The sequence below is a fragment of the Plecotus auritus genome, assembly GCF_963455305.1.
Source record: "Plecotus auritus genome assembly, chromosome: 10".
NCBI lineage: Eukaryota > Metazoa > Chordata > Mammalia > Chiroptera > Vespertilionidae > Plecotus > Plecotus auritus.
In genome coordinates, this window is record NC_137785.1 from 19,612,333 (window position 1) to 19,678,041 (window position 65,709).

General features: G+C 46.8%; 2 pseudogenes across 2 annotated transcripts; one reads left to right on the forward strand and one right to left on the reverse strand.

Moving 5' to 3' along the window:
* The first annotated feature begins 16,580 nt into the window (after positions 1-16,580).
* LOC308235937 (dnaJ homolog subfamily C member 14-like) lies at positions 16,581-19,263 on the forward strand (annotated as a pseudogene). Its single transcript has 3 exons — positions 16,581-16,620; positions 17,629-17,688; positions 17,905-19,263. The product of its transcript is annotated as a dnaJ homolog subfamily C member 14-like (transcript).
* Positions 19,264-28,153: 8,890 nt separating this feature from the next.
* Positions 28,154-60,539, reverse strand: LOC308235938 (cell adhesion molecule CEACAM1-like; annotated as a pseudogene). Its single transcript has 8 exons — positions 60,476-60,539; positions 59,238-59,597; positions 56,384-56,657; positions 54,814-55,069; positions 52,633-52,911; positions 41,551-41,677; positions 40,335-40,387; positions 28,154-28,383 (listed from the first exon to the last, which is right to left on the reverse strand). The product of its transcript is annotated as a cell adhesion molecule CEACAM1-like (transcript).
* Between the last annotated feature and the right edge of the window lie 5,170 nt (positions 60,540-65,709).

Consider the following 65,709-nt stretch of genomic DNA (forward strand, 5'->3'; position numbering starts at 1 on the left):
ACATAGAGATGGAAAGGCATTCCCTTTTTGTTAAATAATTTATTAGAGAATGAGACTGGCCCAGCCATGACCTTAGGACCTGGAGAAGTTTCAACCTAAAGGATTTCTCAGTCTGAATAGGACTTTCACTTCCTGGCCGGTGGATGGAATATCACAGAGAAGGAAACCCCTAGAGACAAGTAGTCACAGTTTGAACAAAAGGCTGGTACTCTTAGCGTCCTCTGTAAACTACAAACTCTGGGGCACTGCTCCTTCTGTCCCATGAAGGGTCTTCGTGGATGAATCTACCGACTTGTCATGTATGCACCACTGCTCACTGCTCTCCTCAGCAATGTCACATGTGCTCGTGTCACAGTGTTGTACAGCTGGTGACTTCAGAGCCAGGACACAGCTCAGAGGAGGCTCCCCTGTGGCTCACTCTCTCCCCATTTCCATGCAGCCTGATCTGAGGGAGGCTGTGGTGTCGGAGGGTGACTCAAAATGGCCAGATTGAGGACAGACCACCCATGCACCTTCACCACAGACCCCTGCCCACTGCAGAGGGCACAGAGCAGCCAGTCACCAGGTGAGCCTGGAGCAGCGCAGGGAGCAGGGGTCTGTCCTGCTCACCCCTCCTCAGAGGTGGTGTCCTCCTTTAGTTTGGGGACAAGAGGTGAGCTTGTTCAAAGCCTTGTATGTTCCTTGTAGCACATGGAGCAGGTAACAGACAAGAGGGGACAGAAGGAAAGTGTTAGTGACAGAAGAAGCAACTTGACCTTGAGGACCTTTGTTTTCCCCTCTGGGAAGCTCCCTCCCTCCATGACTTGACTCTTTCTCAGGCTGAGAGAGCCCCCTCCTCACTTTCCAAGGTGGGACCCCAGCTCTGCCATGAGAGATCAGAAGAGCAAGGGAGGAGAGTCTACAGAGATGTAGTGGGAGGGCTCAGGGGAAGACTTTGTGATTTGCTCGTGTCCATGGCCACAGGATGGGAGAGAACACCCTCCAGGCTCTTTTCTGAAAATCAGATAGCCCTGCACCCCACAGCCTGGTGCCGATGGTCCTGGAGGCACTAACCAGAGACTGTGATAGTCTTGACCTTGGTCCTATAGGGATGAGTGATAGAGTTATGGGCGAGGCAGATGTAGGATCCACTAGCACCTGCAGTGATGTTGGGGATAAAGAGCTCCTGTGTGGGTTGCTGGGGCCTCCCACTGATAAGTCAAGAATACTGTTTACACGGGTTAGAGGCTGAGGTTTGCCCTAGGCAGGTAAATGGACTCTGAATGGGACGTGGTGGTGGTGGAGGGAGAGAGGGGTCCGGGCCATTTGGAGCAAAGAGAAGAAACCGCACGTGATGTAATCAGAGGGAAGGGGAATGTCTTGGTCTCTGTGAGGGCCACACTATCCCTCTGAGCTGGTTTTCAGCCCTGTTTTGTGTGTTTGTTTGTTTTATTTTTAGATCCAATTCAATTTACACTAACTATCAGTTTGAATTATATAAGTGTTATCCAGAATGCTTGCCCAACTTCTCTTTCTGGGGTCTAAAGAAGACTTTCTAACACTAGTGTGAATGTGAAATTAAATGATTTTTCCTTATCGGAGGAAACATGAAACTTTCAAACTGTTAGTACTGAACAATTTACACTATGTATGGAGCTTTTTGATAGATCCATTTCACAGCTTGCAATAAATGAACCAGCTATTGGAATGCATGTAACATAAGAAATCTCTTCCCAAATGCATGTCTCTGCTACTTGATTTTGCTACTGAAATACAGAGAATGACCTGCCTGTTGACACTTCCTCAGTGATATTGCCTTCCTAGTAGATACCATCACTGCCAAGTATTTCTGCTCCAAGAGCAGTTATAAAACGAGTTAGAACAACTGCCCTCCTCTGAAGCAATGGCTGTTTATGTGCAAAAGCCTCTATGTATATGTCCCAACACGATTCTCTCTACCCCTCCAAACAAAATGATGAAGGTGCTGGTGGTCAATTTTAGCTATCCTGAAACTTCCACCTCTCAGTATATATATAAAAATTTATCTTTACTAATAAAAATATTATAGAGGCTTGCCCTAGGCAGGCAAATGGACTCTGAAGGGGAAGTGGTGGTGGTGGAGGGAGGCAATATCAGTATCTACTAGGAAGGCTATATCACTGAGGAAGTGTCCCTTTTTCCCATTGACCCCCCCGACCCCACACCAACCCCACTGCCAGCCTGGTTTTAAAAGCCCCAACCATAACCCTCTGTGTTTACTGAGCCTGAGTCTGAGACATTAACCTGTTTGTCCCAACCTCAAGGTCTCCCTGACTTTGCCTGGACAGGAACTCATGGCCACCCTGGGTGTTCAGAGTGTGGGTCTGTGTACGTGGACCTGAGAGGGACGGATGTGGCCTGGCCCGGGCAGGGACAGAGGTTACTCACAGAGAACATTCAGGGTGAATGGGTCACTGCGGGCGGCACTCAATGGGTTGCGGGTTTCCCACTCACAGGGTCCTGTGTGTTTTCTTGGGGCAGGGAGTAAAGGGAGAGTCCTGTGGCCCTTGGACAGCTGCAGCCTGGCACTGGCCGGGAGATGAACTATTGATAAACCTCAGGGAGGTGGTGTCCTGAAAGTCAGGTTCACCCTTAACATAACAGGGTACTTGCGCTCCTCAGGGCAGAGTTGTTGCTTGTGATGTTGGGTTTGGGGAAATGCTCTGTGCAGGTAACAGAGAGAGCACTGTCCTGTGTAATACCTTGGATTCCTCCAAAGGCTTCTTTCATCAGAGTTGATAACTTTTACCTCTCAGCCAACCCGAGTTTTTAAAGAATAAGGCAGGTCTGTGCATCACAAGACAAACAAATGCATGAGGAGCTGAGGGCTCAGAGGATGTAAGGCCGCCTGCTCTATGTCTGGGAGAAAAAGCACAGGCTTTCTCAGGTGTCAGACAACTATCAGGGTTTGATCACAGAGAGACACAGGACTGGGAGTCAGAGACCACCCGACACCTGTCCTGGGTCCTCACTGACCAGCTGACTGCCTGGCTGACCTTGGAGTCTCACCTGGAATGTGCAGGTGCTGAGTCCCTTCCAGCTACACAGACCTACATTGCTGGGTTGAGATGTGTTTCCTCTGAAGCCTCACATTAAGGGTTAACCTAGAGATGAGTAATGATGGGCCACCCCATAGTCCTTAAACTATGGAGGACTGGGCAGTGCGGCCTGGAACTGGGTGTCTGAGCAGAAACAATACACGGGAGACCAGAAGCAAGTCTGGCTATCAGTTCAGTACCCAGGCTGCAGGGCCATGAGGTGTGGCTGTCTGCCCAGTTCATTGGTGACTGACATGAGACAGTGACCCCAGAAAGGGTAGTGGAGTCCAGGAATGACTTAGAAGCGAGTGAGGGACGGCAGGAGCTGCCTGGTGGTGGCAGCAGAGCTAAGCTCTCTGCCCTTGGTCTGTAATGTTTTTTTCTGCCACTGCAGAGGGCAGGGATCCTTCCTGAACACTCAGACAATAGCAGGTACAGAAGGTGGGGCTTGTGGAGGTGGGGGAAGCATGAACTTGCTGAAAATATGGCCCTCATGGTCCATTTGGGTTTGGCAGTTATGAGATAGATTTTGAGTTAAGCTGTGAGAGAATATGTGAAATCATTATTCATGCCCCGAAGATCTAAGACCAGTTTTTGCAGGAATCTCTGTCTAGAGAGCACGAAGGTCATAGACCAAGTTCTGCAGTCCCACCAGGTCACACTGTGAAAAAGGAAGATGCCACATTGTGTTTGAAATGAGGGACTCCCTGGGATGGAGAGAAGGTGAGTCCTGCTAAGAGAACAGAAGTGATTGGGGGGTGAGTCCAGGTGTCTGTGCTGTATAAAGGGAGGGATGACACCAGATTGGTAGAAAGGACATGTGCCATGTTAGTAAAGTTGGGGAGAAGGTCCCTCCCTGTTTCTATGGACAGTCAGGCATATGGAGAGGAGCCCCCACACGGCATGTGGCATGTGCTCTTCCTTTTCCTTCTCACTCAGGAAACAACTGGAGTTGAGTCAAATTCATTCAAATTGGGCAGCGTCTAAGAGAAAAGAGAGTGGCTGGAGGATCTCATCCTCTGAGAGGATCCCACCCTGTGGTCATGGTGTCATCATGAGGACACATGTGTGTGAAACAGGCAGTGAAACAGTCAGATGGTGCAGGGTCACCAGGCTCACCTTGGAAAGGTCTCAGGAGCCACTGGGAGGAATGGGAGCCTCACACCAGGATGAGGATGTGAGTCATGAGTCAGAGGTGAAGAGCATAATAGGGCCCTTGGAGTGGAGGAGAGGCCTTGGCATAACTCACATTGGTGAGTCAGTCTGTGTGATTCTGATTGAGTGACTGTATCTTCCTGTAACTCAATTTTCCCTGAATGGAACAGGATAAATGGTAAATGGTCTCAGGTTTGCCTTGTTGCCTGTGAATGAACCTTAAATCTTTCACAATTTCCTAACCTAAAGCTTGGAATAGAGGAGCTGCCCAAGTTAACAGCCTCTGTTATCAGTTGTGTCCGTGAGAGAGGATGCCGTGGGCAGAGCCCTGGTGGACTAGGAGCTTCGAGGAACATCTTCTCTTTTCCTCCCTGGGGAGACTATCTTCCTCTTCCTTCCTATGTCCCCTAGGCAGTTGGCTAATGGCCTGGGGACCTTGTCCACATACTCCCCATGCATGGTCTCAGGTGAAGGATCAAGTTCCATCCCTCCCCAATGTGGCTCCTGAGGCTGAGCCCTGGCTGGTGACCACCTCAGGAGCCTTGTGACTTGGGCACCTGGGAAATTGAATCAGCCCTGTCCACAGATCAAATCCAACTGCTCAGAGGCTCCTTGGGTTTCCCGGAGTCAGGAGCCCTGGGACAGAGGTCTGGGAGCGGGGGTGGGGAAAGTGCGGCACGGAAGGAGCTGCCAGGGTTCCTGTGTAAGGATCCCAGGGTTCTGTATAAGGATCCCGGGGTTCCCCAGGCCAGGCCCTGCATGAGCCCTGCAGGGTTGTTCTCTGGGTCATGGCCATGGGAGGGGCCCAGGGGTCTGGATGAGACTGGTCTCTCTCTGCTGAGTCTCCTTCTACTGAGTCACTCCCATCAGACTGCTCTCTGTGGAGAATATCTGCAGGGCTGGAATTCTTGAAGGGAACTCTGACCTTAGGAAGTTTGTCTCCACTGTGTGAGTCCTGCACTAAATGCCCAAACCCAACCTGGAATGTGAGGCAGAGGGGGATGGAGGCAGAGTGAGTCCAGGGCTGTCAGTCCTGTGTGTGAAGCAGAATATGCCCCACCCGACACCCAGAGGTCAGAGAGCCATCACTCACGGTATACACGAAGCTGTCCAGTTACTTGTTTGCTCTTATAAATTTTCTCTATGGCTTGTAGGGTGTAGTACCCTGTGTCCTTCAGGGTGACTTTCTGGAACAGCAGGGATCCATTGGGGTACATTGTCTCTCAATGGCTGTATACAGGCCCGAGGATAATTGTTTGAGTGTGTATTACATATGATACAATTTGAAGGTTGCTGTGTATTATTTCCCCTTTGTACCAGATATAGCTTCCAATATCCCCAGGCAGGTTGTGGACAAGGAGAAGCACATCCTTCCCTTTGGCAGCATTGGGCGGCACTGATTCAATAGTAAGCTGGGCAGTGGTGGGCAGAGGGTGAGGAGTGAGGCTAGGAGGGAAGAGAGAAATTGATCAATATTTGGAGCTCTGTATTGGAATGAGTGATGAGACCCTGGGTCCTGAGCAGGTCTGTTCATCTCTCAGCCTTGGGGTGTGTGTGTGTGTGTGTGTGTATTTCCTGTGGTCAAGTGTAACAGCATGGTTACCAATACTTTAGCACCTCTGACCTTATTTCCTGTTTGAAAACTCTCAAGTGGCTGTCTGGCTGCCTGGCTCCTGGCTTCTGGCTCCTGAGGTCCAGAAATGCTCAGAGGCACTGTTCAGACCCCTGTTGACACTAAAGACACTGTGTGTCCACTTTCTGACCTGTCCCTGTTCTGCTTTCCATATGGCACTTGTGGGTACCTGTCCCAAGTAGATCCCGGGAAAGGACCTGGGATGTTTATCTAAGGCATCCCTTTTGTTAAACTTTAACCGTGCAGGAGTTAGAACATTTAAGTAGTTGCTGATGAAGAGACTGCTCTATGTCAGCAGGACCGAGGGCAGGCTTAGGACCAAAAAGACCAAAGGCTTTAATTTTAATTGTAAGTATATGCAAAATAATCCAATTAACTGCTGGAGGGGATTACACCTCATGAAACGTATGCAGTTGCAAATCACATAGCTTTTTTATTACTCACCCAAATTCCTGAGCTGTGGGTACAAGTTTAGTTAGGGACCCTCATGGTGCTGTCCCCTGGGGTCCAGCAGCTGAGCTGGTCTGGTCTAGATGCAGGTGGCCAGCGTTCCTCACCCGAGAGCTTGGTCGCATCGTCTGGCAGGGAGAGGAGAGTGGAGCCGCTTTGCTTGTCAGACAGACAAAGGGACGGGCTTTTGTAGCTGTCCTGACAGGCGAGCATCATTAGCTGGTCGGGGTTCATATTTAAAGCTTGTTCCTACCTGTAGCAGCTCAGGTGCCTACCAATGATTTAGGTCAATGCACATACAGCATGTTAATCTCAAACAAGGCAAGGGGACTAAGGAGAGTACATCACTCACGCAAATGTTTACCTTGACAAGTCACTCTCCATCAGTTCAAATCCTTATCTCTGGGGTACACATGCTTCAAGGCAGTGGGGAATGTGTCTTTAATATTACACTTTAAGTTTTAAGGAAAGTTAACTCAAACATTTTAAAACTTTTCTAACATTCTTTAAGTATTTTTAAACATTTCTATATTTTACTACAACAGTACCTGACATCACATCTAGATCTTTCCTTGTCTGTATCCTCTCCATAGAAGGTGAGCTCCATGGGGGAAGGGGCTTGTCTGCTTTGTTGTATCCCCAGTGTCTGCAGCAGGCTGAAGTGCCTGTGGGTGAATGAATGAGTCCCTGGGTCCTGTACCCCTTGGGGTGCACATGCCCATTTCTGAGGTTGGTGGTAAAGACAATGCTTACTGCCCTTGGTTCATTTTTTCTTGCATCACCCTGACACAAATTGATATTATTATCATCAGATTTCAGAAAGAATTTCAGTGATGAATAACTTGTAAAACTTACCATAATTGAGGTTTTCCTGCCCCTCACCACCTCCAGATCATGGGATTGACCTGCTGCTGAGCCCCCTCTCCCATCCTACTCTGCTCCACTGTCTTCTCCCTCAGGTCCAAACAGAAGCCCTCTGTCCCTTCTAAGAGCGTTGTGCTCCCCAGAAGACCCCAGCTAGTCTCTGTATCTCCTTTTCCTGTCCAACCCCAGGGATTGTCCCTTCCTTACCAGATAGCAGGAGACCCTGCCGGGAGATGCACTCTCTGTGAGCAGGGGCAGAGGGGGACTCCATGGTGTCTGCTGTCTGTTGTGTCCCTCCCTCTGTGAGAAGAGCTTGAGATCCAGAAACACTCACAGGCACTGCTCTCCTGACTGGTGGGACCTGCTGCCTCCTCTAAGGACAACATAACTTCCCTGGTCACATGCGCAGGGGACGGGGTCTATGCCTAGGATCCACCCTTGTCATCTCCTCCTTTTTGCCTCCCCTCTCCCACCTTCTTGGTTACCTTCCATCTAAATGTCAGATCTGCGAATTGCTGAGGCCTCTTTTTCCTCATTGATTCTCCACCCCACCCCCACCTCCATAGGTGCATTTCCTTTTGAGATAAGCTTCAGCCTTGGACATGGAGGTGGGGGTGAGGGAAATTCCCTAGAGCTCAAGTTGAGTGCCTAGCAGTCCCCCCTGGGGCCTCTCTTATCCCTTCTGACCTTATGTTTCAGAGCAGGAACTCTGGAGTGACATGAAGAACTCTTGTCACAGGGGTGTCACCCCACTGTGCATGGGATCACCTGTGGAAGGTGGTAAAGATGGTGATGCCTATAGGACACTATATAAATGCTGCTTATCAGCTGCCCAGCTAACGTGGATGCTCACCAGGTTGAGAACCTGTGAACTGGGAGTAGGGCAGCCCCACCCCTCTCCTGTGCACAGGAGTGTCGCTGATCCTGTTCAAAGGCAGATTCTGAGAGCCCTGGCTGGGGAGCTCAGTTGGTTAGAGCTTCCTCCTGATATGCCAAGGTTGCCTGTTTGATCCCAGGTCAGGGCACCTGCAAGGATCAACCAATAAATGCATAAGTAAGTGGAACAACAAATCAATGTTTCTCTCACCCTCCCTTCCTCTCTAAAATCAATCACTTAAAAAACAGAAAACAAAAAAGCCAAAGACAAATGCAGATTCTGACTCAGCAGGTGTGCAGTGGACAGAGACTCTGCATCTAACAAGCTCTCAGTGGAGGTGGAGCTTACTGGCCTGTGGAGTCCATTGTCTGTCCTCTGGGTGTGTGTGTGTGTGTGTGTGTGTGTGTGCGCGCACGCGCGCTTTATCATATATTTATTGAGCTTATACTGCTCTCCCAAGCAGTACAGTTGGGCATACAGCCGTCCACAAAACACAGAAGTGAAAATCCAATGTTTATTAATAAATCCATGAGAGCCTTTCACATATGAGAAGATGCTCAGTGTCACTACTCATCAGAGAAATGCAAATTAAATCCACAATGAGATGTCACCTCCACCTGTCAGATGGCTATCATTAGTAAATCAACAAACAATAAATGTTGGCCAGCATGTGGGAAAAGAGGCAACCCTTGTGCACTGCTGGTGAGATTGCAAATTGGTGCAACCTCTATGAAAAACAGTATGGAGGTTCCCCAAACAATTAAAAATAGAGCTCCCATATGACCCAGCAATTCCACTTTTGGTGTTTATGCTAAGAAATCCAAAACACCAACTTAAAAAATATATGCATTCCTAAGTTCCTTGCAACATTATTCACAGAAGCCAATATATTGAATCACCCTAGGTGTCCACAAGAGATGACTGGATAAAGAAGTGGTGGTACATATACTCAATGGAATATTTCTTAGTCGTAAAAATGAAATCATACTATTTGCAAAAACGGATGGACCGAGAAGTTATAATGCTAGGTGAAATAAGTCAGACAAAGACAAATACCAGTTGATTTTACTTATATGTGGAATCTGATGAATGAAATTAATGAACAAAGAAAATAAAAACAGATTTATAAATACAGAGAACAAACTGATGGTTGCCAGATTTCAGGGGAGGGGTATTGGGGGGCTAAGTGAAAAAGGTGAAGGAATAAAAGAATGAATTTGTAGTCACAAAATAATCATTGTGATGTAAAGCACAGCATAGGGAATGTGACAACCTATTGAGTGGGAGAAGATATTCAACAATGACACATCTACCAAGGTCACCTCAATAACCTAATAAAATGCACACACATATGCACACAAGCAAAAGATAGCTTTGTGGGGTGATGGATATGCTAATTGCCTTGAGTGTGATGATTATTTATCAATGTATATCAAATCATCAAGTTGTATTCCTTAAAGATATACAATTTTTATTGTCAATGATACCTTAATAAAGCTGGGCGAGGGAGAAAAAATGCTACATGTGGTAAAGTGTTAATATCCAAAATACATAAGGAACGCATACAACTTAACACCAAAAAGAAATAGGATATCAGGAGTAACTTGCATTTTACCTGTATGTTTCTTCCCATCCCACCTCCTTGCTTCCTGCCATGAAGTAGTTGCTTGGATTTTTATATACTGTGATCATATATCTATATCATAAAAGGCCTGTGGTTGTGACACTGTAATGTGTCACGATCACCAATTGGACTCACCAGGAGGTGCATTGATTGGTCCCGTGGTGGCTGCGGCGGGTGGGACTTCTGGATCCTCGCGGGGCGCCAGCAGTGTCTGAGGAGCATTGCGGACCTCCGGCAGCTTCAGCAAAGCGTGCGAGGCTTCACAGGGCGGCGGACACAGCCCTGATGGCAAGTTAAGCCTAGGGGACCCTAAACACACATGATTTAGTCATGCACTGGTCCTCTAGTGCTATCTAATAAAAGAGTAATATGCAAATTAACCATCACTCTGTCACACCCACAAACCACGCCCACCAGCCAATCAGGAGCAAGTGTGCAAATTAACCCAACCAAGATGGCTGCAGCCAGGAGAGAGCAGGAGGTTTGGGTCTCCCCGGCAATGGAGGAAGCCAAGCTTTCCGCACACCCTGGACACCCCAGGCCTCCACTCAAGGCTACAAAGTTTCAATTATAGAAGATAAATAAATCCCAACAAAAATGGCTGCAGCCATGGAGCAAGCAGGAGGCTTGGCTCCGCTCAAGGCTACAAAGTTTCAATTATAGAAAATAAATAAATCCCAGATACCAGGGCCTCTGCTTGGGTCTCCGGGGGGTGTGGCCAGCCTGCAAACCACCACAGGCTCCTCACCTAGGCCGGCCCACGCCCCAAGGGAACCCCCACCCTGATCCGGGACACCCTTCAGGGCAAACCAGCCGGCCCCCACCCATGCACCAGGCCTCTATCCTATCTAATAAAAGAGTAATATGCCAATTGACCATCACTCCAACACACAAGATGGCTGCCCCTATGTGGTCAAAGATCCTGCCCCCATGTGGACACAAGATGGCTGCCACAAGATGGCCAGCAGGGGAGGGCAGTTGGGAAGGACCAGGCCTGCAAGGGAGAGCAGTTGGGGGAGATCAAGCCTGCAGGGGAGGGCAGGTAGGGGTGACCAGGCTGGCAGAAGAGGGAAGTTGTGGGCGACCAGGTCTGCAGAGGAGGGCAATTAGGGGTGACCAGGCCTGCAGGGGAGGGCAGTTAGGGGCAAACAGCTGGCAGGGGAGCAGTTAGGCATCAATCAGGCTGGCAGGGGAGTGGTTAGGTGGTGATCATGCTGGAAGGCAGAAGCGGTTAGGGGCAATCAGGAAGACAGGCAGGTGAGCATTTGGGAGCCAGCAGTCCTGGATTGTGAGGGGGATGTCCGATTGCCCGTTTAGGCCCGATCCTACCTGGATCGGGCCTAAACGGACAGTCAGCATTCCTCGAGGGGTCCCAGATTGGAGAAGGTGCAGGCTGGACTGAGGGACACCCTGCCCCCCATGCACGAATTTCATGCACCGGGCCTCTAGTATATAATAAACTTGAATAATAAATGTTGCTTAGATTTGCTTGCTTTTGATCTATGTAAAAAAGGTATATCATACGCAGTGTTCTGTAACTTGCTTTTTAAAAACACAGACAATAGTGCAGTGAAGGCCTGGGGAGGGGTCGGAGCAGGGTTGAACAGGTCAATGGGGGAAAAATGGGGACATCTGTAATACTTTCAACAATTAAGATACATTTTTTAAAAACAAACTAATCATCATCTTTCTAATATTCACCTGTTTTCGGTGTATGGTTTTGTCTTTCATTTTCACTGGTGTATTATATTCTACTAGAGGCCCGATGCACGAAATCGTGCAAGGGCTTTGACCCACACCGCCATGAAGGCCGCATCTGCTTCTATCCCTGCCTGCCACCATGGCCCCCACGGCTTTCTCCAGAAGAACATCTGGTCTAATTAGCATATTATGCTTTTATTATTATAGATGGCATTGAATCACCATGCAAGTCTTTTCAATTACGCTTGGGCTCCGCCCCAAACCCCAAGTTTAGAGTGGCAGTCTTATGCTTTCCAGGTGCAGTGTTAGTTGGAACTTCATGTATGATTCGATCATGCAGCTGTACAGCATGATCATATCTTTCCGTGGCTTCGAATCCCATGCCAGGTAGTGCTTGACTCTGTGACTGCCACAGAATTATCTTCTCAACTCCTTAGCAAAGCCAAGCCAAATCTTCCTGCCCGTTGTCTAGGCTGCACTCATCACCTGTTCATATAGATCCAAATATCATCTCCAAGCTTAATAGCATCTCCATTAATTAATTCCTGTCCAACTTCCACAATTTCTCACTATTTCTTTTCTCCATTTTCTCTCTCATTTCTTTCTAAGAGACATCATAAAGCTCTCAGATCTTTGCCATCTTCTCAGAATGTTAATTTTTAAAAAATGAAACTATTTTTAAAGTAGGTTGCTGGTTGTGTTGTCAGTATATATGTCTATATATTCAAGTCTGCAGGAAAAAATAATTCGTTTGTTAAAAAAACACACACATCTGCTTAATTGGCTTACAGAAATTAAGAAATATGAAAAACCTAACCCAATTTCTAGGGCATAACCTAGCAACATTTCGCATGGATAAGATGATGCTAATTTTTGCCAGAGGAATTAATAACATATCTAAAGGAGGAGTCAATGACATACATAAAACGGATGTATACTTGCATCATTGAAGATCTTCTTATCTTTCCAATGAGAATGATTGCAGCTGCTATGGAAAAAAACATTTTCATCATTAACACTGTAGGAAATATCACATTTGTTTTAGAAGAAGAAGCTTTGAGAACCAACGTGTACAAATATGGTTTAAGGAAATTAAATATGTATAATCAATTAATTATACTTGCCTTCCTCCATACTACTTAACTGAAATATCAGTAATTCAAAAGTTTTTTATGATTTTTTAAAATAAATCTTTATTGTTCAGATTATTACAGTTGTTCCTCTTTTTCCCCCCCATAGCTCCACTCTACCAGGTTCCCACCCCACCCCATGCCCTTATCCCCTGCACTGTCCCCGTCCATAGGTGTAAGATGTTTGCCCAATCTCTTCCCGCACCCCCCACGCCCCTTCCCCCAGAGATTTGTCAGTCCACTCCCTTTCTATGCCCCTGATTCTATTATATTCACCACTTTATTATTCTGTTATCAGATTTTTTATTCACTTGAATTTTAGATGCACTTGTTGATAGATATGTATTTTTGTCACTTTGTTCTTCATAATTTTTATCTTTACCTTTTTCTTCTTCTTCCTATTCTTAAAGAATACTCTTCAGCTTTTCATATACTACTGGTTTGGTGGTGATGAACTCTGTTAGCTTTTTCTTATCTGTGAAGCTCTTTATCTGACCTTCAATTCTGAATGATAGCTTTGCTGGGTAGAGTAATCTTGGTTGTAGGTTCTTGGTATTCATTACTTTGAATATTTCTTGCCACTCCCTTCTGGCCTGCATAGTTTCTGTTGAGAAATCAGCTGACAGTGGTATGGATACTTCCCTGTAGGTAACTAACTGTTTTTCTCTTGCTGCTTTTAATGTTCTCTCTTTGTCTTTTGCCCTTGACATTTTTATTATGATGTGTCTTGGTATGGCCCTCTTTGAATTCCTCTTTTTGGGGTTCTCTGCGCTTCCTGGACTTATAAGTCTATTTCTTTCACCAGGTAGGGAAAGTTTTCTGTCATTATTTCTTCAAATAGGTTTTCAATATTTTGCTCTCTCTCTTCTTTTGGCACCCCCATAATTCAGATATCCAGGCTTGAAGTTGTCCCAGAGGCTCCTTACACTATCTTCATATTTTTGGATTTTTTTTTTTTTCTTTTCCACTTGGGTGTTTTTTGCTTCTTCATATTTCAAATCTTTGACTTGATTCTTGGGATCCTCTAGTCCGCTGTTGGATTTCTGTATATTATTCTTTATTTCAGTCAGTGTATGCTTAATTTCTGATTGGTTCTTTTTCATATCCTTGAGGGTCTCACTAAATTTCTCAGAGGTTTCTAGAAGATTCTTGAGTAACCTTATAACTGTGGTTTTGAACTCTATATCCAGTACTTTGCTTTCATCCATTTCTTTCATTTGTGACTTGTTTCTTTGTCTCCGCATTTGGGCTGCTTCCCTGTGTTTGTTTCTATGTACTGGGTAGCTGCTAAGTCTCCTTGAGTTGATAGAGTGGCCTTGTGTGGTTGGTGTCCTATAGGGCCCAGTGGCTCAGCCTCCCCAGTCACCTGAGGTGGATGCTCTTGGTGCACCCCTTTGTGAGCTGTCTGCACAGTCTTATTGTAGTTAACCCTTGATTGCTGTTGGTATCACTGGGAGAAATTGACCTCCAAGCCAACTGGCTGTGATGACCAGCTGTGTCTACACTGGAAGATCTGTTGCACAGGAGACACCCTTATGGGGCAGGACTTGCTTCAGTGGGGCTTTGGTGGTCACTGAGTCTGCCCCTTGAGTGTGTCTCTTATGGATGTGAAGAGTTGTAATCCGGTATGGTCTCACTCTGACCACTGGGTACACTGGCTCTTGGATCTCCAAGGAGGTGCGAGGTCAGCCACTGTCTGGGGCCGCCCAGCAGGAAGTAAAGAGACATCTGCAGATTCCTCTTCTTGGTATGAGGTTTGGAAGTGCCCAGACTTGGCCCAGCTGTGAAGCAAGGCCAGCATGGCCTTGGGCTTTCTTTTGGAAGCTCTGGGGCTCACTGACCCAGGTGCAGTTTGACAGGTTTTAGGTGAAAGAACAGGCCATTCATATGCAAAAGTGTTGCACACAGCTTTGGTGGGGTGGGGTCTCTGGGAATCACCAGGGTGCGGGAAACAGCAATGGCTGCCAGTCAGCCCTGAACCTGAGAAGTCCCGGTGCTCCATGTTCCGTGCTCATGTGCAGGAACAATAATCGCTGAGAGCACCTCTAAGAGAAAGCCACCCTTGTGTTCCTGTCCTGATGCCAGACAGTCCAGTTTCTCACCGTATGTGCCTGGGTCCCCCAGAGTCTCGCCTGGAACTGGAGTTCAGAGCAAGTGGGAGCTTGTATCTCCCTCCCAATTAAAAGAGCAACACATTCAGGTGCCAGCACTTTCCCTGCCTCTGCACCTCTTACCAGTCTCAATGCACCTTCTTCACCTCTCTAGTTGTGGAACTTCCACTCAACCAGCTTTCCCGCGGTTCTGGGTGGTAGTTGTTCTGCCATTTAGTTGTGGTATTGATGTGGTTGTGAGAGGCAGCAAGTACAGGCGCTTACCTATGCTGCCATCTTGGTTCTCCCACTAATTCCAAAGTTACTTCCACAACAATCTGCTTACATACCATCCAATAGGGCAGATGGAGGAAGATATAAAAGCATAAAAATTGAATACATTTCTTTAAACCCAAAACATTGTCTGGATTATTTCTGTGCTGAAGTCGTTGCCCTGGACCCTCGGGGGCAGCTGGGCTGGATGGAGAAAGCACACTGGATCAGAACGGGTGGGAAGGGCATCTCTTTGGGGGAGAACAGCTGCCAGCCCAGGCACTTGAGCCTGGATCCAGGATTAGAGAAGTGGTAAGGGTGGAGGAGGGCAGGGCCAGAGGCCACAGTGGTGGACTTAAGAGTCCTGAGTGGCTTGGCTGACCACCTGCCTCATAGGAGAACCTCCAGGGAGGCTGAGTCCACACTGTGGGTGGTTTGAAGAGATAATCTCTGACTGAGGGAGGGACATGGAAAGGGATCAGAGTAGAAATGAAACCCTAGGGGTACAGTGAAGGAATGCACAGGGTGCAGAGAAACCTTCTAAAGGCTTCCAGATGGCATCTTTTTGGTCACTGGTGCCAGGAAGCCTGGATCCTCTTGTTCTTAAAGTATTGTCAGCACATCCTCAGGTGGCTGGAGGAGCCGTGAGCTACATGCTCCCGGTGGGGAAAAGTCTTGAAAAGTGGACTGATCTGTGCATGTTCCTTTGAATATACAACTGTTCAATCCTAGTTGGTTCAGCCTCCAAACAGCCCTTTTGGGAAAATAAGGCAGTAACAGGCATGCTCAGAGGACAAGGGAAGAGCACATTACACTGTGGAGGTCCTTTATGTCAGATGAACTGTATGTGAGCAAGTAGGTCTGACCCCAGAAGAGGACCCTGCCTCCAGTCTGCCGCAGCCATCTAAGGTCCTGGTCCCCAACCTGAGTCACTCCTGTGGGCTCTGCAAGTTCCAAGGAAACCCTGCCTCTCTATCCCCTTCCATCAAGCACCCCAACACCCACTGCCAGGCTACTCCTCAGCCTTCATTCAGTGCCGCCTTCCTGTGCATTTACTCCCAATTGCAGCCTCAGGATCAGAAGCCTTGGGGTCCTGGGAAGGGGACATTTTGCATTTCTATGGTGCTTCCTGGTGAAGTGGAAATTAGGGGACCCAGACTGGTGTCGAGGAAGGAGCAGCACCAGTCTCACCCTAGTCAGAGCCCTGAAAACCTTGGCCCTCAATCTAGAAACCGAGATGGATCCCTGGACTCTTGCTTCTGTGCTACCCCCATCTTCCACCTGCCCACCTTTCCCACCCTCCCCCCAGGCTTGAGTTTCTGGAAATTTGTAACCCTCCTCAGATCTGACACAGGATACTCTAACTTTCTTCCTCCTTAGAATCTCCTCCTGCCTTTTCTCCAGCCTTCAGCCTGCCTTAAAATTCCTCAAACCATCTCACCCCGCTTGCTCTCCTGACTCCCAGTCCCCAATGGCTGCTAGTCTCCCTCTCACACCACTCCCAGTGTCCCATCCCCCTTCTTCTGAGGCCAACAAGTCCTAAACCTCAGACTCCTAAGCCTCTAGTCACAAGTGCCCCCACATTTGTTTGGCTACCTCTTTTAAGGTTCCATTCCCCCCCACACCATGTCTGCCACTCCCACTCCAACCCATGTTCTGTTTTCTTCCATTTTTCTTTAAGTGCTTTGCTGTCTTTTCTCCCTGTATGAGCAAGTGCACACTCCACTATGGACTTCCCAAATCAAATGTTTGTTCCCAAAATCAAGGGTACTCATCTGAGTCTTCAAGAATCTTATTCTTTCTTCCCAAAAGCCATCCTGCCTATCAAGACCACATGCAGGTCTGGAAGAATTGCTTCCTCTTCCTCCCCAACCCTATCCTCCAGCTCCAGTGACTCTGTCCTCCTAGGGGGGACCTGCACTCCCCACTCCCCACTCCATCCCCATGTTGAAGTCCTCAGTCTCTCCTGAACACTTGCTCCCCTCCCTGGGACTCCCACTACTCTGAAGGACTAATGCTTCAGCCTTTGTTCTGCAGACACCCATGGCCTGAGGCAGCAAAGTCTCAGGGAAGAGTAAGCCAGCAATGATTTTATATCCAGAGCCTATGTGTTTGATGGCTGTGGAAAGAGTAGGGGGTTGCTAAATACTGCTGGGGAGAGCCAGGGAGCTGCTCTATTAGCTCCCCTGGCTCTGTGCCCAGCAGCTTGAGGGGAAGGAGTTACCGCCCCTCTTTGGCATCAGAACTTACCATCATGGCTGTGACCTAAAATCTTCAGGAAGCCAGGGGGTCCTGGCCCAAAGCACCCTGGAGAAAGAGGGTAGTGTGGAGCCCACCACAGTGGTGGTGCCTCCTTTGGGATTTTAGGACCCTCTGTGGACCCTGAAATACTTTTATCCTCAGGACTCTGGGAGTCAGCTAGGCCTGCTCCTAATGGTATCCACTGCCTCACAAAGCACTTTAGTCCTAAGTCTACATAGTCCCCAAACACGGCCCACTGGTCAGATGTAGGCCATGGCCCCCCAACAGGTCTAGGACCCCCTAGAAATGGAGAGGACCCAGATCAGAGTGAGGCATCTTCAGAAGGAGTTAGGAGTGGACCAGGAACTCTCAAGAGAGAATGAGGCTGGGCACCAGAAGGATAAAAAAAAACCTCCTTTTCTTTCCATTCCATCTGCTTGCAACAGCCAGGGAACCCCTGGAGTCCTGAAGAGCCTTACTCTGGGGGAGGAGACAGCTCTTTTAACATCTTTCACCCCCTTTGTACCTCTCCAGCTTTAGGGGAACATGTAGTGTTGGAAGAGGAATATGATGATGAGGAACCCAAGTTCCCCAGTGATTTTTCACATGTTCCCAGTGGAAAGAAACCTCCACCCCAGAGAAAGCAGAGACAGCAGCACCATGTTTCAGCCAAGGACGATACTTGGGAGGGTGGATGCAGGGATCCCAGGTCCCCAGGTCGACATGGGCTGGGCTGGAAATGAAGTCAAGCAGATAAGCACAGAGGCTTGGGATTATAGGGAGCAGAACTGTGTCAGCTCTGACAAGCAGGCTTCTGGTGGCTGATCAAACTGCTGGATTTGGTGGGAGAGTATGCGGAAACTTGTGGCCATCTCATCTATGAATGCAAGCAGCTGAAAGGCAGTGGTTTGGACCTTTTTTGAGTCTGGGCAGGAGTCTCAGCAGGGTGATTGGATGCCTGGGCCCCGGTAATGTTCTTTTCTGAACCAGGATTTTGCTATGGGGCAGGGCTATCACCTGTTTTCTTAGGCTACTGGGTGCTTTGCTCCTCCTGGCCCGGGACCTCTTGTTGGGCTGTCTGCAGTTGGTCTGGTAGTTTCTTGTGAGACGGGGTGACGGTTAAGCTGGAGGGGTAAAGCCACCTGGCTCTTCTCTTGGCTGGATCCTCCCACCTTGCGGCATTGTCTGATTGTGCTGAGAGATAGCAGGCCATGGGCAGCAGATGGTAAGAATGGTTCAATGGGGTTGGCTGGAGTTGCCTTGGGTCAAACAGAGGACTAACAGAAAAGAGAATGCACCTGTAGCTAGTGGTCGCTACTGCCAGCCTGAAGAGGACGTGACTCAACTGTTGACCATGGCTGGGGTTTCTGAAGATGAGCTAAACCCTTTCTATGTGTCAGGGGTTGAAGCCACAGCATCAGATGTTGAAATGAAGAAGGCGTATAGGCAATAGGCAATTGGCAGTGATGGTTCACCCTGACAAAAATCATCATGTCCGAGCTGAGGAGGCCTTCAAGGTTTTGCGGGTAGCTTGGGACATTGTCAGCAATCCTGAAAGGCAGAAGGAATATGAGATGAAACGAATGGTAGAGAATGAGTTGAGCTGGTCAGTGAATGAGTTTCTGTCCAAGCTGCAGGATGACCTCAAAGAGCCAATGAATAATATGATGTGCAGCTGATGCCAGGGAAAGCATAGGAGGTTTGAAATGGACCTGGAACCTAAGAGTGCCAGATACTGTGCTGAGTGTAATAGACTGCATCCTACTGAAGAAGGAGACTTTGGGGCAGAATAAAGGATGTTGGGGCTCAAGACCACCTACTTTGCACTGATGGATGGAAAGTTGTATGACATCACAGAGTGGGCTCAATGTCAGCAAGTGGGAATCTCCCCAGATACTCATAGAGCCCCCTATCACATCTCATTTGGTTCTCGGACACCAGGCACCCATAGGCGACAGAGAGCCACTCAAGATGCCCCTCCTACTGACCTTCAGGGTTTCTTGAGCCGGATCTTCCAAGTACCCCCAGGACACAGGTCCAACGGGAACTTCTTTGCAGCTCCTCATCTGGCTCTGGGCCACTGCAGCTTCGAAGCCCAACAGCACAGCACTCAAGGGAGAAGCCAAACGCAAGAGGCGGAAGAAAGTGAGGAGGCCCTTCCAACGTTGACACTTGTTTTCTTCTTTCCTCAAATCAGTGTCAGGAAGTCCAAAGGGCTGTGTACAGCACAGGATGGAGTTTGATTTGTTTATTTTTAAATATTTTAAAAAGGGCAACTTTTAAGCTCAAATTGTTCATTCAGTAGGAAGTCCCAGAACCACTCTCCCTCCTCCACCAGTACCTGGGAACAGAATCTTGTCTTCTGACAATACCAAAGAAATAGGGGGTGGCTAGAGCAAAGGGCCTAGGCCTAAGGCCTGGACCTGGGCTGGACAATAACTCCCAGAGGAGTGTGGGAACTAGGGTCTGTATGTCTTTGTCTTGTCTTTTGCTTCTACAGCAACATCTTCTGTAAGATGTTGAGGATCAGAGTGACTGAGATCCTCAACATTCCCCTCTTTTTAAACTATGAGTCTATCTTATTTCTTGACCCTCCTGAATACACTAGTTAGCCCAATATACTAGTTAAAAGACAGAATAAGAAAGCATGTAACCCTAATTATAGGAGATAGAGTTCAGAGAGTGGGAACTCTGAATTTTTCCACTGACTGCCACCTTGTGGGTAACTGCCCGACTTCATGCTTGTTGCTGCAGGGATGGCCAAACTAATAATTTTAAAAATCAGACTCATGCCCTCTGCCCTTGGGTGAGGGGGAAGGATAAAGGGGCTCCTGGCAACCCCCTTATGATCCAAGGGTTGGTATTTTTGTAAGATTTTTCATATTTGTATGTACCTAACTCTTTAAAGCCAGGGGATTGATTATCTCTCTATAAATATTTAACTGGCAAAAAAAAAAAAAAAAAAAAAAAGAAGAAGAAGAAGAAAAAAATAGACTGCTGGGGGTTGTGTTTCTTCCACATAACCTGCCATATTGCCCCTACAGTGTCCCTGAGTGTTGCAGTTCCACCTTAAAAATTCAGAAAGCTGAGAGGAGAGAGGCCTTATCCTGTGCGTACTTTAGTCCCAGCCGGTTTGGCTGAATGGATAGAGCATTGGCTCGAGGACTGAATGGTGCAGGGTTTGATTCTGGTCAAAGGTGCATACCTGGGTTGCAGGCTCTATTCCCAGCCCTGGTTTAGGAGACAATCAATTGATGTGTCTCTGTTACATGGATGTTTTTCTCTCAGTGTCTCCCCTCCTCCCTACCATTGTATCTAAAAATCAATGAAAAAATATCCTCGGCTGAGGATTAACAACAACAACAAAATGCGTATTCGATGCCAGATGCTATATGGCAGGTGGGATCTGGAGAAGGGGATATGGGTTGCATGCATCAGGCACATGAATTTGCAGAAGTAAGGTGCCCGGTCTCCAAGTCTTTGGCGGGAGAGCAGGTGTCCTGGTTTGTGAGGGGTGTCTGGAAGGAGGGGCAGGGTATCTGAGTTATGTAAGTGTCCCTGACTCCTCCCTCTCTTCCTTGCAGGGCTTCTCAATACCACCTTCCTCCTCATGGGCTGTGCCCATGAGTGTCACAAACTTTTAGCAGATTTTCGCCATATTGGGACCCTCAGAGTGACTGAGGTCCTCAACATCTTACAGAAGGCCCAGATTGCTGGTGCAGAGCCCTCCAGTCGGGGTCCTGCTTGGGGCATCCTCTCAGGCCTCCTGCTCGCCTTTAGGGACTGACTTTTTAACTGGACCAGACAAACACCCAGACCCTTTCACATGACCAAATAAGGACCAGAGTTGCCTGTGGTCCATGAGGATTATGGAGGTGAGGAGGGCCAAACACATCCAGGGAGGTGGAGAGCTGGGGCGGGCAGTGGGCAGTGCTCATGGTGAAGTGAGCAGGAGCAGGGGGTGGAGGCAGGAGGATCACTGGCAAAGTGACTGTCATGCTCAGCAACCAGGGGAACCCAAATACTTTTTTTCTCCTCCCACTTCCTGTGGGGACTTGAGTGCTAGCCTGGGTTCAGCCACTGACTGAGAAACCCTGGCCAAATCTCTCTGCTTTCCTGGGCCTCAGCTTCCTCCACTTTAAAGTAAGGCACCTTATGAATTAGAGCTGAATCTCATCAGGGTGATTTAAGAACATGATCCCTTATTGTCTACTTGGTATGTGTCCCTTGCAGTGCTAGTATTAGGATCTCATTTAAATCCTCACAAGACTATTTTGCAAGGAAGAAACTGGTCTTTAGAGGTTAAATTTTTTTGACCCCAGATGAATCCCTCTTACCTCCCCTGCAGATCACTTTTCCTGCTGAGGTAATTTTGAAACATTTGAAGACCTGAGCTACTTTCGTCTGCCCAGTAGTTGTTTCCTTTTGTAAATTGGTAAATAAGGAGAAAAAGGAAGAATGCTAGTGTAATTCCTCTCTCTGGCCATAAAAGGGACAGCAGATACAACTAAATTATAGAACAATCTTGCCATTCGATGCCTTCAAATTGTGTGTATGTGTGTGTGTGTGTTTGTGTGTGTGTGTGAGTGTGTGCGCACATGCATACTTGCACACGTGTACATTGTCATCGGGAATAGAAAAGGGAGCGTCTCTGCACTGGACCATGTTTTTGTGTGATCTCAGTTTAATTCATTCCACTGTCTCATGTTGTGGAGTAGCCGGTATCAAGGGTACTTTTACTAGTACTTCAGGTTAAATATTTCCTGTGCTTTACCTGAATCTTTCTGACTACAACCTTATTAAATAGATATTGTCACTTCTCTAATTCCACTATAAAGGTGACGAAACAGGCTTACCTACCTGGGGACCCAGAGCCCCCTTTGTTAATAGTTTGGGTGAGAGCTGAAGCACAGGTGCCTGCAATTGGCCTCAGAAGTGGCACTGGCATGGAGACTTTAATTACTATGGACAGGTTTTGGAAGGGGGTTGAGAGGCCAAAAAGGTCATGGTAAGTGCACTAGATCTGAGTGAAGACCTGGGATCCTGTGGCAAGAGGCTGTTAGGTAACAGAGGGAAGGTTTTGTGGGCAAGTTTTTATCAGTGGGCTTCACAAATCCTGTGCCTCTGACCAGTTGTTCTAGTTGAAAATTTTAGAGGGCTGAGCTGAGGCCTTGGTGGGACAAGACATATTTCCCTTAATCACACTAGCCAAGGTGCTGAGGGCATCAATAACCTTCAAAAGGAATTGGAAAGTCCACGGTGGTGGTATCCTTAGTTGTTCCAAATGGATGGCCCCAATCATGATATCAGAGATGGGACATATTTCCTATGTACAAAAGATTATATGTAATAAAAATATTGGATATGGAGTGACTTAATGAACCTCCAAAACATACCACTTCACCCAAGAAATAGGATATTAGACTGGGAGCGTGGTGATTCTGACCAAGATGGTGGAGTTGGTAAACACTGTGCTCACCTCCTCCCATGACCACATCACAATGACAACTAAATTATTGGACAATCAACCTAGAGGACCATCTGAAGAATAGCTGAACAGAAATCCTATAACTAAGAATATAAAGAAGAACCCATGTTGAGATTCGGGGGTGGGGGGGTGGTGGTGACACACACATGCTGGCCCCACGCATGTGAGGTTATGGAAAATTGGGAGGGATATATGAGCTGCAGAGGTCACCCTGGAGGAGTGAGGGGTCTGAGCTCCACATGGGGCTCGCCAGTGTGGAGCACCAGTGCCAGAAAGAGGAGCTCCCACAATATCTAATTGTGCAAATCAGTGGGGGATTCTATCTGGCTACGTTAAATGGGAGGCTGCCAGAAATCCAGGAGTCCTCTTAATGGGCCTGTGCACAGACTCAGTCACTTATAGGCATTCACACTGGGCTGCAGTGAAGGGACGGTGGTGTGGAGGTGGAGGATGCCAGAGACATATAGGAAGAAACTGAGTTCTGTGTCTTCAAGGTAAGGGCTGTAGGGACAGCTACCATTGTCCTTACGTTGAGCCCATGTACCACATAGCAGGCAGGTAGATACCATCTTCCAAATCTGAAGATGAATTAGCCTGGTAAACTCCACTGTCTCCACCTGATGGCTCCCTGAAAATCTGCCTCACCCAATTACTGTACTTCTTGAGCCTCTTTCACTGGCTGAGTCTACAGGCAGTCAACAGGTGGCAGCAGGACTTGGGGTGCCCTGTGCCATTTTCTGAGTTGCTCCAGTCCCGGTGCTGGTGGCAGCCAGGCTGATTGTGGCATGGCCTCTCACACATTCCTCCAGTTCCAGGACGGGCAGGTAGCAACTATGGATCACTTTGTAGCCCCTACCAGGTAGCCTGGGCCAGTCACTGGCAGTGGCTGACATTGGCCTGCACTAGAGCCCTTGCACAAGGCCCTAAAACCAACACATTCATACCACAAGTGGCACATAGAAAGGGTGGTCTTAGTAGGCACCAGAGCCAACAGGGACAAAGCCAACTCTGGGGGTCATCCCCCACAGAGCAGTTTGTATGCTGTGGTCATGGACAATCTTCACAGCCAGTCAACTTGAATGTCAATCCCACCCATTGATGTACCCACTGTGATTAAGGCTTGCTTACAATCGGAGAGCACACACTACACACACAAAGGACACTCTGGAGCACCTAGTTCAGATGACCAAGGAGACGGTGCCTCTTGGACCCACTGGACACCTACTACATAAAGCCACCCTGTTAATACTGGTAGATATAGCAGATTTACCCAATGCATAGAAACAAACACAGACAGGCAGCCAAAATGAGGAGACAAAGAAACATGTTCCGAATGAAAGAACAGGAGAGATCTCTAGAAAAACTAAACAAAATGGAGGCTAGCAAGCTACCAGACACAGAATTCAAAACAATGTTATAAGGATATGCAAGGAACTTAGTGAGAACTTCAACAAGGAGAGAGGAAACATAAAAAAGAACCAGTCAGAAACAAATACAATAACTGAAATGGAGACTACACTAGAAGGAATTAATAGCAGATATGATGAAACAGAGGATCAGATCACTGATTTGGAAGACAAGTTAGCGCAAAATACCCAATCAGACACAAAAAAGAAAAGAGAATAAAAAATAATGAGGATAGTTTAAGGGACCTCTGAGACATCATCAGGTATAACACCATTCACATCATTGGGGTACCAGAAAGAAAAGAGAGAGCACAAGGGATTGAGAACCCATTCGAAGAAATAATGACTGAAAACTTCCTTAACCTGGCAAAGGAAATAGATATTCAAATCCAGGAAGTTCAGAAAGTCCCAAGCTGAGGCACTCAAAGAGGCCCACACCAAGACATCTCATAATTAAAATGTCAAATGTTAAACACAAAGAAAGGACCTTAAAAGCAGCAAGACAAAGGCACACTATTAGCTAATTTCTCGACAGAAACATTTCAGGCCAGAAGGGATTGGCATGATATAGTCAAAGTGATGACAAGCAAAACCTAAAGCAAAGACTACTCTACCCAGCAAGGCTATTATTTAAAACTAGAGGCCCTGTGCACGGATTTGTGCACCGATGGGGTCCCTCGGCCTGGCCTGCCGGGATCAGTGGACCTCTGCACATACACCACACATGTCCACACAGTCCCCTCTCACTCCTTTACTCACTCACACTCTCTTCCTCACCACTGTCCTGCTGGTGGCCATGTTCAAATCCTCTAGTATATAATATCTTGTTGGCCTACAAAAAATTAAATAAGATTCAATGTTCCAGACAAAATATTTACTATTAAAACTGGTTTAAGTATAATTAATATCTTTTAAAGTTATTACCATATGGCTATACATTGTTTTTACCTAAATTTACAAAAGATTTATAATATCATCTTTTCAGTAAGTATATTTGACAAACTTCCCAAAGTTTAAATTTCAAAAGATGCCTGAAACATTACATGGGAATCTTTGCCAAATAAAAGGCCTATCTAATAAAAGAGTAATATGCAAATTGACTGTCATTCCAACACACAAGATGGCTGCGTCCATGTGGTCAAAGATGGCTGCCCCCACGTGGACACCAGATGGCCGCCACAAGATGGTCGTCAGGGGAGGGCAGTTGTGGGCAATCAGGCTAGCAGGGGAGGGCAGTTGGGGGGGACCAGGCCTGCAGGGAGGGCAGTTGGGAGGACCAGGACTGCAGGGGAGGGCAGTTGGGGGTGACCAGGCCAGCAGGGGAGGGCAGTTAGCGGTGACCAGGCCAGCAGGGGAGGGCAGTTAGGGGTGACTAGGCCGGCAGGGGAGGGCATTGAAGAGCAATCGGGCCAGCAGAGGAGCAGTTGGGCGTCGATCAGGCTGGCAGGGGAGTGGTTAGGGGGTGATCAGGCTGGCAGGCAGAAGCGGTTAGGAGCAATCAGGCAGGCAGGTGAGTGGTTGGGAGCCAGAAGTCCTGGATTGTGAGAGGGATGTCCGACTGCCTATTTAGGCCTGATCCCACCAGAATCGGGCTTAAACGGGCAGTGGAACATCACTCGAGGGGTCCCAGATTGGAGAGGGTGCAGGCTGGGTTGAGGGACATCCCTCTTCCCCTGCGCCCCCCCCCCCCAGCACACAAATATTGTGCACCGGGCCTCTAGTTAATAATAATAACTATGTTTATATACATATAGTAATATTACAATTAATGTTCTGGAAATTTCAGTCTGCTCTAGGAAGGAACTTACAAAGATTCGGAGCTGAATTCAAAGAGGAGATTCTTTGCAGTAACAGGTATTCTGTCGGTGACACTGGACAAACCTGTTAGGGTTGCTGAAGGAGGAACGCATGAGGCCAAATGGGTAAAAAACGATAAATTTATTATAACATTTGCTAGCAGAAGGGCTGACACCAAAACAGCATCAGCAGCACAGAGTAGGGGGAACGGGTTATTTTTGTCTCTTCTAAAGGTCAGTCAGAGTAACCGGTGGGATCAGGTGCAGGTGAGGTGGAGGTGTAGCTGGTTACTGGAAACTGGGTGAGATGGTTTACTGGAAACCGAAGGCTGTTAATCATGAAAACTACAATGAGAATAACGGGAAAAGCAAAGGCCATTAATCATGAAACCTGCAATGAGAATAACAGAAAAATCACCAGGAGGGGAAAGAGCCATCAGAGGGTACGTAATGGAGTGCAAGAATGTGCCCAACATTCTAGGAAGGGGCGAGGGACTCAAGCAGAGCATAATGGAGTGTAAGAATGTGCCTAATATTCCAGCCTTTTTTTTTTCTTTTTTTCCTGTAAGGTGGGGTTCCTGCAAGCTGGGGTTGATGAGGGATGCCAGTCTCATTCTTCCGTAGCTTCTTCGTGCTCAGGTGGAGTGTAGAGATGTCCCTAATTAGTTGGTGTTTGAGGGAGGGGATGATGTCTAGTGTACATCTGGAATAGCATCATTGCCCCTATGGATCTATTGGTAATTGCCTGAATGCGGTTTTGGAGGAAGGAGAAGAGACCTCTTAGGATGCACAGACCAAAGATGAGTGCCAGGAAGAGCATTAAAGGGGGTGAAAATGCTGGCCTTAGGATCTAAAAGTTCAGTGAGGGGGTCCCTTCACTGTGTCATAGAAGGGCTTTGGGAGAAGACTGAAGTTGGGAACCCAGAGGTGAAAGAACCGAGTGAGCCCAAGAAAGGAGAGTATTTCTTGTTTAGAGGAGGAGATAGCATAAGGCATTTATGGTCCAAGGTAATGGCTCAGCTTTGTGGGGTGAGAGTGAAACCGAGGTAGCTGACTGTGGTTTGGGACAACTGGGCTTTATGAGGGGTGAGTGGCAGCCCTGGTCAGGCACCTACATAGAGTGAGAAAAGTGTGAGAAAGGGGGTGTCTAGTAAGATGCAGTGTAGAGGAGAGGTGGCTAATGGCTGAGAGATTAGTTTGTCAACCCCATAATAGAGACTGAGGAGGGGACAAGGGTCCTAGTGAATTCCAGGATGGCAAAATACGTGGCCCCAGTGTGAATGAAAGAAGAGATGGGCTTACCTGCCAGCACAGTCATTACCCAGTAATGTAACTCTGTGGGGTTCTGTCAGGGCCTGGCAACTTCAGGCTTCTGGGTACTCCAAACCGGATCCAGAGGGTGGCCTTGCTAGACTGGCCAAGGTGTGAACTGGGGGGATCGCACTACAGTCTGATTTCCAGTGGCCTTCCCTTCCACACCTTGGGCAGGGCCCAGGCAGAAGTCTCAGGTTTGGGCAGGACTTGGTCCAGGGTCCATCCTTGCTGCATTTGAAGCATGGCCCGGAGGAGGCTTAGCCCTTGACTTACCCTTGGTTGGAGGACCGGTACTTCATTTGGGGTTCGTGAGAGTGGTGGTTAGGAGCTGGAAGGCCTCTTTGTGGGCCTCAGCCTTGGCCTGATCTCCCCTTTGTTTTTGGATTTGGGTTTCCTTGTCTCTATTATTAAATACTCTAAAGGCCAGGTTAATGAGGTGTTTAGGAGGGATTTGTGGACCTGTGTATATTTTTTGAGGTTTGTGGCATATGCTGGGGGCTGATTGGGATATAAGATGGAATCAGAAGAAGGGTTTCCTCTGTGGAGGTGGGGCCCAAGGTGGTAACTTTCTGTAAGGCCTCTGTGAGGTGGGAAAGGAAGAGAGCTGGGTTTCATCAGGGCCCTGAGTGATTTCATTAAGTTTGTCACAGTTGACTGCCTTATAAGCAGCCTTTTTGTTTAGAATGCAGAAATAGTTGTGTGTGGGGGTGTGTGTAGGGGGGAGGGGGTTGGGGGGAGGTGAGAGATGCAGGCCTTAATGCTTGTCATCTGCTTGGATTCAAAAACACCACATTCTTTCTTTATGAGGGGAGGGGCTGTATTCCTCCCTGCAGTTTCAGAAAGGCATGACTAAAAGTAAGATTCTCCAGGCTGCAGTTAAAGGGGTAGAACGAAAGGGTAGCGTTGAGGATGTGTATTGACCACAGTGATCAAACAAGGCTTTGGAAGCAAGAGGCCTTGGTAAGAGAGTAAGCAGCCCGTGTTTCAGAAACATTTAATTCCTACCTGTCACATTGAGGGCTACCTTGGGCTCCATCCCTTTAATGGTGATGCTCTTAGAGGGGGCTGACTGGAGTGTTGGGCCCCATCAGCTTAAGGCCATTGTATGGGTAGACTCTGGTCCTGGGCATCTTCCAGTCCCCAGAACAATCCCTCTTCCAGTGGCTAAACTTGTGGCAGAGGGGGCACAGCCCTTGAGCAAGAGCCACCAGGACTTCCCACTGGATGTCATTAGGACCTGTCTCCAGTGCCGTGTCCATTCCAGCTACATCATATCCCGCAAATTCTGGGTGAGTGAGGGGGCCGAGAAGGAGCAACTCATCAGGAACTTCAAGGCTCAGACCAGACAGATCTGATGCTGGTACTTTGCGCGGTGGGAATGGCCGCTGACCCTTCAAGTCTGACTGCATTTACCTGCACCAGCTCCTGGACAAGGCCTGGTCCTTGGCTCCTCCCTGCCTGTCCTTGCATCCTCCCTGCCCAGAGAGCACACAGCCAGCCTCCAGGGGTGAGGTGCTGGGCCCAACAGGCTGCTGGAGGACAGGAGGGCTTCCTTCCCTTTCTCAGTCTTAGGTGTTAAAAAAAACTGACAGTTACATCTGTTAATTGTTCAGTGGGGGTCTGGGGTCCTAAGGCTAGCTTTTGTCATTTTTTCTAATGCCTGAGGCAGTCTACTGGATAAAATGTATTCCAAAAATTTTGGGCCCTTAACGCACCCAAATAATTTCTTTTTCATGTTATTTTTTCCTTTTTTTAAAAAATGTATTACTTTCCTTAGAGATAAGATGCTAAGGTTTGGGTGATAATGAGCTCCACCCCTTTTAGTGGCAGGACTGTTAGGCAAGTGCCTGCAAAGAAAGGGTTAAACAGCTGCTGCTCCCTGGAAAGAGTGGGTGGAGGATGGAGGAAAGTAGCTGTTCTGCCTTTCTTGAGAGGCAGGCAGTTTGCAGGGACTGTGAGGAGAGTTTTCCTTAAATTCCTATCTTGGTAAGAGAGCTGTAAGCATTAGCAAAACAAATTTAATTGTAATCTCTACAATTTAGAGATTCCTTTATAGGCCAGAGTTGATGTTGGGGATGAAAATATTTCTCTCTTTTTCAAGTTTGACTCTCAGATTTTTTCTAATTATTTAAGAGACAAATCTTGTGGTTTTCTATCTGACAGAGAAGAGAGGAGATTATAGGAGAGAATGGTGCTATGGTTAAGAGAGAGCAGTAGGTGTTGGGACTACATGATCAGCTCGGTCAAAGAAAGGTTCATCAGAAAGGGACTACATCGAGGAAGGTTTAGCATGAAGAAGAATTTGGTCAGTGGTGCAGTCCTGACAGTGAGAAGGGTGACAGCGGAGAAGGAAGAAGGTTTGGACATAAGGGGATCTTGGACCATTTCCCACTGTGGTGACAGGAATTGTTTAAGTCCTGGAGAATATTAAAATGGAAAGTCCCATTCTCAGGCCAGTGTGAGTCCTTGTCTAATTTATATAGTGGATAAGGCTATTTGGCTGGATCTCCATGGACAGGACGAAGGAGACATCCCAGAGAGTGGTGTTTTTTTTTTGGGGGGGGGGAGGGGCTGGGACAGAAAAAGAATTCCTCATGGTGTAAATTAGAAAGAGGAGGTACGCAACAGGGGGAAACCTGGGGAGCAAGACTAGAAGGTGGGTGTCCCACTGTCTAGTCCAGCCGTGGGCAAACTACGGCCTGCGGGCCGGATCCGGCTGTTCTACCCGGTTCTCTTGCTCTCCCCTCCACTCCTTTACTTTGAATTTATATTAGTTCACACAAACACTCCATCCATGCTTTTGTTCCGGCCCTCCGGTCCAGTTTAAGAACCCATTGTGGCCCTGGAGTCAAAAAGTTTGCCCACCCCTGGGACTCTAGTCAGTCTTGGAGGGAGGAGGACAGTCACGTGGCAGGTGTCCCTGCAACAAGAAAGACTATGGGACCTGGTCCAGAGGCTGAGGCCGGACTGGAGAGGATTTCTGGCCTAGCAGTAGGTCTTTTGTCTGAGATGGCAAATCAGAAATCCAGAAGGGTGATCCAATTGTTACTTACTGGAGATGACATAAGCCGGTGTTGAGTGCAGGGTCAGCAATGGGAAGGCGAGGCTTCCAGTCCAATGTCCTCCTTGGCTGATTTGGGAAGGCCAGTAAAGCAGGGAGGCCTAATTGAGGTCGGCAATCATGTCACCCGAGTAGGATTCAGAGGTAAGCCCAGGATGAGCCGCTGCTGCTTCCTGGTCTCTGAGTACCAAACTCGGGTGACCAAAGCCTGGGTTATGGCTTCCCTTCCAGTGGAACCCTCCTAAGTTTTAGCACCAAATGTTAGGGTCGCCAAAGGGAACCCACCAGCCAAAAGGGGTAAAGAATTAAAAACTTACTAGTGGCCCAGTGCACGGATTAGTGCACATTAAAAAAAAATTAATTAGAAGGTGGCTGGTGGGGTGGGACTGAGTGAAATAGCTGGACATGAATTGGAGCCAACCTGTGGTCTATCCCTGGCTGGCCGCACCTGGGGCAATGCCGCGGCTCAAAGGATATCTGTGGAGTGAGTAGGGTGCCTCCAGCAGGTGGGGTCCCTCGGCCTGGCCTGCGGGGGTCAGGCCAAAACCAACTCTCCGACATCCCCCGAGGACCGCCGCTGCCCAGTCTTTGTAGCTTGACAGCTCCTGCATTGAGCATCTGTCCCCTGGTTGTCAGTGCACATCATACCTACCAGCCGATCAGATGGTCACTTAGCCTTTTATATAGACTAGAGGCCCCGTGCACGAAACTGTGCATGGAGGTTGGGGGGGTCTCTCAGCCTGACCTGAACCCTCCCCAATTCAGGACCCCTCAGGGGATGTCCAACTGCTGGTTTAGGCCCGATCCCTGTGAGGGATCGGTTCTAAACAGGCAGTCAGACATCCCCCTTGCCATCCAGGACCACTGGCTCCTAACCGCTCACCTGCCTGCCTGCCTGATCATCCCTAACGGCCTCTGCCTGCTGGCCTGATTGCCCCTTAACTGCTCCCCTGATGGCCTGATCACCCCTAACCACCTCTGCCTCGGCCCCCACTACCATGGCTTTGTCCGGAAGAACATCCAAAAGATGTCTGGTGTAATTAGCACATTACCCTATTATTAGTATAAATTGTAATATCTGCTAACAGAAGGGCTGAGGCCAAAACGGCATCAGCAGCACAGAGTAGGGGGAGCGGGATATTTTTTTTCTTGTAAAGGTCAGTCAGAGTAACCAGTGGGACCCAGTGCATATGGGGGCCAGTTGTAGGCGTTCACTGGAAACTGGGTGAGGCTGTTTACTGGAAACGGAAGACCATTAATCCTGAAACCTGCAATGAAAATAACTGGAAAATCACTGGGAGGGGCAAAAGTCCTCCAGGGGCATAATGGAGCCGAAGAATGTACATAACATTCCAGGGAGGGGCTAGGGCCCAAACTGAGCATAATGGAGTGCAAGAATGTGCATAACAAAGCCCAGAGTAATAGTTTCCTATTAGAGGCATCTGGCAGTAGTACTCCAGAAGTTTGAAATCCACACATGGGGGCATTTATTAATTCTTTTCAGTACTCATGCACGCACACCCTGACCCTATATTGCATACTTCTACTCTATATAAGAGAACCTAACCACCCCCTTGGGGCTGACACCGACACATTGCTCTCAGCTCACTGTGAGACAATGTAATGAAATTTTTTAACTCTCACAATGTCTCTTGGCCTGCCTCCTTTAGGTGTGGACCTAACATCTACCAGACTCTTGAGATGAATAGGGGAGGTAAAAGGATTTGGAGGGCTTTTGATTTTCTGGAACCACACCTTTGGCCCTGTAAAGACTGCATTTGTAAAACAAGGACATTAATTTTTAAAATTTATCTATTTTTAAATACCTCAACAAATGGGTTGCTACCCAAATATTGGCAAAGGACTGAAGGTTTGTGAAGGGCTGCTCCTCTGGTTTCTGCACAAGTTTGTTAGTTTTTCCATGATAATAGGCAACTCTCAAAGGAAGAGGATGGGCTGCATTACCAGGTGAGCCCCCAGGTCCTGGGTAAACTCCTAGCCAAGTTAGAATATCCTTTCTTTAATCAGAACAGAACAATAATGGTTAATAGAGAATGGTTAATATTTCTTACTAACAGCACGGTGCACGAATTCGTGCACAGGGGTAGCTGGGGGGAAAGGGGTGCGGGAGGGGAGGGACCGCGGGAGGTTGGATGTGGGAGCACACTGACCACCAGAAGGCAGTTCCTGCATTGAGCATCTTCCCTCTGGTGGTCAGTGGGCATCATAGCAACCGGTCGTTCCGGTCATTGGGTTGTAATGGTCGCTTAGGCTTTTAAATATTTAGATCATTTTAGCTAATCTCCAGTATTCTATTTCTGCCCCTAACATCTGTAAACCAATTCATTCAGTATTATTAAATCATTTCCTATAAACCATTTCTAGAAATAAGAATGTGGTCAATAACCAAAACATAATTGTGGAGGCCTTTATCTTGCAAAGAAAGTAACAAAGAGGCAGGGTTAAGACTTACATTGAGCTTAAGTGGAATTAATTGCAGAAGGCAGGAGCCAATCAGCTGCCAGAAGAGTTGAATGTGATGAGACTTCAGTGGAGATTTAATAGAATGAGGAACATAAACTAAAGAGAGACCATAACTATCTTTTGTTAATTTGTTTGCATAGGATGTCTGTAGCAGAAATGGCTGTTATGGAGGGAGGGGCCCTTTTGTCTAGTTTGTGTAGTTGCTGACTATAACAACCTATAGGTATATAATCTTTATTTTTTTAGTTAATATTTCTATAAATAATGTGTCTGAGAGTGGAAGCTTTAGATAATTCTTTAGAGATTTTACAGTTTGTTTCTCTTTTTAGTTCCACTAAATTGGATCAGGTCACTTTGATTTTAATAAGACATCTCGAGGGTGGGCCGTTAATAAAAAATTTGGAACCCAGTTGTCACAATATTCAGTCCAACCCAGGAATCCTCTAACCTGCTTTCTTGTTGCTTTTGTTAGAGGAAAAGATAGGATTCCTCTTAGTCTTTCTCGGCTAATCAGTAGCCCATCTTTAATATTAGAAGCAAAGTATTTTACTGGGGTAAACAGAATCAGAGCTTGTTCTTTGGTATCCATGTGCCTTTACAAGCTCTCTGTTGTAATAGGGATATTGTGTCTTTTTGGGAGTCTAGTAATTTTCTAGACTAGAGCATAAAATCAAATCACCCTCATGGAGAATTAGAGTGGAATATCTAGAAAATTTAACATAATTTCAATCAGCTTTTAGTATCTAAGACAATAGGTAGGACTCTTCATATAATCCCTGGGCGTTACTGTCCAAGTAAACTTTAATCTTCCAGGTGAAAGCAGAGGTATGGACTGTCTTTTTCTACTGGAATGCTGAAAAGGCACTACATAATCTATTACTGAAAAATATTGGAGTCATAGCAATGGTTCATAATAAGATTTGTGGATTTGGAATGACAGGATGTCTGGGGATAACTAGCTTATTTCTAGCTCTGAGATTTTGTACAAATTTCCCTTTACCATTCATTTTCTTTACTGGAAGGATAGAAGAATTACAGGGGCTCGTACAAGGAATTATAAGCTCCCCCTTATTCATGGGAATTTTAATTTCACCTAAACTATTAATAAGAAGGGGAAATGCCTTCTTATACTGCACAGAGCAGCTTTATGCTTATTTCTGTTTCTTTTTCCTAAATCCCATTTCGGTTTCTTATAATCCTTAAAGTGGGTAGACTTCTCTACAGGAGTTTTCTTGCAAGCCTTATTTAGTAATTCTATTGTTTTTAGTTCGAGAAATCAGTAGGTATATTAATTGCAATAAATTAGAATAGCCAGGATTACACGTTCTAACAGTTAAATTTCTTTGTGAACCCATCAGGTTCCCAGATAAAATCTGGAACAATTGCTTGTTCCTCTCTGGCGGAGACCAACTTTTCTCCAAAGGGAGCTGTTAGAATTTCTTTATGTCAGTAGGGAATGGAGGTGGAGGAGACAGAAGGGGAAGGAAGAAGCGAGGGGAAGGGCAAGTCTGAACAAGGAAGCTCTGAGAGCAAAGGATATAGTGGAGGAGGTAGAGAAGAAGGAAGAATGAGGTGTAGGCATTTATCACTTCAGAAGAGGTCAGAGACAGTCTCTAATATTTATTATTTTTTCCCAAAATTTGATCTGTGCTTCTACTGGGAACTTTTTTTTAAAATTTCTTTATTGATTAAGGTATTACATATGTGTCCTTATTCCCCCAATACCCCCCACCTCCCATTCATGACCCCACCCTCCTGTAGTCTGTGTCCATTGATTAGGCTTATCTACTGGGAACTTTTAATTTCCAAACCAAGACATATTTCCCATTCATTCATTCAGTTTAATTTTAGAGCCTCCATTTTTTCCTGATTTTTGCATGAAAACATTAATTTAGGCACCCAAAGGCAACTGCATTTTGACCATTTTATTTTATTAAAACATATTTTTATTGACTTCAGAGAGGAAATGAGAGGGAGAGATAGAAACATTAATGAGGAGGGAGAATCATTGATCATTTGCCTCCTGCATGACCCCCAATGGGTGTTGAGCCCCAAACCCAGGCTTGTCCCCTGACCAGAAATCAAACTATGACCTCCTGATTTAGTGTGGTTGGCTTTTTTGTTTGTTTTTTTGTTTTTAGTCCTCACTCGAGGATATTTTTCCATTGATCTTTAGAGAGAGTGGAAGAAACAGGGAGAGACAAAGAGAAACATTGATGTGAGAAAAACACATCGATTGATTGCCTCCTGCATGCTCCCCAACCAGGGCTGGGGAACCTGCAACTGAGGTAGGTGCCCTTGTTTGGAATCGAACCCAGGACCTTCCTCCTCAAGCCAACACTCTATCCACTGCACCAAACTGGCTAAAGCTGACCTCCTGGTTTATAGGTCAACGCTCAACCACTGAGCCACACCAGCCAGGTGATTTTGACCAATCGAAGTTAATGTAATTACTAGATAAATCTCCCCATTTCAATAAATCACTTGCAAGTCAAGGCTCCCGCCCAGCCTTTGAGAACACCTGAGATTTGGGCTGGAGGATGTGCCCCTTATCTTCAAAGCTGAACAACTTCAGCTCTCATTTATACCATGAGGGATTTTTTGCTCAGACTCTCAGAAAACAATTCCAATTGAAATGCCTCAGTTAAAAAAAAAAACAGCCTCCCATTTTTCATTCTGTCACGCATTAGCCTTGGTTCTGTCAACATTTAACCTTACTTAGTTCCACCTTGAGGATTTAAAATACATCTCAAATAAAGTCAGATCCCCTATCACAAGCAAGGAAAGGCCCTGGATCCAAGAGACAACTCAATCTAGTTTACCAGGTAGGAGGGCCAAGGGGTTAGTGGCCTCAGTGGACCCCTTGCTGGATCCTAGCACTGGGTCTGGGTCTGCAGGATGGTCCTGGGTGAGCTTCTTTGGAATCCTGCCACACTATAACAAGTAAAGGTCCAAGTAAGAAACTTCAAACTGGGGAAGAATTTTTGTGAGTTTACTTGAGCCAAACTATCGACAATTGCTGGGGAGCAAAATTTCAATGGATTGAGATAATGTCCCAGAGAATGGCAGTTTTGCATCTTATTTTATACATTTCAATCAAAAGATCAGAGGCAAGTGGGTCCCTTGAAATCCATTGGTGATAGATGAGGGAGGTGGGAGAAAGCAAATGGGGGGACCCCTGGGACTGGATGAAAAAGGATACACATCTTTTACCTCGGTGGGTACAGGATAATTAACAGTCAAAAGAAAGGGGAGTTTCCCTGACATTCCATAGGAATGTTATAGCAGATGCAAGGGACATTAGACAGGGTCAGTTAAGGTCAAGATTGACTTTTGCTAGGGAAGACTCTAGCCTAGGACATTACTAGCTGCCATTAACTGCTTTTAGTTAAAAGTTTTAATTTCACACCATCCTTTGTGCTCGTTTAGGTCCCTGAGTTTGCAAGGCCACTGCCCAGGCCTCCCTTGAGCTTGTTATCTTTAGTGTGTGACCCCTTTGGGTCCACACTTTACCATAACATTTTGTAAACACTCTTTTTCAAATTAGCAAGTTCCTTTTATTTCTGGCTTATTAAGTTATAACATAAATAGAGGCTGAATTTTAGGTGGATTTTTTTTTAAGTGTCTTGAAAAATTTACATGGTTTTTCTCCTTTAAACCTTTAATGCCATGAATTACAGTGACTTTTATACTGTTAAACTGTTTCTGAAATAAACCGACATTTCCTGCACGTTATCGTTTTTATTCATTGCTATTGTGCTACTGTTCATGAAGGATATTCAGACATGAGAATATTAAGCCTGTTATTTTCCTTTCTGAGTTTTGAGAGATTAAAGTGGGTGGTGCTCGGGCAGGCTAAATAACCATCTCAGACAATGATTTTTTTAAAAATATATTTTATTGATTTTTTACAGAGAGGAAGAGAGAGGGATAGAGAGTTAGAAACATTGATGGGAGAGAAACATTAATCAGCTGCCTCTTGCACACCTCCTACTGGGGATGTGCCCGCAACCAAGGTACATGCCCTTGACCGGAATCGAACCTGGGACCTTTCAATCCGCAGGCCCATGCCCTATCCACTAAGCCAAACCAGTTAGGGCTCAGACAGTGATTAAAGAACACTGAATTTACCTCAGGAAAAGGGGATGGGAGATGAGGATATACAATTGGAAGGACTACACAGCACTGAGCAAAAGGTATGGGATCCATAATGGCAGCAAAATGTACTTAGGACTGCGAAACAAGGAAGGGCATAGAAGAAGCAACAGAGAAGCCTAGGCTGGGCTGCTGTGACTCTCTGAGAAGTCAGAGAAAAGGGTGCTTGGAGAAAGGTTCAGGACGTTAGCTGGAGACGAGCTGCCGCTGCCCATTGCTCTCCTGTTTGCAGGCCTTATGGGATCCCTTAGAGGTTGGGGGAAGACATGCTTGTGGGGGAATGGGAAGGGCATGCTCCTTGGAGGGAGTGCACACTGGGTCCTTTATCATGAGCATATTTATCTCTTTCTTGCAGGTGGAAATCTTAGGGGAGGTCTCAGGGGAGGGTCTTAATAGAATATTCATCAGCTTCCCAGGTGTGCTCTTTCAGGGTTGTGGTCTCCACTGATTGGTCGATGCCAGGACAGGAAGTTATTAGTCAATGTAATAGGTCCTGAGGCTGCCATGTCTCACTTGTTTGGTTTTTCTGCTTTTCTGGGCCTGGAGCTGAAATACATCTGAAACCTAGATGTTATCTTTAGGGAGGAAAATGTCAGGGGGTCCAAACTGCCTGAAAAGCAATATGAAAGATGCGGGGGAGAGGGCAGAGGGGTGAGTATAGCTTCTTGTTTTCTCAATTGTGCCCCTTGCTAGTCATCTGGAGCTTTCTGCCCTGGTGAGTCTCTGTACCTGACTCATTGTCCCTGCTCTGCTCATGTCTAGCAAGTTTCTTCTGATTTGGTGGTCAACATTATACTAGCCACACAATGACAGCTGGGGAAGTGTTCTCTCTCTTGTTTTCTGTAAGAGCACCTGTAAGATTAGAATTAATTGATCCTTGCCTGGCTGGCTTGGCTCAGTGGTTGAGTATCAACCCATGAACCAGGAGGTTATGGTTTGATTCTTGGTCAGGGCATGTTACCCAGGTTATGGCTTGATCCCCAGTGTGGGGTGTGCAGGAGGCAGCCAATCTGTGTTTCTCTTTCATCATTGATGTATCTCTCTCTCTCCCTCTCTCTTTCTGTTTGAAAAAAAAAAAAGAATTAATTGTAGGTTGAATGTTTGGAAAACTTCCTGTCAAATAATCCAGGTTATAAGTATCCTCTATTGGAAGGATTAAAAACAGAAACTCAGTTGGTCTATTGGTTAATAGGGCTACTCATACTTTTCTTCCTTTTTAACTCAGTTCTGGTTTCATTTTGTTTTTCTAAGCATTTATTCCTTTTAATCTAATTTTTCAAATATTTGCAGTAAGGATGTTCCTGATGTCCTCCTATTGCCTGCTGTCATTGTTTCCCTTTTTACTCCTAATATTGCTTATTGTGCCCACTCTCACTTTTTAAAAATAATTCATCCAGAAGTTTGCTTTTTAAAGAATCATCTCTAGACTTTGTTGGTTCTAGTACTAATTTAATGAGCCAAATTTCAATGCAAAGGAAGGCTGGCTTCCTACAGACTCCCTTTCACCTGTTGACACCAAAGGGAGGTGCTTCATGACAGAGTGAGGGGGGAAGAGGCTTTCCAGGTGTGCTCTTCCAGGGATCTGGTCCCATCTTCTCCTTTTCCCTGAGGGCAAAGGGGTCTCCTGGTGATGGAGATGAGACTTGGAATCAGTCAGCAGTGTGGTGAGCAGGGCTGGTTACATTACTTCTTTTATATTTCCGAATAAATTGGTTCTGTGGCTGTTGGGGATGGGGAGGTTGACGTTGGTTTCTTTGATTCTTGGCCACTGAAGTTCAGCAAAGAATATGTAAATTCATGGATCTGAAAGGGACGAGAAGTGGTCAATTAAATCAGTGTCCCAGGTCAGGCCCTCACCTTGCCTCCTGTGATTAGGCAGCACCTGCTCTCACCACTTTGAAACTTCTAGCTTTGGAGGATTTTTATTTTCCATTTTCTCTGCTTGCTGACATCCTTTGAATGATCATTAGAAGATAGATTATGCTATTCATACAATGGAAGAGGATACAGCAATGAGAATGAACAACTACAAATGCATACCACAATATGGATAAGTCTCATGAAAACATTTTGAATGAAAGAAACAACACACATAAAAGAGTATACTGTGTTTTTTAATGTAAGAGCATAAACAGGCAAAAATAATCTAGTGCATTGGAAGTCAGGATATGGTTACTCTTTGGAGGGAAGTGACTGGAAGGTTTCATTTTGCAGGGAGATGACATGTTTTGTTTCTTCATTTCAGTGCTGCTTACAAGGGTATGCTCAACTCATGGTAATTTATACATTGTTAACATATACATATGCTTTAAGCACTTTTCAACACATATGTGTGCTCTATTGAAAGGCTAAATGAGAGAAGCTCAGTAAAGTTATTATAAAGTGAAGGAACGAAGACCTCAGACCCATTGGAATGGACATTATCCTTTGACAGGAAGAACAGGATCAGATAGAAGGTAGAGAAGGGAGAATGACCCAGTGCCTTCCTTACGTTGGGCATTGTGCTGGTGCTTTGCATGTGTTATGTTATTTCATTCCTTCAGCTTCTCTCTGAAGTATGCAGCATTTCATGTTTATAGATGACAGGGTGAGGATCAGAGAGATCAATTTATGAGCCCAAGGTCACAGAGGAACTAAGAGTTACTGCCAGGATGCAAACAAAGGATGGGGCTAACTCCAGAGCCCACATTCTTGCATGATGTAGGCTCATGGGAGTAGTTAACCAATACATCTTGGTTTGTTGCTACATTGAGGAACCTTGATTCAAACTTGATCGCACTTCTGTCTTCAAGAGTACCCCATTCTCTATAGAGGTGTATCCATGAGAAAATGAGCCAGTGAAACTGGCTGTGCTTACCTTGTTAGGTGAGTTGTCAGAGAGGCCCTCACCTCGGAGTTGAAAGAAGAGTTAGCAATCCATGAAAATGCTAAATTGACTTATAGCTTTACAGGCTTGGTGTTCCTAAGCTGTTGTCATTTCTAGCTGAAGGAGGTGGCAGGTGGCGGGAGGAAGGTGGGATGTGGCCCATGATAACTTAAGGAAATCGCTTCTCTCAGAGTCTGTGGTCCAGACCTAGGGTGTTAGTACCAGCAGGAGGGGGTGGGCTTGAGGGGTGAGGGGGGCAGCAATAGTGACAGGGAGGCCTCAGTCCATTTCTGAATTTCTTTTTCCAGTTCACAAGGCGTTGTTTTTGCCCAGTTGTGTTTCTCAGCAACAGGCACCCGTGGCAAGGAGGGGCAGCACCCAGAGCACCCAGAGCACCACAAGACAGGGAAAGTCTCACCACAGGAGAGGGCCCACACCGTAAGAGAGGAAGAGGGGAAGGGGTAAGGTGAGGAATGGCTTTGGAAAACATGGCCATCTTACTCAGGCCTGCCAGGTCTGGGTGAGGGAGTCTCTTCCAGGGCTGGGTCTCAGGGGGATCTTTTGTGACTAGAAGGGTGGGAGGACCTATGGCAACCTAAGGTTGGGAAATGGACATCCCCTCTAAAATTTCAGAAGGTACTGAGCTCTCACTGGTGATGGCTTTACTTACTGTGGTTGGAGGCTGAGGGTTTGTGCTCTGTGAGATCGCGCTGGTCGCTTGCCCTAAACAAATATCAGAGACTGTGACTGCTATTCACAAGCATAGGCTCTTTGCTCCTTGAAGTAGGAAGGACACTGTCAGCTCATTTATACCAGAGTCAGTGTTGCCTTTCCTCCTAGGGCTCCTCTTCAGTGTACCCACCATCCCTTCCAGAGTGCACTCCTTTCCTGCTGCACTAACGTTCACACAGGTCCATCCCTTTTCAAAAAATCTTCATCTGATATTTATTAATTTCAGAAAGAGGAAAGGGGAAGAGAGAGGAGGGGGAGAGAGAGAGAGAAAGAAAGAGAGAGAGAGAGAGATACACGCCATCAGGTGTTAGAACCCTCAATGTAGGTTTGTGTCCTGACTGAGAATGTAACCTGTAATCTTTCTATGGGACCATGTTCCAACCAACCGAGCCACCTGGCCAGGGCTTAAAGGTCTATTCTTTATCAGTTTCTTCTGAGCCTATTTCTACTTGGGCACCTTTTGACTTAGTTGATTCTATTTTCATTCTTCATTTATTTCCTAAAAGGCCTTTTGTTTCAGCTTTAAAAATATATATATATATATATGTATATTTGTAGATTTTAGAGAGAGAAATGGAGAATGAGAGATAAAAACATCAGTAATGAGAGAATCATCCATCAGCTGCCTCCTGCACGTGCTGTTCTGGCAACAGAGCCCGCAACCCTTGCATGTGCTCTGACTGGGAATTGAACTGTGACCTCCTGGTTCATGGGTCAATGTTCAACCACTGAGCCACACAGGCCAGGCTGGTTTCACGTATTTTTAAGGTTCTCTTCCTGTCCTGCCCCTCTCTTCTCCTCTTTCTATGGTTGACAGAGCACACAACTAGCTTTCTCCTGCTCCTCTTTTCGTTTACTGATTTGTTTACTGATTTGTTTTCCTTCTTGGACCTTGGTTTCCCTGACTCTAGGACCAAGGAACATAATCAGATCTTCCCCCTCTAAACCAGAGGGGGATGGGAATACCATTTCCCAAAGAGAGAGGGGTACAGGAAGCTTGAAGAAGAGGCCTCAGGAATCAGTGCTGAGAAGCAGGGGTTTAGAAAGGAGGAGGAGCAGATCCAGGCCCAGAGACAGAGGGGAAGTCTCCTTCCCTCTCCCAAGCATGGTTGTCAGCCTTGGAGGAAGCAGGACAAGAGGGAAGGCCATCATACCCTCCAGTCTTTCTGATATACAGGAAGCACACCAGGGCTGCTATCAGAGCTACGCCAGCCAGGACGCCAATCACGATGCCGGCAATAGCCCCATCGGAGAGGCCAGTACTTGGTAGTGTTGGATCATCTGTCATGGATAGAAAGAGGAGAAAGAGTGGAGGAGATGTTATTCTACAGTGGGGGTGCCCTGGGAAACAACTCTCAACATGAAGTCATCTCTACTTGTTCCTTCAAGGAAGACATTTCCCCTGGGAGGGTTGCTGTGAGGTAAATAGCTCACTATATCCCTGTAATTCTTTCTCTCACTGCATTTCTAGGTTGGTGCCCAGACTTGCCACAATTCCATCCTGGCCTTTCTGCACGGAGATATGTTTGGAGCTTTGGAAATGTGAGAAAGCTGAAGGCCATTTTAGTAAGTTATAACTTCCCACCTTTCATGGTTGCGTGTTTTTCTGTACCAGGTGTGACCGCCATGAATATGTGCCAGTCAGGTCTCCTTGGTGGGGACTTAACTGATGGAAGGTGGTGAATGCACCACATGCTTTGCACAGACATCCCACAGGCTCCCAGCAGGGATCTGCAATAAGCCCAATGCTGTGAGCAATGGTTTTCACCTTGTGGGTAACCTTAGCTCAAGGACTCCCATCAGCCATGCAGATACTCTCTTAGAAGGCACTGTAGCCCTGGCGGGTGTTGCTCAGTGGCTGGAGCATTGCTCCCTGCATCAAAAGGTCACTGGTTCGATTCCCAGCCAGGCCACATGCCAGTGTTCCTGATTGGATCTAAGTGGGGGTGTCCAAGAGGCAGCTGATAGATAATTCTCTTTCTCGCTCTCCCTTCCTCTCTCTAAAATTAAACACACACACAAACAACAACAACAACAACAACATTAGAAAAAGATGTCACGAATAGCTGCAGTGATCCTGAGAAAGAAGAACAAAGTAGGTGGGATCTCAATACCAGATTTCAAGCTGTATTACAAAGCTACTATTCTCAAAACAGCCTGGTACTGGCACAAGAACAGACATATAGATCAATGGAATAGAATTGGGAACCCAGAAATTGACCCAAACCACTATGCTCAATTAATATTTGACAGAGGACTCAAGACAGTCTCTTCAATAAATGGTGTTGGGAAAATTGGACAGATACATGCAAAAAAATGAAACTAGATCACCAACTTACACCACACAAAAATAAACTCAAAATGGATAAAGGACTTAAATGTGAGATGGGAAACCATAAAAATCTTAGAGGAATCCACAGGCAGCAAAATCTCAGACATATGCCGAAGCAATATCTTTACCCGATACTGCTCCTAGGACAATGGAAATTAAAGAGAAAATAAACAAATGGGACTACATCAAAATAAAAAGCTTCTGCACAGCAAAAGAAACCATCAGCAAAACAACAAGAAAGCCCACTGCATGGGAGAACATATTTGGCAATGTTATCTCCAATAAGGGTTTAATCTCCAACATTTACAGGGAACTCATACAACATAACAAAAGGAAGATAAAGAACCCAATCAAAAAATGTGCAAAGGACCTAAATAGATACTTTTCAAAAGAGGACATAGGAAGGCCAAGAGACATATGAAAACCTGCTCAAAGTCACTAATCACCCAAGAGATGCAAATCAAAATGACAATGAGGTACCATCTCACACCTGTCAGAATGGCTATCATCAAGAAATCAACAAATGACAAGTGCTGGCGAGGATGCGGAGAAAAAGGAACCCTCATGCATTGCTGGTGGGAATGCAGACTGGTGCAGCCACTATGGAGAACAGTATGGAGTTTCCTCAAAAAACTAAAAATGGAGCTCCCATTTGACCCAGTGATCCCATTTCTAGGAATATATCCCAAGAAACTAGAAACATCAATCAGAAAGCATATACCACCCCTATGCACTCCTATGTCATAGCAGCACAATTTACAATAGCTAAGATTTGGAAACAGCCTAAGTGCCCATCAGCAGATGAGTGGATTAAAAACTGTGATACATCTACACAATGGAATACTATGCTGCTATAAAAGGAAGGAACTCCTACCATTTGCAAGAGCATGGATGGTCCTGGAGAGTATTATGCTAAGTGAAATAAGTCAGTCAGAGAAAGATAATCATCACATGATCTCACTCATTTGTGGAATATAATGAATAATATAAACTGATGAACAAAAACAGATCCAGAGACAGAGAAGCATCAATCAGAGGGAAGATAGGAGGAGAGAGGATAAGGGGGAGAGATCAACCAAAGGACTTGTATGCATTCATATAAGCCTAACCAATGGACCAGGGGGATGAGGGTATGAGCGGGGGAGGGGGAGATGGGGGGATAAGGACTCATATGTAATACCTTCATCAATAAAGAAAGAAATAAAAAAAGATGGCTCTGGAGGTGTTTCCAACATGCTTTAAAATGAGAGCTTCTGGGGAACTAAAGGTATCGTCCACCCTGCTTCCCTTCACTCCTTCCGGGGTGAATTTTAAAAAAATTTAAAAAGGTCTCTTCCTGAGGCTTAAACCGCCCCCCCCGCCCCTCCCTCCCCCCCTCCCCCCCCCCCCCCCCCCCCCAATAAACCTAAAGCTGTCTTGTGCAGGAGAATTTTTTCCTATTCTTGTTAGCGCAAAAAGTTCTGCCAGCTCCTGGTCCGTGAAAAAAGAGTTTCCATTTAAGGAGGGTGGTGGCAAACCCAGAGGCGCACTGAACATAGGTTGTGGAAATGTTGCTGTTAGGCAGTCTGTGAACCCCCAGCTCCCTTTTCTAACCTCAAACAGCCATATGCTCTCCAACCGTCCTGAGAGGGGCATGTGTAATTCCTTGAGAAGTAGATGATTCCATCCCAAACAGTCACCACTAACACCCACCTTTGTTTTGTTCCACAGCATTCCATCCTGGAAAGCAGGGATGCTCGAGGGGACCTAGCAGAGAGATGGTGCATTGGGAAGTGATAAGTTCTCATCTCATAGGCCCACGGCTCATGGAGAAAGATCATTTTAGGAAGCCTCTTGGAGCTTCCAAAAGCCCAGGTGGCAGAGCTAAAGGGCAGTCTCCTACTTTCCTCTTGTGGAAATAATGGGCTGGGCATCACAGATATTCATCCTGGATGATCTTTATGGGCAATTGGGAGGGCTCTTTAGGTTAGAGGGATCTTTAGCTCCATAGTCACCGAATCCTACGAGTTTGTGTTCCTTTGGCTTTTCCATGAGATCCACAGAGATTCTAGGAAGAACACACTCACTACCATGGCCTATGTTTTGTCTACAGATGTTGTGTAGAGTAATTTGAGACCTTAAAACAGTATGTCCAAATGTTGTATTTCAAAGACCATCTACAACAGAATTCTTTGGGATGTTTTCTAAAAATGCAAACTTCTGGGTCCCACTCCAGACATTCTGAGTCAGATCTTTTATGGGCAGAGCCTAGGAATCTGAAATTTTAACAAGCACCCTAAAGATTTCCTGTGCAAACTAAAGCTTGAAAATAATTGTCTGAAAGGGGCCTAATGTCAGGAGTTTTCTTCTTCAGTTTGCCAAGTGAATCCTAAACAGTAATATTCTATCCTTTAAATGTTCTCTAAGTATTCTTATCTAATAATCTTCCATAGTTTCAAAACTTCTCATTCAGATGGCTTGCTGTCTTCCCAGGTTAATTCACAAAGATGGGTAAATACAAACAAGCAAACAAACAACAAAGATGGCACCGCAACCTAAATCTTCCTTTTCTTTCTCCTACACAATAACCAGATCTGCATCCTTGCCAGAGGAATCTTCCAGGCTCCACCCACTTCCATCCCACTTTCTTTCCTTCAGAGGGATTCTTTCCCCCAAATAAATATTTGTATGTCTAATCCCATCGTGGCTGCCTCTCAGGGGATGAAAACTAACAAACCAGGCTTCAGACTTTGCACTCAACTCCTCTTTTCTTTTTCTATATTTAGTCTGTATACATGTCCCAATGATTTTTTGTGTAATGCCTCCCTAATCCCGAATTTAAATCATTTTGCATCTCTGTGTCTTTTTTTCATTTCTGTTGCCCTCACTAGAAGGCAACTCAAGATGAAGGATTAATATTAATTTTAGCTGCTGTTATGGGGTACTTACTATGTGCCAGGCTCTGTGCTAAATATTTTAGTTACATCTCATCTGATTCATATAATAACCCCGTCATATAGACATTATTTCCTTTTTACTGATGAAAAAATTGAGGGTTAGAGTGGTGAAAAATTTACCCAAAGTCATATGATTAGTAAGCGGTGGATCCTTGACTCTAGGACCACCTGACTTCATAGAGGCTGGTGATAACAGAAGTAATAATAGCAGCTAACACCATGGAACATTTCTGCTGTGTGTGAATTTTTGCTAAGGGTTTAATTCAACAGCACATTAAATATTGCAAACAATACCATGAAGCAGGTACTCTTATTATAATTTTCTCTTGTGGAATCTGAGGCTCAGGGAAGTTGAGAATCTTGTGAATGAAATTTGTAATTATAAATGCTTACTTTAAAAAGAAAGAAAGATCTCAAATAAGCAACCTAACTTTACAACATAAGGTACTAGAGAAAGAGAACAAACTAAATTCTCATAAAGATTAGAGTGGAGATAGAAAAATTACAGAATAAAAAAACAAGAGAGACAATCAATGAAATGAAAAGTTGGTTCCTCAAAAGAGTTTAACGAAATTGACAAAATTTAACCTAGATTGACTAAGAAAAAAAGTAGGAACACTCAAATTACTAAAATCAGAAGGGAAATTGGGTACATTATTACCAATTCTATGGAAATAATAAGAATTATAATAGTACTATGAATAATTATATGACAACAAATTGGATGACTTAGATGAAATGGACAAATTTCTGGAAACATAAAACCTTACCAAGATGGAATCACAAAGAAACAGAAAATATGAATAGACCTATAAATATAAGGAGATTGAATCAGTGTAAGCATTTAACAAAATTCAACATCATTTCCTGATAAAAATGCTCAAATTATGAATAGAAGGAAACTACATCCACATTATAAAGGCCATTTATGACAAACCCACACCTAACATGACTCTCAATGGTGAAAGACAGAAAGTTTTTTCCTAAGATCAGGCACAAAGATCTGCCTTCGTTTGCCATTTCTACTCAAAACAGTATTGGAAGTCCTAGCCAGCAATTAGAATGAGAAATAAAAGGCATCCAAATTGGAAAAGGAGATGTAAAATTATGTCTGTTTGCATATAATATGATCTTCTATGTAGAAAACCTTAAAGTCCCACAAAAATTGTTAGAACTAATAAACAAGTTCAGCAAAGCTGCAGGATACTAAATCAACAGGTAAAAATAAGTTGTGCTTCTATATATGAACAATGAACAATTCAGAAAGGAAACTAAGAAAATGCCATTTACAATAGCATCAAAAAGAATAAAATACTTAGGAGTCAACTTAACCAGGGACGTGAAAGACTTATATACTGAACAACAACAAAAAAATCATTGCTGGAAAAATATGGGAAGACACTCTGTGTTCATGGATTGGAAGACTTCATATTGTTAAGATGACAATACTGCCCAAAGTGATCTACAGATTCAATGCAATCCCTATCAATATCCCAATGACATTTTTGGAACAAAAACAGAAAAAACAATCCTGATAGTCATATGGAATTTCAACAGACCCCCAATAACCAAAACAAACTGTAAAAAGAACAAAATTTGAGGATTCATACTTCCTTATTCCAAAATTTACTGCAAGGCTGGGGTAATAAAAAGTGTGGTTACAGACATATAGAAATGGATTAGAAAGCCCAGAAATAAACCCTCACATATGTGGTCAAATGATTTTGACAAGAGTACCAAGACCTTCCATGGAAGGTGTAGCTCTGTTGTTTGGGGCATCGTCCTATACACTAAAAGATGATGCGTTCTAGTCCTGGTCAGGAAACATTACCCAGGTTGTTGGTTTGATCCTTAGGCAGGGCATGTGCGGGAGGCAGCCGGTTGATGTTTCACTCTAACAGCAATGGTCTCTCTCTCTTTCATTCTCTAGAATCAATTTTTAAAAAAAGTGCCAAGGCCATACAAGAAGGAAAGCACAATCTTTTTAAGAAATGGTACTGGGAAAATGGTATATCGATCAAAAGAATGAATTGGAACTACTTAATATTATATACAAAAAATTAACTCACAATGAACCAAAAATCTAAGTGTGAGAGCTAAACTTAAAAAAACTCTTAAAAGAGAACATAGGATGAAAGCTTTATGATATTGGATTTGACAATGCATTTCTGGATAGGAAACTAAAAGCATAATCAACAAAGAATCTTATATAATAAAAGGCTAATATGCAAATTGTCCCCATGGGTGTGGGTTCTACCAACTGGGAGTTCGATGTATGCTAAGCACAAGGGGGTGGCTCGAAACATGGAGAGAATAGGTGATGTGGCAACTGCAGTGGGAAGCAGTGGAGACTCTGCCGGCCCCGATGGGTGCCGAGAACAGGGGGACCGCGGAGGGATGGTGGAGCAGATGACTGGACGGTGCCAGGCCAAGGCAGGTGTGAAGGGATGTCCTGGTCGGTGGCGGCAGGTAGCCGGGTGAAGGGAGGTCCCAGCTGACAGCCAGCAGCTGCTAGGGACCCTACCTTTGCACAGAATTTCATGCACTAGGCCTCTAGTAAATAGATAAATTGGACTTTATCAAAATTTTTAAAATTGTGTTTATGAAAGGACAATGTTAACAAAGAAAAAAGACAACACCGAGAATGGATGAAATATTTGAAAATCATATATCTGATAAAGGATTAATATCCAGAATATATAAGTAATTATTACTCAACAACAATAGCAACAACAAAACAATCAGATTAAAAAAATAGCCAGAGGAACTGAATAGAAATTTCTTCCAAGAAGATATAGAAATGGACAAAAAGCACATGAAAAGATGCTCAGCATCACTAATCATTAGAGAAATGCAAATCAAAACCACCATGAGATACCACCTCACACCCACTGAGATGGCTATTACAAAAAAACAAAAACCACCCAGAAAACAATGTGTTGGCAAGGATGGGGAAAATTGGAACTTCTGTGCATTGCCAGCAGGAATATTTAATGGTGCAGCCACTATGAAAAATGACATGGCAGTTCCTCAAGAAAGTGAACAAAAATTACTATTTCATTTATTAATTCTACTTCTGGGTAAATACTCAAAAGAATTGAAACCAGGGATTTGAACAGATATTTGTACACCCTTGTTCATAGCAGCATTATTCACAACAGACAATAGGTAGGAACAATCCAGAATTCATGGACAGATGAATGATAAATTAAATGTGATGGATACATGCAACGGAATACCAGTCAGCCTTAAAAAGGAATGGAGTGGTAATATATGCTACAACATGGATGAAACTTGAAGACATTATGCTATGTGAAAAAAGCCAGACACAGGGGGAGGATCCAAGATGGCGGCGTAGGTAAACACCTAAACTGCTGCCTCGCACAACAGTTTCAAAACTACAACTAAAAGACAAAACATCTATCACCCAGAACCACGGGAAAGCTGGCTGAGTGGAAGTTCTACAACTAGAAGGAAAGAGCAAACAGCATTGAGAGGTGCACAGGCGCTGAAAAGCTGAGGTACGGAGACGCGCGAATTGTGCTGGCGAAGGGCGACTGGGAGCGCTGCTTTTTTCAACCCGAAGGGAGACAAGCTCCGATTACTCCAAACTCCAGTTTCTGGGGAGACGCGGGGGACCCAAACTCCTACAGGGAGAAGCTGGACTGTCTGCCGTGGGGTCGGAAAGTGAGGGTGGCTTGCTTGCAGGGCTGCGTGCAGGAATATTTACTATGCTGGGGCGCGGGATGCGGGGACGCGGTTGGAGACACAGAGCAGGCTAACTGGCAGCCATCGCTGTTTGCCATGCCCTAGCCTAGTCACGCCCTGAGAAACCTCCCCGCACAATCTACAAACCCACCCAAGCTCCAAGCAGCGGCTTTAGCATATGAATGACCTGCCTTATCACAGCTTAACCTAGCAAACTTGCAGCCCGGGTCAGACAGCTCCAAAACCTCCAAACCCCAAGCAAAGAGGAGAAAACTATAGTTCTCACTGTAGCGCCTGCTGGGTAGCCTCAGACAGTAGCTGACTTGCACCCCATTAGAGATCCAGAAGCCAGTGTACCTAGTGGTCAGTGTGAGACACCAGATTTCAACTACTCACATCCGTTAAGTGACACATTCAAGAGGCAGACTCAGTGAGCACCAAAGCCCCACTGAAACAAGTCCTGCACCATAAGCGTGTCTCCAGCACAGCAGTTCTTCCATTATAGACACAGCAGGTCCTCACAGCCAATTGGCCTGGAGGTCAATTCCTCCCAGTGTACCAACAGCAATCAAGGCTTAACTACACCAAGACTTTGCACTCAGTCCACAAAGGGGTGTACCAAAGGCGTCCACCTCAGGTGATTGGGGAAGCTGAGCTACTGGCCCCTATAGGTCACCTACCACACAAAGCCACTCCATCAGCACAAGGAAGCAGCAAAATGCGGAGACAAAGAAACATGTCACGAATGAAAGAAATGGAGGAAAGCAAACTACTGGATGACATAGAGTTCAGAACCACATTTATAAGGTTACTCAAGAATCTTCTAAAAACTGCTGAGGAACTTAGTGAGACCTTTAAGGATCTTAATGAGAATGCCAAAAAATTGAAAAGGACCAGTCAGAAATTAAGCATACACTGTCTGAAATAAAGAATATACAGAAACTCAACTGTAGATCAACGTACCCCAAGAATCAAACCAAAGATCCGAAATATGAGGAAACAAAAAACACTCAACCAGAAAAACAAAAAGAAAAAAGAATCCAAAAATATGAAGATAGTGTAAGGAGCCTCTGGGACAACTTTAAGCATACCAACATCTGAATTTTTGGGGTGCCAGAAGAAGAGAGAGAGCAAAATATTGAAAACCTATTAGAAGAAATAATGATAGAAAACTTTCCCTACCTGGTGAAAGAAATAGACTTACAAGTTCAGGAAGCACACAGAACCCCATACAAGAGGAATCCAAAGAGGACCGCACCAAGACACATCATAATTAAAATGCCAAGGGCAAAAGACAAAAAGAGAATCTTGAAAGCAGCAAGAGAAAAACGGTGAGTTACCTACAAGGGAGCATCCATACGACTGTCAGCTGATTTCTCGGCAGAAACTATGCAGGCCAGAAGGGAGTGGCAAGAAATATTCAAAGTGATGAACAGCAAGAACCTAAAACCAAGATTACTCTACCCAGCAAAGCTATCATTCAGAGTTGAAGGTCAGATAAAGAGCTTCACAGACAAGAAAAAGCTAAAGGAGTTCATCACCACCAAACCAGGATTACATGAAATACTGAAGGGTATTCTTTAAGAAGAGAAAGAAGAAGAAAAAGGTAAAGATAAAAATTATGAACAACAAAATACATACCTACCAACAAGTGAATCTAAAAATCAAATGAATAAAAAATCTGAAGAACAGAATGGACTGGTGAATATAATAGAATCAGGGACATAGAAAGAGAGTGGACTGACAATTCTCAGGGGGAAGGGGGTGTGAGGGGTGCGGGAAGAGATTGGACAAAAATCTTACACCTATGGATGAAGACAGTGGTGGGGGGTAAGGGCATGGGGTAGGGTGGGGAATCAGGTGGAGGGGAGCTATGGGGGGGGGTGGAGAAAGAGGAACACCTGTAATAATCTGAACAATAAAGATTTATTTTAAAAATTAAAAAAAAAGCCAGACACAAAAGGACAAATATCACATGACTAGTGGCCCGGTGCACGAAATTTGTGCACATTAAAAGGGGATTAATTAGAGAAAATAATTTAATATTGCTATTTGCCCTTCCTCTATAATAGAAGTGTCAGAGATGAAAGAAAATTAGTAAAATGTATATGAAAACCTTCCTCCTGACAGAGTCTGGGGCACACCACGGGACCCAGAGTCAAGTCCCCGCCCACGCACATGTGCCTCAAAATCACGTGAGACCCAGACCCAGCCTGGCGGCTCCCCCCCCCCCCCCTCCGCCACATTGGGCTAGATCCAGACCTGGCCAGTCCCACCCTTGTCAAGCCCTGTCGGGCAGGGAACATAGCCTCAGGTCCCCTGGCCAGCACCAGGACGGGGGGCGTGGCCTGAGGTTCCCCAGCCCAGGCCAGGGTTGGGGGGCGTGCCTTGAGGTCCCCCATCAAGCCCCGCCAGGCTGGGGGGTGCAGCTTCAGGTCCCCCATGGGCAGGGGGCGCAGCCTGAGTTCCCCCAACCCAGCACTGGGGGTGCACCTTGAAGTCCCCTGTCAAGCCCTGCCAGGCAGGGGGGCGCAGCATCAGGTCCCCTGGCTCAGTGCTGGGGCGGGAGGAGCAGCCTGAGGTCCCCTAGCCCAGCACCAGGATGGGAAGCGCACCTTGAGGTCCCCTGTCAAGCCCTGCCGGGTGGGGGGGCACAGCCTGAGATTCCCTGTCAAGCCCCACGGGGGCGGGGGAGGGCGTAGCCTCAGGTCCCTGCTGATTGCTTGTTAAGGTTCCATATGGGAGCTCGGCCTCAGCTATGGGTGCAGCCATCTTTGTGATGGAGTGATGGTTAATTAGCATATTCCCTATTTATTAGATAGGATTCCACTTATATGAAGAATCTAGAGTACTCATATTCATAGAAAGAGAAATAGAATGGTGGTTTCCAGGGACTGGAGTTAGGGATTGGGGAGCTATTGTTTAATGGGTACAGTGTTTTAGTGTGGTAAGATGAAAAAGTTCCCGATCGATAGTGGTAATGATTGTAATGCCACTGAGATGTACACTTAAAAGTTAAAATGGTAAATTTTATGTATAGTTTTTCACATAAAAAATGAGCACAAAAAAACAGCCTTGTGCAAGGTCACAGTGAAGCCAGACCCAGGGTCGGAAACTTGAGCTCTTAACCACTTTGCCATTCTGTTTACTGTAATGTCTCCTGATTCACAATCTGCTCCCTGTGTCCTCTGTCCATTTATCACACCATTGGTAGAGCAATCCTCCCAGGCAGATGTAGGATGAGGAAAGGGATCACTTACATTGTACGTTCAGCTCAAGAGGGTCACTTTTGCTGGAACTGATAGGGTTGAAGACCTCACACTGAAAACCTCCAGCGTCCTCCCTCCTGACGGGGTCGATGGTGAGGATGCTGTTGCCCTGGGAAAGCTTCATCCTGTCCTTATGAGGTAGAATCTGGTTCTTGAAGAGCCACCGGATGGAGATCCCAATGTCATTTGTGAGACAGGTCAGGACCACGGCGTCCTTATGCTCTGTGACTGTGGCATTGCTGGCTCGGAGGGCGGGCTTCCCCACTGGCTCTGTGGAGAAACAGAGGAGGTGATCGACTGAGAGTGGGCTCCTTCCTCAGAGATGTCAGCCACTCACAGGCACAGTGATCTTTGTAAAGGTCACCAGAGGAGGACTCTGACCTCTGCAGGGTGAGGACCTTTGTTCAGGTGACAGTCTGTAAGGAGAGGGCTATGCCTCCCCTCCTCCCTCCAGATCACCTAAGGATGACCCCTGACCTGTCTTCCTGGACATCTGTAGTATCAGTACCAGGAACCTCTTCTCAGACTGTGTATCTAGTATCCTCATCATCAGGTGAAATTTTCCACCCATTGACTTTTAAAATACATATTTTTTTACTAATTTCAGAGGGAAAGGGACTGGGTAAGAGAGAGAGAGAAAAATCAATGATGAGAAAGAATCATTGATTGGCTGCCTCCCTCACATCACCTACTCAGGATCAAGCTCCAGAATGCGTCCTGACCAGGAATCAAACCATAACCCCCTCGTTCAAGGTCAATGGTCACAGATCAACCCCTGAGCCACATCAGATGTGCTCCACCCATTGACTTTTGTGTGACTCTTTCCCAGACCTTCCTGTGAATTTCTAAACACTCACACCCACTCTCTAGTATGGTGGCTACACACAGAGATGGAAAGGCATTCCCTTTTTGTTAAATAATTTATTAGAGAATGAGACTGGCCCAGCCATGACCTTAGGACCTGGAGAAGTTTCAATCTGAAGGATTTCTCAGTCTGAATAGGGCTTTCACTTCCTGGCCTGTGGATGGAATATCACAGAGAAGGAAACCCCTAGACTCGCAGGGGTACTCAAACTTTTTAAACAGGGGGCCAGTTCACTGTCCCTCAGACCGTTGGAGGGCCGGACTATAGTTTAAAAAAAAAACAACTATGAACAAATTCCTTTGCGCACTGTGGGCCCAGGACGAGTCGGCTGCTAAGCAGGACAGGCAGCGGCACCCGGCGGGCCGGATAAATGTCCTCAGCGGGCCGCATGTGGCTTGCGGGCCGTAGTTTGAGGACGCCTGCAGAGAAGTAGTCACAGTTTGAACAAAAGGCTGGTACTCTTAGCGTCCTCCGTAAACTACAAACTCTGTGGCACTGCTCCTTCTGTCCCATGAAGGGTCTTCGTGGATGAATCTACCTACTTGTCAGGTATGCACCACTGCTCACTGCTGTCCTCAGCAATGTCACATGCGCTCGTATCACACAGTGTTGTACAGCTGGTGACTTGAGAGTCAGGACACAGCTCAGAGGAGGCTCCCCTGTGGCTCACTCTCTCTACATTTCCATGCAGCCTGGTCTGAGGGAGGCTGTGGTGTCAGAGGGTGACTCAAAATGGCCAGATTGAGGACAGACCACCCATGCACCTTCACCACAGACCCCTGTCCCACCACAGAGGGCACAGAGCAGCCAGTCACCAGGTGAGCCTGGAGCAACGCAGGGAACAGGGGTCTGTCCTGCTCACCCCTCCTCAGAGGTGGTGTCCTCCTTTAGTTTGGGGACAAGAGGTGAGCTTGTTCAAAGCCTTGTATGTTCCTTGTAGCACATGGAGCAGGTAACAGACAAGAGGTGACAGAAGGAAAGTGTTAGTGACAGAAGAAGCTACTTGACCTTGAGGACCTTTGTTTTTCCCTCTGGGAAGCTCCCTCCCGCCACCACTTGACTCTTTCTCAGGCTGAGAGAGCCCCCTCCTCACTTTCCAAGGTTGGACCCCAGCTCTGCCATGTGAAACAAGAAGACTAATGGAGGAGAGTCTACAGAGATGTAGTGCGAGGGCTCAGGGGAAGACTTTGTGATTTGCTTGTGTCCATGGCCACAGGATGGGAGACAACAACCCTCCAGGCTCTGTTCTGAAAACCATACAGCCCTGCACCCCACAGCCTGGTGCTAATAATGCAAGAGGCACTTATCTGAGACTGTGAGAGTCTTGAACTTGGTCCTATAGGGATGAGTGACAGAGTTATGGGTGAGGCAATTATAGGATCCATTGTCACCTGCAGTGATGTTGGGGATAAAGTGCTCCTGTGTGGGTTGCTGGGCCTCCCAATGATATACTAAGAATACTCTTTATGCGGGTTAGAGACCGAGTGGCAGGAGAGGCTGAGGTTTGCCCCTGGTAGGTAAGGGTCCTCTGAGGGGGAATTGGTGGTGGAGGGTCAGGGCCATCTGGAGAAAAGAGAACAAAGCCACACATGATGTAATCAGAGGGAAGGGGAAGCTCCTGGTCTTGTAAGGGCCACACTCTCCCTCTGAACTGGTTTTCAGCCCATTTTTTGTTTGTTTGTTTTTTGTTTTTAGGTCCAATTCAACTCACACTAACAATCAATTTGAATTACATAAGTGTTATGCAGAATGCTTGCCCAACTTCTCCTTCTGGGGTCTAAAGAAGACTTCCTAACACTAGTGTGAATGTGAAATTAATTGATTTTTCCTTATTGGGGAAAAACATGAAATATTTTTCATATGTATGCAGCTGTTTGATAGATGCATTTCACAACTTGCAAAAAATCAAACAGCTATTGGGATGCATGTAACATAAGAAAACTCTACCTAAATACATGTCTCTGCTCCTTGATTTTGCTACTGAAATACAGAGAATGATTTGCCTTTTGACACTTCCTCAGTGATATTGCCTTCTGAGTAGATAGCATCTTTGCCAAGTATTTCTGCTCTGAGAGCAGTTATAAAACGAGTTAGAATAACTGCCCTCCTATGAAGCAATGGCTGTTTATGTGCAAAACCCTCTATGTATATGTCCCACACACAACTCTCCCTACCCCTCCAAACAAAAAGAAGAAGGTGCTGGTGGTCAACTTTAGCTATCCTGAAACTTCCATCTCCCATTATATTTATACAAATTTATCTTTACTATTGAAAATACTATAGTGTCCCCCTTGTTCTCCATTGACCCCCTACACCCCACACCAAACCCAACCCCAGCCTGGTTTTAAAAAGCCTGTCCCAGCCAAGCTGGTGTGGCTCAGTGGATGAGCATTGACTTATGAACCAGGAGGTCACGGTTCAATTCCCAGTCAGGGCACGTGCCTGGGCTGGGGGCTCTATCCCCAGTGTGGGATGTGTAGAAGGCAGCCGATCTGAAGACACAGAAATAGAGAGATAGAAATATCAATGATTCTGTTTCATCATTGATATTTCTATCTCTCTCCCTCTCCCTACCTCTCTGAAATCAATAAACATAAATATATATATATATATATATATATATATATATATATATATATATATATATATAAAGCCCCGACCATAACCCCCTGTGTTTACTAAACCTGAGCCTGAGACATTAACTAGTTTGTCCCAGTCCCAAGAGCTGCCCAGATGTAGTATAGGAACTCCTGGCCACACTGGGTGTTTGGAGTTCGTGTCTGTGTATGTGGACCTGAGAGGGACAGATATAGCCTGGCCTCTGGCAGTGTGGATTCAGGTGGGCAGCCTGGCCCAGGCAGGGACAGAGGTACTCACAGAGAACATTCAGGGTGAATGGGTCACTGTGGCCGGCACTCACTGGGTTCTGGGTTTCACACTCATAGGGTCCTGTGTCATTCCTTGTGACGGAGTAAAGTGAGAGTCCTGTTGTCCTTGGACAGCTGCAGCCTGGCACTGACCGGGAGACTCTGATTGTTGATCAACCACAGGGAGGTGGTGTCCTGAGCCTGAGGTTCACATGTTAACACTACATGGTCCTTGTCTCAATGGTTGGAGTTGTTGCTTGTGATGCTGGGTTTGGGGAAATCCTCTGTGCAGGTAACAGAGAGAGCACTGCCCTGTGTGGTACCTTGGATTCCTCCAAAGGCTTCTTTCATCAGAGTTGACACCTCTTGCCTCTCAGCCAACCCGAGTTTTTAAAAGAATAAGGCAGGTCTGTGCATCACAAGACAAACAAATGCATGAGGATCTGAGCGCTCAGAAATTGTAAGGCCACCTGCTTTATATCTGGGAGAAAAAGCACAGGCTTTCTCAGGTGTCAGACAACTATCAGGGTTTGATCACAGAAAGACACAGTACTGGGAGTCAGAGACCACCTGGCACCTATCCTGGTTCCTCACTGACCAGCTGACTGCCTGGCTGATGTTGGGTCTCAGCTGGAATTTGCAGGTGCTGAGTCCCCTCCAGCAACACAGACCTGCATTGCCGGGTCGAGATGTGTTTTCCCTGAAACTTCACATGCCAAGGTTAACCTAAAGATGAGTAATGATTGGCCACAGCATAGTTCTTAAACCCCAGAGGACTGGGCAGGGTGGCCCTGAACTGGGTGTCTGAGCAGAAACAATACACGGGAGACCAGAAGCAAATCTGGTGGTCAGTTCAGTACCCAGGCTGCAGGGCCATGAGGTGTGGCTGTCTGCCCAGTTCACTGATGACTGACATGAGACAGTGACCCCAGAAAGGGAAGAGCAGAGTCCAGGAATGATTTAGAAAAGAGTGAGGGATGGGGGGAGCTGGCTGGTGGTGGCAGCAGAGCCATGCTCTCTGCCCTTGGTCTGTAATGTCCTTTCTGCCACTGCAGAAGGCAGGGATCCTTCCTCAAAACTCAAGACAGCAGCACGCACAGAAGGGAGACTTGTGGAAGGTGGGAGAGCATGAACTTACTGAAAATATGGCCCTCATGGACCATTTGTGTTTGGCAGTTATGAAATAGATTTTGAATTAAACGGTGAAAGAATATGTGAAATCATTATTCATGCCCCAAAGATCTAAGACCAGTTTTTGGAGGAATCTCTGTCTAGAGAGCACGAAGGTCATAGACCAAGTTCTGCAGTCCCACCAGGTCACACTGTGAAAAAGGAAGATGCCACATTGGGTTTGAAATGAGGGACTCCCTGGGATGGAGAGAAGGTGAGTCCTGCTAAGAGAACAGAAGTGATCGGGAGGCAAGTCCAACTGTCTCTGCTGTATAAAGGGAGGGATGACACCAAAATGGTAGAAAAGACATGTGCCATGTTAGTAAAGTTGGGGAGAAGGTCCCTCCCTGTTTCTATGGACAGTCAGGCAGATGGGGAGGAGCCCCCATATGGCATGTGGCATGTGCTCTTCCTTTTCCTTCTCACTCAGGAAACAACTGGAGTTGAGTCAAATTCATTCAAATTGGGCAGCGTCTAAGAGAAAGGAGAGTGGCTGGTGGATCTCATCCTCTGAGAGGATCTTACGCTGTGGTCATGGTGTCATCATGAGAACATGTGTGTGAAACAGGCAGTGAACCAGTCAGATCGTGCCAGGTCACCAGCCCACCGTGGAAAGGTCTCAGGAGCCGCTGGGAAGAATGGGAGCCTCACACCAGGACGAGGTTGTGAGTCACGAGTCAGGGGTGCAGTGAGCATAATAAAGCCCTTCAAGTAGAAGAGAGACCTTGGCATAACTCACATTGGTGAGTCACAATCTGTGTGATTCTGATTGAGTGACTGTAACTCAGTTTTCCCTGAATAGAACAGGATAAATGGTAAATGGTCTCAGGTTTGCCATGTTGCCCGTGAATGAACCTTAAATCTTTCACAATTTCCTAACCTAAAGCTTGGAATAGAGGAGCTGCCCAAGTTAACAGCCTCTGTTATCAGTTGTGTCCGTGAGAGAGGATGCCGTGGGCAGAGCCCTGGTGGACTAGGAGCTTCGAGGAACATCTTCTCTTTTCCTCCCTGGGAAGACCATGTTCCTCTTCCTTCCTGTGTCCCCCAGGGCAGTTAGCTAATGGCCTGGGGACCTTGTCCACATACTCCCCAGGCATGGTCTCAGGTGAAGGAGCAGGCTCCATCCCTCCCAATGTGGCTCTTGAGGCTGAGCCCTGGCTGGTGACCACCTCAGGAGCCTTGTGACTTGGGCACCTGGGAAATTGTTGCTGCCAGTCAGCCCTGCCCACAGATCAAACCCAACTGCCCAGAGGCTCCTTGGGTTTCCTGGAGTCAGGAGCCCTGGGACAGAGGTCTGGGAGAGGAGGAGGAGGAGCTGCCTGGATTGAACTTCTCTGTGAGGATCCCAGGGCCCCCCAGGCCAGGCCCTGTATGAGCCCTGCAGGGTTGTTCTCTGGGTCATGGTTGGGAGAAGCCCAGGGGCCTGGATGAGACTGGTCTCCCTCTGCTGAGTCACTCCCCTCAGACTGGCCCTTCTCTCTGGGGAGAATGTCTGCAGGGCTGGAATCCAGAAAGGGAACTCTGACCTTAGGAAGTTTGTCTCCACTGTGTGAGTCCTGCACTAAATGCCCAAACCCAACCTGGAATGTGAGGCAGAGGGGGATGGAGGCAGAGTGAGTCCAGGGCTGTCAGTCCTGTGTCTGAAGTAGAATATGCCCCACCCGACACCCAGAGGACAGAGAGCCATCACTCACGGTATACACGGAGCTGTCCAGTTACTTCTTTGCCCTCATAATCTTTGTCTATGGCTAGTAGGGTGTAGTATCCTGTGTCCTGCAGGGTGACTTTCTGGAACAGCAGGGATCCATTGGGGTACATTGTCTCTCGATGGTTGTATGCAGGCCCGAGGGTAATTGCTTGAGTGTCTGCTGTATATGATAGAATTCTAAGGTCGCTTTTTATACTTTCCCCTTTGTACCAGATACAGCCTCCAAGATTCCCAGGCAGATTGTGGACACGGAGAAGCACGTCCTTCCCTTCGGCAGCATCAGGGGGCACTGATTCAATAGTGAGCTGGGCAGTGGTGGGCAGGCTCCAGAGGGTGAGGAGTGAGGCTAGGAGGGAAGAGAGAAGTTGATCAATATTTGGAGAACTGTATTGGGATGGAGAGATGAGGCCCTGGGTTCTGAGCAGGTCTTTCCATCTCTCAGCCTTGGTGTGTGTGTGTGTGTGTGTGTGTGTGTGTGTGTGTGTGTGAAGTGCAGCAGCATGGCCACCATGACTTCAGCACCTCTGACCTTATTTCCTGCTTGTAAACTCCCAGGTGGCTGCCTGGCTCCTGGCTCCTGGCTCCTGAGGTCAGAAATGCTCACAGGCACTGCTCAGACCCCTGTTGACACTAAAGACCCGTGTCTCCACTTTCTGACCTGTCCCTGTTCTGTTCTCCTCATGGCACTTGTGGGGACCTGACCTCACATCTAGATCTTTCCTTCTCTGTCTCCTCTCCATAGAAGGTAAGCTCCATGGGGGAAGGGGCTTGTCTGCTCTGTTGTACCCCCAGGGCCTGCAGCAAGCTGAGATGCCTGTGGGTGAATGAATGAGTGCTCCCTGGGTCCTGCACCCCCTGGGTGCATGTGCCCAGTTCTGAGGTTGGTGGTAAGGACAACGCTTAGTGCCCCAGGTTCATTTTTTCTTGTGTCACCCTGACACAAATTCATATTATTATAATTAGTTTTCAGAAAGAATTTCAGTGATGAATAACTTGTAAAACTTACCATAATCTAGGTTTTCCCGCCCCTCACCACCTCCAGATCATGGGATTGTCCTGCTGCTGAGCCCCCTTCCCCATCCTACTCTGCTCCCCTGTCCTCTCCCCTCAGGTCCAAACAGAAGCCCTCTGTCCCTTCTCTGAGCGCTGTGCCCCCCAGGAAACCCCAGCCAGTCTCTGCCTCCCCTTTTCTGTCCACCCCCAGGGACTGTCTTCCCTCCTTACCAGCCAGCAGGAGCCCCTGCGGGGGGATGCACCCTCTGTGAGCAGGGGCTGAGGGGGACTCCATGGTTTCTGCTGTCTGTTGTGTTCCTCCCTCTGTGAGAAGAGCTTGAGATCCAGAAACACTCACTCACAGGCACTGCTCTCCCTACTGGTGGGACCAGCTAAGCCTCCTCTAGGAACAAGATCACTTCCCTGGTCACATGGGCAGAAGGCGGGGTCGGTTCCTGGGACCCTCCCTCATCCTCCCCTCCTTTCTGCCTCAGCTCTCCCACCTTCCTGGTTACCTTCCACCTAAATGTCAGATCCTGGGAATTGCTGAGGCCTCTTTCTCCTCAGTGATTCTCCACCCCACCCACACCCCCACCCCCATAGGCGCATTACCTTTTGAGATAAGCTTGAGCCTTGGATATGGAGGTTGGGGGGGGGAATTCCCTAGAGCTCAAGTTGAGTGCCCAGTAGTGCCCCCTGGGGCCTCTCTTATCCCTTCTGGCCTGGGGTGACATGGGGAACTCTTGTCACGGGGATGTCACCCCCTTGTGCATGGGATCACCTGTGGAACTTGGTAAAGACGGAGATGCCTACAGGACACAGTAGAAATGCTGCTTATCAGCTGCCCAGCTAATCTGGATGCCCACCAAGCCGAGACTCTGTGAACTGGGGGTGGGGTAGCCCCACCCCTCTCCTGTGCACAGCAGTGTCGCTGATCCTGTTCAAAGGCAGATTCTGAGAGCGCTGGCTGGGGAACTCAGTTGGTTAGAGCTTCCTCCTGATATGCCAAGGTTGCCTGTTTGATCCCAGGTCAGGGCACCTGCAAGGATCAACCAATGAATGCATAAGTAAGTGGAACAACAAATCGATTTTTCTCTCACACTCCCTTCCTCTCTCTCTTAAATCAATCAATTAAAAAAACATAAAAAAGCCAAAGACAAATGCAGATTCTGACTCAGCAGGTGTGTAGTGGACAGAGACTCTGCATCTAACAACTCTCAGGGGAGGTGGATCTTACTGGTCTGTGGAGCCCATTGTCTTTCTTTTTTTGTCATTTATCCCATATTTATTGAGTTTATACTGCTCTCCCAAGCACTATAGCTGGGCATAAGTCCACATAACATAGAAGTGAAAATCCAATGTTTATTAATAAATCCATGAGAGCGTTTCACTTGACATTTTTTGTAAACATCTAAATTTGTTTGTTTAAACATTATGAGAGCATTGGAACACAGTTGAAATAGCAAGGCTCATGTAGACCCCTTCACCTGAGAGGATGTCCCCCTCACCCCAGAACTGGCCTCTGCTGTGTCCTGGTCTTGGGTCTGTCAGCACCACTCAGATAGCCCCTCTGGCCCCCTAACCTGGCGATTTTTTTCCATTTGTAACACTCAACCCAGCTGGGCACTGGGTCTTCCCTGTGTTCTCAAATGCTCTGAGAAGGTTGGATTTCCTCCCAGCAGGAAGGCCCAGAGAGGATACTGGGAGTGCGAAGAGGGAAAGCTGGGTGATAACTGAAATGGGACCTAACTTCTATTTCCAGATGCCAGCAGCCAGGCCTCTACTTCCTGGCCTGGGTGTCTCAGAAGGGCTTGCAGTTCCCGGGTGTGAAGGGAGAGGTGCCCATCATGTCCTGGGAATAAAGATGTTGGTGGAAGGTCATGTGGCTGTGGGCTCCCTGGTCCACAGAGGACAATTTCAGGGAGACCCTCTCTCTGTGTCTGTTGGCTGAGACTGTCCATGTGCAAATGGAGAGGTGGGGAAAGTGAGTCTTCCTGGCAAGTTTGCTCCCCAGGAAGAAGGCAGGAAGGAGGGGGCAGGCAGGCAGATGGCAAATCTTTTGATAGGAACAACTCTCCCCAGTGTGCACAAGAGGAGAGTTCATATCCAAAGAGGTCCTATCTGGCCTCGCCTGGGTTCACACAGAGGCCTTCCAGCTTCTAGACAAATGAGTGAGGAGCCCTGTGGTGAGCACTACCTCTTTGATGGCTGGGGCAGGAACCTGGGAGTGCTCGGTTCACAGACCCGGAAGAGGCTGCAGCAGCTGAGGTCTGAGCTGGGGATGGTGTGTTAGGGACACAGGCCCCTGGTGGTGTGATGCCGTTGGGGTTGGCAAAGGTAGGGGCTGAGGTGTTGAGGAGGGTGGGAGGGCAGGGCTGCGAGGTGCTGTGGCTGGGACTGGATGGAGATTACAAGCGGCTCCCAATCTTCTTTTGAGGGGCCCCAATGTGAATTCTAATGGGAGAAGCAGAGTGCCCAGAGGAAGTACAGAGCAGGATGCTGGGGACTGAGATCTCATAATTCCAAACAAAATCCTTTCCTTGGAGGGCTCCACAGGAGGTGGACAGGAGTCTGAGAGGTAGGCAGCCTGTCAGTGGGAGCTGGTGCAGGTGCCCGTGGTGGTCAGTGGCCCCTGGTGGTGAGATGGTGAGATGCAGGCCCAGCAGGTGAAGCAGCTGGGACTGGAGTCTCCAGAGGTGCCTGGAAGGGCTGGACCTTTGGGTGGTTTTGGGGGGACTTGGCAGGTGGGTGTTCTTAGCAGACAATGGTCCCCACTTGTGGCCACTACTGCAGACTCAGGTCAGGCCCCAGGCCCTCGAGTTGAGTCCTCAACCAGCTGAGGATTGGGGCCTGGGCTGGTGTGGTCCCACAGCAGTTTGGGTCTCATCCTCCCTTACAGGTGTGAAGGCTTTTGTTCAGAGACCCCTCAGGGCACAAGGAAAGGACCGCCCCTTTCTCATCTGGGGCTTCATCGCCAATGGGTTCTGGAAGAAGAGCCATTGCTGGTCAAACCTCAGGCTCCTGAGCGCTCAGCACAGTCTCCCTGGCACTGAGGTCTGGGTGCTCCTCTGATAGTGGAGGCCCTACAGATCTGGGTGCCTTCCCCGAGGACAGGGAAAGGGGCCCCTCTGTGCTCAGACGAGTGAGCTTGAGGTTCCACACTCTTCTCTTGGTGCAGAGCAGACCAAACCCTCTGACTCTAGTAACCTTCCCAGCATTGGGGTCCTATCTGGGTTGTGGGATCAGACCCGTGCATTGAAAAGTGCCTCCAAGCCTAGGTGGCCACCACTTGTCTGGAAAGGCAGGCACAGGACCCTCACTTCTGCTGTTGACCTTGACCTGGAGGAGCAGGTGGCGGGGTGCGTGCCTTGGTGCAGGGATTTGGCTTCCAGAAAGTCCCAAGGGCTTGGATGAGCCCTGAGTGAGGTGGGCAGGGTTCTGGTGACTGTGGGCTATAGGATGGTGCTTAGGACTGACCAGGCCGGTACCTGGCAGACACAGAGACATCAGGGTTCAGCAGTACCCCAAGAACATGGTCGCAGGAAGTTGGTTCTGGGAGATGGGTCAAGAGCTGCCTCTAGTCTTGTGTTTGATATTTAAAGGAGAAAGGGTCACTTCTATGCAGTCACAACAGTTACAGAGAGCCAGCTGCATCAGGATGGTGGGAAGACATACTGGGGCAATCCCTTTCTAAGTGGTGAACATGAAGATAATGCACTGGAATGCTCTTTTAAGGACAAAGAAATAAGTTTGTTTTACCAATAACTGTGATGCATATACGTCTAATTCATTATTAATGTCCTTTTGGCAGTTGTGCTCTTAAGGAAATGGTGAAAGCCACCTTCGTGTTTTATCTCAAAATGTTGATTTTATGTAGACACTCCTATGATTTTAAGCTTTCAAAGGGTCAGCTAGATCAGTGGTCGGCAAACTGTGGCTTGTGAGCCACATGCGGCTCTTTGGTCCCTTGAGTTTTTAGCAAAGGCCAGCTTAGGAATACCCTAATTAAGTTAATGACAATGTACCTACCTATATAGTTGAAGTTTTAAAAATTTGGCTCTCAGAAGAAATTTCAATCTTTGTACTGTTGATATTTGGCTCTGTTGACTAATGAGTTTGCCGATCACTGAGCTAGATCATCTTCTGTGAACAGTAAAGCAAGTTCTCTGCCCATTTCTGTTACTCATTCCTGTACACAGAGAGTCACATGTTCCCTAAGAGCCAGAAAGCTGCTGACACCCATAGAAATGAGAAGGTGACCAAATGATTGCAGTCAAGGTGGAGGTCTGCTCAGGGTAGCAAGGAAGGTTCTCTTAGGACTTGAGGGAGCAGGTGGTGTTGGACTCTGCCATCAACTTCAGATCAGGACCCAGGAGGTGAGAGGGTGAGGACCTCACTGACCCTCCCCACCCTCCTCAGGACACCACTGCTGGGCTCTCTGTGGGGAACTCAGCCTTTCTTCCCCCGCCCAGCAGTGTAGGACAGGGACCCAGAGCCCCTTCATGTAGAGTGGACCATGAAGGAGCACAGGTGAGGGAGGGCAGGTGGACGTGAGGAGAGAGCCTTATTCCTGGAAGTAGGAGCTGTGTGATGATGCCCAGCAGGAGGCACACAGCCTGCTTAGCTGCTGCAGTTGAGTCTGCGCCAGAGCGTTTCCTCTGCAGAATCCAGCCTTTTCCCTGTGAACATTCCATTCCCTCCCCTTCAGTGCTCCCAGCTGAGGCCTCAGTCCTTCCCCACTCAGTCCTGCATCAACTCTTTGTCCCCCTCACCCTCGGGCAGTCCTGTCTGCCCAACTGCCCTGTCCCCCCAGGGCTGCAGAATGGTCAGTTCTGTGCCTGACCCCACCAGTGTGGGGGCCCAGTCCTGTCTCCCAGGTCAGCTGTGAGACCAGGCTCTCAGGCTCCATGTCCTGTGTGTCTGCAAGTGGACATGTGGGGCAGGAACCCAGGGAATGACAGAACTTCCTGCTCATTTCGATGTCAGGAGTGTATGCCTTGGTAATTTAACAGAGAATGCATGGATATTGTCTTGTTTTGGAGGGCATGCTTTTGAGTTTGGAATTACATGCTTCCCTGGTTGTCACCATTAACCTCCATTCCACCCACTGCAAATTCAGCACCCTGGTTCAGGGTTGGTGTTGGAATGAGGCAGGGACAGCCAGTCCCGGGGGGCCCCTCTGTATTCATTGGTCTGTAGAGAGTTGTGTTCTCTGTTGGGAATAGCGCTCCTTTCTGGACAGCAGTTCCCAGCTCCCTGGTTCCCACCCCACTTCCTGCATGCGCTGCACCTTCCCAGCCCCATCTCAGCCCTCAGAGCAGATTCTGAGCTGTCTGCCCCAGGCACATCATGTGGGCCATTCATTCACTTTGTTTGCTCCTGTTGGCTGCCTGGTGCTGTCCATGAACAAGAAGGTTCCTGGAGTGTTTTGTGTGCCTCTTTGTGTGATGTACCTCTGCACACCT